The following is a 72,089-nucleotide window of genomic DNA, read 5'->3' as shown; positions in this document are numbered from 1 at the left end:
ATTTATCATTGCATGGCATGGTTGCTGGAAGTTGGGATTTATAAGTGGAAATGTAGATATATACATGGGCATAAAAAGCATCGATGATGTGTGCTATTTTATTGAATAGCATTATGATAGTGGTTGTGTTGGTGAGGAAGATGAGGCCATTGGAAATGTAGATGAGGGAGATTATATTGATGCTCCAGGTGGTGAGAGTGAAAAAGGGGATGTTCGTAGCGAGCACGAGGTGAGCATAGAGTAGGAGACTGAACGGCAACATGATTATGTCAGCACTCACGAACAGGAACAAGGAGGAGGGGTGAGTAATAAGGAGGTCCACTATTAGTCATTATATATTAGATTATCTTTATATTGCTTGATTAGTGCAAAATTGAATGTGACTCTTTGTCTTTGTTGGTTGTGCGCAGCAACAAGCCGATCACAAAAGAGAACATATTAATGGCAGGTTGCACTACTTTGTCTCTTCTGTTATTGTTCCGAAAATGGAGGCCATCATTTTTCAGATCTGGAGAGGCTTAATATGCATAGAGCCAGAGAACATCAACTTCCATTATTGGGGATTGCACAATGCAGTCGTCAACCGTGTGGTAGTGGACAACGCAGCGCGGATCATATGAAGAAATTGCTGATGCACTTGAAAAAGAGGGAGTCTAATATCAAATACCAAATGGGTGTACGACACAGTATGAAAAAAAAAGTGTCACTGGCCGGGTTTGCATGAAATATGTCAAGAAAACACGTGATGAACTTCCTACCAAAGGGAAGGAAGAGATAAAGGAAGCAAAGCGAGTGTACGACAGTAGTCGGTTAGGGAGGCGAGAAGGAAGAAGGTTTTAGAGTTACTGGAAAGAAAGAATATTGCAACAAAGGTAATTTTTAGTGATTGTATTATTTTTTAGTTTACTAAATTCCTTTAAACATCTGAAGAATTACTTATTGAGCTATCCTATCCTAGTGCCCAGATTTTAAGTGACAATGCAGGCCATGGCGAGGAGGTTCTGGCATCAAAGGCTAATCGCGAAACAAACGTGCCAGTGAATGAGGTTGCATTTGTTTCGTTGGGGAAGCAAAAAAAGAAGAATGTTGCGGAAAAAACAAGGTTGACTTCAGATCCTGAAACAAATGAGGGTGCACCTATTTTTTCGAGGAAGCAAAAAAAGAAGAATGTTGCAAAAAAACGAGGAAGCAAGAAAAGAAGAATGTCGCAAAAGAAATAAGTTCGACTTCAAATGAGGCGACATGTTTTTCATCGAAGGTGACTATCTATTGGCTTGTCCATATGTGTGTTTTCATTGCATGGTATGCTTTGCACTCCACTGTGTAGTATGTTGACTATTTTGTCCATGTCATTGTAGGCTGATTTTGATGGGGTCCGTGGAGGGAGCATGGAATGTCCCGTGGTATTAGATGACATGGAATGCAGTGTGCCCAAAAAATTAAGTCGAAAAACCTCGGTCGTCTATTAGGTATAAATTTGTTTCGTCAAAGAAGGTGAAGGAGACATCGAATGAAAAATTAGGTGCATGCAGTGGCAAGAAGATTACAGAGCAATCTCCTGAGTTGGGGTAGACGATGGACGATAGGAGCAAAGAACAGTCAACGCAGTTGCTTAGTGACACTGTGTGTAGTGTTCCCCAAAAACCAAGTCCAAAATCTTGGACATTTGTTAGGAGGAAGGTGAAGGAGACAACGATTGAAAAACCAAGTGCACGCAGTGGCGAGATGATTGCAGAGCAGTCTCCTGAACTGGGGCAGAGGTTGGAGGATAGGTGCAAATATGAACAGGTAATGTGGTGCCATTGTGCATGGCATGTAGTGATATATCATCACATGGTGTGTTATACTATAGAGTAACTCTTTTTGTATGCAATTGGCCGCAGTATTGGACGAGAAACTTCGGAAGTCTATTTCGAGGGATAAGCTGAAGGAGACGCTGAATGGAAATTTGAGTGCATTCAATGGCGAGAAGATTTCAGAGGAGTCTACTCAATTGGGGCAGACATTGGAGGATAAGAGCATAGATGAACAGGTATTGGGCTCTTATTTTGGATAACAGGCGGTGCGAGGCAGTGCTATACTGGAGAACATTTTTATGATGTTGTGGTTTGTGTCCATTATCTGTGTTCCTGTTATTGCCTTAGTCGTGTAAAATTCATCGGCCTTGGTCCAGTAGTGTTCATAGGTGTATGGGTTTAATGTGTACTTACACTCCTGTACAATGTGTCACGTTTTGCAACATAATTCGATAGAAGAAAGCATTGAGAAAGAGTCTAGGGGAAATGATGATGGATGTACAAATGCAGATTGTGACCGCAATGGGGGCAACAGGTTGGGAGAGACAGCTATTTCAGTATTGTTGTATTGCATTACCATGAATTGATTTGCCTATATTTGATGGACAAGTATAAAGAATTCTATTTAAGTGACCACATCCACTCGTTACTGATGCAGGCAACCGTGGAAGACAAAGAAGAGTGTGCCAATGAAGATGCTCACGATGTTGTTATTGGAGTTGAACTCCACCTACTACTGGATGGGGCAGTGGTTTGGGAAGGCATTTTTTATGGTCTGGGGAAGGGTGTAATGTGTCATACTATTCCAGTCCCACGATATTGTGCTAAAGTTTGCATTGTCAAAGTCTTTGATGCAAATGCCCACCTGCCTTGCCCAAGTCCTTTCGCCAATGTCTTGTCGGATTCCCTAAACTCATGGGCGGTGTGACCTATTGAAGACCTGGTCTGTTCCCCACCCGTGGTAAGTTTTGAAGATGACAAGATCCCTTCCTTTGTCTTCTCATTCCATCGTTTATCTTATTCCAATGGAATGAAGCAGGCAGCACTCGTATGATGTCGTTTGTATGTGGCAGGATAAAGCTGGCGAAAGTGTCCAGCCACAAAAAGAGGATGTTAAACGTGGCCCTGTGATCAGAAGGGTAATTCAAAGGCTACGATCACTTGGCATCACCCCTCCCGAGTTGCATAAGAATGAGAAGAAGCGTAAAGAATTTTACGGTGCTATCAACTCCATTGCGCAATCCAAACAGCGAAGGCGATAATATTTTTCAATCATAGTTGTTGTTCCTCTTTCCTAATATTTAGAGCGAGATAATGTGGTGGAAGATCAGTCTTGATAGACTATTCAGATGGGATTTGGAGATGTTATATTGAGATGGCTTTTACCTTACCATAGTTTAAACCCTCTCAATTATTGTTTATGTTTTAAATGAATTGTACTTTATTTTCAACCTTTCCTGCTATTTTAAGCAACATAACTGTAAAGGCTTGATTTGTTGGACTATTTCATGGTGATCCTGCACCATCAACTACCTTTTAATAGCTTCAAAAACCTATCTTTGGTGTGGAACATTTTTAATAATGATAGTGGATGGTACAATAAAGTCGATGATAGTCGTTTATTGTTCAAGTTTTGTTCAAGGTCTCTTATATATTGCATATGCATAGGTTTTGTTATTGCATAGCAATAGGGTTCCTGCAACTCTTTTACATATACAAATCAAGCGGAATGTTTGATTGAAATTGTGAACCATGTGCTCTTTCCACTATAGCATATGATAGTTCAATATACCATTGTTATTGTTTGTTTTTTAACATTGAATCTGAAATGAATTAACAACAAAAACAAAAAAAAATCAATTAAAATACACGAGACTTCTGTTATAGTTTCATGGCAGATGTGTAATAAGTTGGATGCAGGACGAGGAGTGGTGAGTGATGGAGTTATCTTCCGAAAACATGGATTCCCAATTGGCAGGTAGCCTGCCACCCAAGTGCCCAATTTAGTGAACATGTCAACTTTAGTGAACACGTTAACTTTTGTATTGTACATAATGTTATTCATGCAAAAAATGCAACAGATACCTGTTCGTTTCGTGTTGGCATAAACTATTGTTTTCTACATTTTTCATGTTGTCTTGCCCACCTATCTACTGATACTTCTTTTTTGGCATTGTTTGCAGGGATGGCAATGGGAAGAGAACGAACAGGAAAAAGAAAGGGCGTCGAAACATCTATTCCGTAGAACGAAACGCCTGCTACGAATTCAAAGGCGAATGGGACGCCTGATGTTCTCACCTCTGACAGCGGTTTGGGGAAGTCTGCAAGACAACCACCACTACCCTTTGTAGACTGGAATGATGGGATGGACAGAATGAAGTTTGACGCCATGCGTGTAGAACTGCTAACACAAAAGGTCGAAATGGCTCACGCTGAAAATGAAAGGCTGAAGGGGATTGTTTCTGATCTTGAATGGAGATTCACTAAAGTGAAAAGGAGATGCATTGAACTCAATAAGAAATGCACTGAACTCAATAAGAAATGCATGGAACTCAATAACAAGGTCATGGACTTGGATGATAAGAATACGGACCTTGAGCTGGAAGTGCGTAGATTGCAGATGGCGAATGAGAGACAAGAGGTAGTGCGTGAGGCATGCGCAAAAAGCAGCAAAATCATAAGTGACTAGATGCAGGGCATGCTAGATGTTTGTGTGCAATGCGCTCAGTACTGGAAACGGAGGTACGAGGAGGTGTCTGCCTCCGTAACCGATGAAAATGATGGGAATGATGTGCCTCCCCTTACTCCAACCACTGGGGGAAACAAAAGTCAGTTAAATACTCAACCTCTACCTCCATAAGAGGCTTGTACTAATATGAAAGTTTTCTAGATGTATATTTCTGACTCTTGTTGAATAAAACGTTAGCAGTGGTGCAAACTGTTTGTAATCAGACATATTCTTTCATTTAAGAAAACACTTTGTATGCTTCATGAATGGTTATTTTCAATAAATGTGATTGACTTCACTTAAACAGCTTCAATGGTTAATGATTGGTTTCTTGTACACTTTTTCATGCTTTTTGAATGGTTATATGTCTCTTTTCTACACGTCTTGTATGATGAATGGTTTTTGCACTTCTCTTAATGACTTCTGAATCAGTCTTGGCGAACCAAGGCGGGTGAATCTATACCTGAAACCTAAATTTGTAGGTTAATGGTTTTTATATAGCGGATTTAAAAGAACCAGTAATTGTATGATGGCAATTTTTCTTAACTTCCACCTGCTTATAATAGTTGCTTATTGAAGACTGAAAAATGCTTATTTATAAATGATGGATAAATTGAATCACAAGTACATAAGATAGCTCAATGAGTATTCTTCTTCGTAAATATTAAATATAGATCAATGAGTATTTAACTATTTAAGCTTTAGCACACGAATAAGGTGGAGTATAACACATAGGTTAGTTATACTTGTATTTTGTAAACAAAGAAACTAAAATTCAAAGTAACACTTCATATATATGTGAGAAGTGTTAGTCGTTTTCGCTGATTTGCGGACTGGCTGCCCACCAATTCCACATCATTGTCTCACGGTGAAAGAGAATAAACACGTCGTGTTAGTCGATTTTGTCGTTTCGTGGGCGTAAAGGAAATGGTTGTCTGCCAGTCAGTGAAAACAACTAACATGGCATGTTAGTCTATTTTGTCGTTTCACGGGCAAAAAGGAAATGGCGGCCACGCATTCCGCAAATCAGTGAAATTGACTAAGATGTCCTGTTAGTCTATTTCGCCATTTCGCGGACTGCCTGGCCGCCATTTCTTTTGGTCCTCGAAATGGCGAAAACGACTAACACGCAGTGTTAGTCATTTTCGTCATTTCAGGGACCAAAAGGAATGGCGGCCAGGCAGTCCGCGAATCGGCGAAATTGATTAACACGGCGTGTTAGTTGATTTTGTCATTTCGCGTGGCAAAAGGAAATGGCGGCCAGCCAGTCCTCGAATCAGCGAAATCGACTAACACAAATAGACTAACATGGCGTGTTAGTCTATTTCGCTGATACGCGGACTGGCTGGCCGCCATTTCCTTTTGCCATGCGAAACGGCGAAATAGACTAACACGTCGTGTTAGTCAATTTTTGGCTCCAAAAGACCTTTCGTACAACGTGTTAGCGATAGGTTAGTCAATGGCAGTCGTTTTGTAGCCAGAATAGCTTCAGCCTTTCCTTTTGGCCCGCAACACAGCGAAATAGACTAACAAGGCGTGTTATTCTATTTCGCTGATTCGCGAACTGCTAAGCCACCATTTCCTTTTGGCCCGCCAAACAGTGAATAGACTAACATGGCGTGTTAGCCTATTTTGTCATTTCGCGGGGAAAAAGGACATGGTAAAGACGGTCCGCGAATCAGCGAAATCGACTAACACGACGTCTTAGTCGATTTCGCTGATTTGCGGACTACCTGGCTGCCATTTCCTTTTGCCCTGCGAAACAGCGAAATAGGCTAACATGTTGTGTTAGTCGATTTCGCTAATTCGCGGACTGTATTTACCATGTTTGACAACTTTGTCGATAATTTGTACTATATGTAATTTATGTTCAATTTTTAAGTTTCCTTGTCAATCACTTATGAAATTATTTTATACTATCTGCTAGTGTTATACACATAGTCTAGTGTTGTCTTCAATTATCTTGCCCCATTCCTTTTGATGACATGTAATGGATTGTTTATAATGTAACAATAATGCATTTCTAAAACCTAACCTCCTTAATTAATCTTGTTGATCTATCTTAAACGAAACATTGACATACTTGCATCATCATCAAGGAGAGAAAATTGTCTTCAATCCAAGTGTTCACAATTTACACATCTGCATTCCATATCTCACATCTTAATATCATTGCATATCAAAATTGCATTATTACAGAAATCAATGCTATTCCTTTTAGAGTAGACTTAATGATATGACATGTTTAGAGAAAGGATTATATTTATTAGATTATCTGCATCCCATATCTCACATCTTAATTTCATTGCATATCAAAATTGCATTATTACAGAAATCAATGCTATTCATTTTAGAGTAGACTTAATGATATGACATGTTTACGGAAAGGATTATATTTATTAGATTTAATTTAACATATAAAGTGTATTGGTTTGTAGACATATAAAGTGTATTGGTTTGTAGACATATAAAGTGTATTGGTTTGTAAGTGCAGTTTTTGTATACATTCTTATTCGAGAAGTTAAATATACAAGATTTCATGTCTTTATCTTCAGATCGTTGTGTGTAATTTCCTGTTTGATGAAACCATATGTCCTCTTGATAAATATTTTTTTATTTGTTCTGATGTGTCATCACATGATGTGGTATTGAATGTAAAGTTGGGTTTAAATTATTCATACAACACATAATGAAACCTTGACAATGATGATCTTATAATTGTCTCTTGAGTCATTAAGAATCGAATGAAAAATTGACAATAGAAATTCACATACATATCATCACCTTAATTTACTGAATCTATATATGCCTGACATATATAAACTCTCAACCTATGCTAGACCCAGTCATCAAATTCATGCAAATTTACTAATTATCCATGAAAAGGAATTAAGTATACTTAATTTTCCTCCTTGAGGAAAAAACCTAAGACATTCTCATAATTTTCCTTGCAAATCGTTGGACCAAATCATTTAACTAAACAATCCTAGATCATTTAATCAAAATGATAACAAGCATACAGACACAAAGACAACATAGATCTAGGCTCATAAATGTTCTGATTGTATATTAATATTCTCTCATCAAAGTTTTACATAGACACAAAATGATCCTCCAAAATGCCAAAACAAAAGCCTGTATATATTTTGCCAGAGCTTTCATACAAAATTCTTGTGATCCCCTTCTAGGTAGTCCCAGTATCCACTTATAGAAAATAGGATGCGACAAGCTTCGGACTTCCCTAGAAAATATTCTTATCCTAACCATAATTCCCCCAAAAAAGTTACATCAATTACAAAATATTGTAGCAGTAGGAGCGCAACTGATTCTGAAAAGTATTCCTCTGCAAATCAGGTTGCCTGTGAACTGCCACATGTCGGGGCATCGGTGGGACCTTCCTCTGCTTCTGTTTCTTTCAAAATATATTCGGTTTCCCATATTTTGAATGTATCATCATCAGGCCACGAGAATTTAATAATTTTTTTCTTCAGTTTGTTTCAACTCTTCCATGATTTTGTCAATTGTTTAACTTCCTTCTCCAAAAAGCCGAAATGTGATTTTATTTTCTCAATTTCCTCAATAGTCTGAATAAATAAAGAAGTATCATCCATGTTTATAATGTTATTAATTCTCTGACACAATTTATGACCCAGCTCCTCAATCCATACTTCTTTATCTTTTATCTTGTTGGCGCTCAAAAAACCTTCAGGAAACAATTCAAATTTTTCACTTGCATACTCCTTTCAGTACAAGTTTGCCCTCCTTTCGATGTTAACTCCTTCTGCTGCAAACTTGGACAACTCATTTGCTAATTCACAAGTAGGTCTAATTATGACATCAGCACCTTCTTCTCCCTGGGACAAAGAATATATAGTCTTCAAATCCACCTCTCTAATAGTCCATTTATCCAAAATTCACTCCAAAGTAGCCTTTTCTTCTTTGAAAGAATCTAAAAGACTCATTACCCTTCTCATATGTATATGCACAATTGTTGACCCAATAGTATCGACAAACTTCAAAATAGTACCCCTGATCTTTTCCTCATACTTATTTGCAAAAATTGTTTGAGCTTGCCTCAATCTCTCAATCTCATCTTGAATGTTCTCAGCTGATTGGAAACCAGGAGTCATGGGAGAAGGAGGGAATTCAATAATTGGGCTGGAAGGAGGGGGCTTAGTAGGAGAAGAAGCAATCATCAGTTGGGAAGACTCACCCCTTTGATGTTGTCCTTCCAATTTACTCTTCAGCTCTGCAATAGTGCTATCTTTAGAAGCTAGCTCAAGCTTTGCTTCATTATAAGCCTTTAGGACTACCTCTAATTTCACCTGGAGATCAGCTTTCTCCTTGGCCTCTTTTTCAGCCACTGCCATGCCGAATTTAGCAGACTCTGAGGTTGTGCTAGCAGCTTCTACTATCCCTGTGTCTCTGACTCTTTTAACAATCATGCCTCCTAAGTAATGAGATTCTGAGAAATCTCTCATTTTATTTTCCTCTCTTTTAAGTGACCACATTACAAGGGTTGCATGGTCATTACTGTAATTCATTCCCTCTAAAGGCTTGGTCTCCTTCCTTACTGCATCAAAAACTATTGCATCGGTTATGTCCCATTCTGGGAGAATTAGCACTCCAGCATCTACAATCAATTTTCTCCCTTCCTCGGGAATAATTGCTTCAAACTCTCTCAACATTTCCTGCTTTATTTCTGCTTCAACAGCAGATGTGTCCTTATGGGGTTGTTCAACTTTCCCCTGTTCACGCCTTTCTTTACAAAAATGTTATCAGCCAAAAATTCATCACTAGCCTGCTTAATGACAGGATCTAGTTCTCTACCTGCAAATTCTTCAACAGTCAGGTCCATTTTGGCACCTGTTGGCTCTTCTATCATCCCTTCTTGCAATTCTCCATATGTACATGCAATCTCCCCTAAGCTTCCTAGTTGCAGTAATTGCTTAGCAACTGCCTACTCATCACCTCTAAATAAAGGGGATTGAGAAGGAGAATATAGGGATTGACTTGACTATGCCTCTTTTTCCAACCTTTGCATTTTTGGGGAATCTTGTAAGTGAAGGGCATCCTCCATTGGCCTCTTTCCCTTTGACGTAGAAGGTTCATCCCTCCTAGGCATTACCACATTATATCCCGATTTCTTATACATTACATACTCTCCAGGGGGAATGACTTTGGCCAAAATGGCCTTAATCAAGACAAGCTTGTCTTTCTCATGGTCTGCCTTCATTACAGCATCCTTCTTCTCATTCAGAGTCTACATTGCATCTTCAAATTATCCTATCAAAAATTGATCCTCTCCTCAAATGGGTGAAAGCTTTTCAAAGGATCATAATTCTTATCAAAAAATTGGACAAAATCAAGGGTCTTCTTGTATGCCAACTATTTTTCCTTTTTTACTTCCTGCTCATCCAAATTAAATTCATTTCTTATCAGATCTTCAAGGAAGTGAAATTGATGAATTTTGCGCTCGCACCTAACTTTCTTCCTAAACATACCATTGAAGAATTCTTCAGGATCAGCAAACCTAGCCACTATCGTTGACAATCTGTATGGTTGAAGGAACTTCTCAAAATGTAGCCAACCACCTTTGGTGACTACAAATTGATGTGCCATGGTGACTGTTGGGAAGATTGTCCCTCTTCCTTTATTCGTCATCTCTGCTTCTTGTAGGCCTCCAATTTGCCTCATAATCTCAGCAATACCAATCTTCAAAGGGACCTGATAGGGGAGCAAATATAGGGTTCCCCTGAAACCATATACTCTAAAAACAGTGGAAACAGGATATAAGATTATGTCACCCCAATTGTACACAATCTTGATGCTCTCTGCAAACTCCTTAGGTCTGATGAATTCAAGGAGAACCTTTGGGATCCTAGGGTTCTCTTGACACAGAAGAATTCTAAGCTTAGATGCAAAGCATCTATCAAACTCAAATAGCTAGCATCTTCTCTGTCCCAAGACAGATCTGCCCTCCATAACTGAACTGGCATTTCTTCACCATCCCTTTCTCTTAGTAGGTCCATATCTTTTCCAAAATATTCCACGCCTTTAAACAAGAACATATGCATCAACATGGAATATCAGCCAAAAGGTCTATCTACTTTAGCATTATTTATCCCAATTAAACCCTCATGAATGACATCTGCAAGATAAGGTGCAAAATCATATGCTACTGCTAAGGACGGGTTCAAAATTTGTGCCATCATAAGCATATAATGAGTAGGCATGGCATTCTCTACATCTTCTCCAAAAAATTGACATAGAGACCAATATACACCCTTAGCCCTTAAAGTGAAGAAATTCATAGGGAAAGGCTCCATTGTGCTAGGGCCTACCAATGTTAACCCCCCTATCTTTGCAAAAAATTCCTCCAATGGCCCATTCCTAAGATGATCCTTCTGGGCATCATAGACCTTCTTGAGCATTTCAAAATCAATGAGTTCTAAATAACTTGAGGCTTCATTCAGCCGGAATACCCTTCTGAGTTCATCACTAGTAATTTCAATTAGGGGGGCCCCGTTTACATTCCTCACAGTCCTAGTGATAGGGTCATAACTTTTTGCAATTTGGGTCAACAAATCAATGTCCATGAAAACTCCAGGGACCACCAGTTTCCCAACATCTAATTCCCATATATTATTTATAGGACCGGGTGTATTATGTTGGCCAAACCCTACCCTGAACAGACCTAAACCTGTCGTGCCTATCTGGGGATCTCTCAGCCAACATCCCTTGTCATATAAACTGTCACCAATCTGTAGGCGGGGAGATTTGGGCACAAGTTCCTTTATCTTGGTTGCACTATTTGTGGATTCAACCAATTGTTCCAGAAAGTCATCGCAAATAACCCTCTCTTGGTAATCTATTTTTCCCTTAAATTCTCTTTGCGGTGCAATCTTATCAATCTAAAGCTATCATCACTTCAATTGTTATTCAAATAACCCCTTCTAAATTTCCAGCACCAAACAATGTCACACAAACAGGTATTGCAAAGCACAGTCGCAGAAAAACTTACTTGTCGCCTGAGAAATCACAAAAACCGCACACCTACTCTCTGTTAATCCTCTTGAAAGCTTTTTGCAATTTGAATTTCAAAACAATGTCTTATGGGACACCTTAGCGAAAACTAAGCATTAATTATCATCAATAGGGTCGCGCACTTCTGCAATTAATTCTTTTAAATTTCAAATTTCGGCTCCAACGGACCAAAAGGGCTTCTTCTGAGTATTTTTCCCTTCAATCGCTGATCCGCAATGAGTAAAGTCGAGCATCTTCCTATCGCGGTCTACTAACAATCGTTAGATCATGCGGATTCAGCGCTCTCTTTAATCACTTTAGCCTTCAAAGTGGGCCCATAATTTCTTCACTCGCCTGCTCTTTGTCGCTGATCCGCGATGGGAAAGGTCGAGCATCTTCTCATTGTGGTCTAGCGACAATCGTTGATTTCCTCTAGACTTGTCAACCTTTAATACACCTTGTCCGTTCGCCGCCCACATTGGTTGGGCCCACCATTCAGTCGCTAGTCCACGAAGAGTAAAGGACGAGCTTCTCTTTATATCGGTCTAGCAACAACCATTAGATCATGAGCTAACCGTTCGATCGTTAAGGTCCTTCGTTACTTAGTCGTCACCACTAAACCGTCACTGCTAGCTGTCTCCATTAACTGTATGCATTAATTGTTTGACCGGCCCTACCGCTAGTGGCTTGTCGTTGGGTCGCGATGAATATTCAACATGCAACTTCCCATTGCGATGTCACGACAACCGTTAGATCAAAAGAAACTTATCCGACCTTTAAGGACCCGAAGCATACATAAAGGAAAATACTTAGGACTTTAGGAAACTATGAAACATTTCAAATTTAATTAAAACCTGCTCAAACCTAGAACTCAAAATGGCCCCTTTCGACAACACGGTGACCCTTCCACTTAAGAGAAAAAAGCAACGGCCAAATAGAAGTGATTTGGAAATAATGCAACACAAAGGTTTTTTTTTTTAAGATTTTCAAAGGGATCAATCCAAAATTTGGAAAATTAAGGATATCAAGAAAAACTTCCAACAACATCCAAAACACTAATAACACCACGGAGGAATAAAAGGAGGGTGTATCGGAATGACCTACGTCGATGTGATATAAAGGTGAAAGTAGAACCTAGCCAGGAGGCGAAGTGATCGGTAAGACCTATGCCGATTGAAGGACGGATGGCGCCAATTAGTTGAATTATCAAAAAAGTTATGTCGATTAGCCATTGCAAAATTTGATTGCAAAACCCTAAACCCGCCATTATTAAATGCAGAGAACGGGTAGATTGGTGTTTGCACGAGGCAAATCATAGGAGGATTTCAGTTGAGTAAATGCTTCTAATCCGTCAAATCCATATATGAAGAGTCGGTACAAGGATTTTGCATAATAGTTTGAAGCTAACAGAGAGATTGAAGCAATATTAAACTATAGAAAAGGCAAAACTAACAACTATAGATAAATACTTCATGTGACAGAAAATTTGTATTTGACTACATCAATACTTAACAAACATTGTGTTAAAAATTTGGCAGCATGAAGTGTAAGAAGCCTTGGTTCTTTACAAATTGTAGTGTCCACCATCCGTCATCAGTACATGTAGATGAAAATGAAATCTTTAAACGTCAAAATATTGGCTACAAAATGACCATCAAAGGCACTCCATGCACCTACAATGGTGAGCCATTTCTAACATAGTGTTAGCTGACACTTTTTCCTATTTACCATAACAAGATGTTTTATAACATAGTGGGTAAGTACCTAAAATAGTGCTACTGCTAATTTTACAAAATTATTCCTATTGTCTGCAATAGGGTCATAGAAGTGTAGTTTCAAGTGACATATGCAAAAAAAGAAATTGTAGATAAGTAGCAAAACTAATTCCCAATGTATTGGAGTATGACAGCCATGTTCTCTCCAATCTCCATTACTTTGATAGCGGCTAGTGCCGAGAGCTAGTTATCATCGGAGTTGAGTAATCTGCGGAAGGGATCCAGATTTCCATTCCTCACCCCTACCCTAAACACCTCCCATGCCTCCTAGATGAAGTTCTTCCTCATCTCCCGTGCTACCCTTTTTTGGGCAATTTCCTCATCTTCACTGGCTGACTCCTCTGATTCAAAGGATATGTAGTTGGTGTGGTTAAAATAGATGTCGAGGGTGCTTACCCAACAATCAGAATTCAACTCTAGAATGGCATTTGCCAAGGCCTATCCATCAGACAAGCAGACCTCTAGCTAAAATGAAGCTCCCATGCTCATACATACTTTATCTAACCAATCTGCCAAAGCGCATGAAAAAACAAAGGTCTTTGATTTGTCCTTCCACTAAGGTATGGCCTACCTCTAGCTAAAATGAAGCTCCCATGCTTGATCCACATTCGCCGACATAAAGGGAATTCCTTATACTAAAATAGCTTGTTCCACCAAATGGAAGAGATAGGGAAATTAAGACCATGCTAAGGAGATTCGTCATACCAAGTGAGGTGTTAGGAAACTATTTACCATTTTTTATGCATTTTCCACATTTTGAGGTGATGATCCATATTTTAGATTAGGTGTTTGAATAATGGAATACTCAAAGCTCCACATGTGTGTTTGATAGTCATTTGAAGGATGATTGTCACCTAGGTTGTTACTTTTCTCAAATCTGGCCTATGAGCCCTTGTAAACCTAAAATAGCATAAATTTGCATTATGATGTAAAATGACTTGTAAAGCCTCATTAGGCATTTAGGGATGTTAGTTTAATGTTAGGAAGTCATGCTAGGAGGTTCAGTATAAGTAAAAATGCATAAAAGGAAAAAATGCACATTTGAGCAAAAGTTGTCATAGTTGCTTGACAACTTTTTGCAACTTTTTGAGAAACTTTGCATTTTTTTAGCAAATCGGTGGTTAGGAAACCGATGAAGAGTTGATTATGACCAAAATGGCATATAAAATGCTCTGAGAATGATTCTACACGGGTTGGAACATTTGTGAGCAAGTTTGAATAGATTTTGAAGACAATTTCCAGATTTTACCTTGTAATTTTGTCATTTTTGTAGCAGCAGTCTGTACCAAATGGATTGACCTTGCTACTGTTCTTTCATAGTTGTTTAGTGTATGTTATTTTATTGCTCAAGAGGTGTTTGTAATTTATTTTGGTGTAGGTTTGAGGTTTGTTTACAAATTTGTATTGCTCTTGGCCTGAGCAAGGGTTCATGAGCAGTTTGACTAACACGCGTGTTAGTCGCGCGTTTTAAACCGTCAATTTTGCAATAAACGGCTGGAATTGACTAACACATCGCTATCATGCTATACTAAAGGTCTATTTTGGAGCCAGAATAGCCGTGGCCCCATGTATGAGCAACAATTTGTCCATGAATTATGAATTTTGGGTTTAATAATTTCGAGAACATTTGATAAAAAACCTTCATGTCTTATTGTCTCTAAGGAAAATTTGTTTGTCTATTACCTTTTCCTCCACTTAACCGGAAGGGTCTTTATGTCGTTGAAAAGGGGACATTTGTGTTTTAAGTCTAGGCAGGTTTCATCTTTTAAGTTGGATCGCTTTAATTTTCCTAGGTCTAAGAATGGTTTTCTAACGTATGCATCGGGTTCTTAAAAGTTAGGCAGGTTTGTTTTGATCCAACGGCAGTCGTGATACCACAATGGGAAGTTGCACATTGAATACCCATCGTGACTCAGCAACAAGTCGCTAGTGGCGGGACCGGTCAGAGATCCAGCGCTGGCAGTTAAGTGTTGGCAGTTAAGTGATGAAGGGATCTTAAAGTTCGAGCGGTAAGGATTTGATCTAACGGTTGTCGCTAGACCGCAATGAAGAGTTGCGAGTCCTTTTACTCTTCGCGGATCAACGACTGAATGGTGGGCTCGAAAAGTGTGGAGGAAAAAGCGCTTTAAACTATGGTCAGGGCCAAGGAAAATCAACGGTGGTTGTGAGACCACAATGGGAAGATGCAAGTCCTTTTACCCATCGCGACTCAGTGACCAACAGGGTCATCGGAGAATGTCATCCCACGCTACTTTGATACCCGATGGGCTAGACGGCAAAGACAGTATCATCAGCATAACTTACTCCGATGAGGCAATCGCAAAAGGTAGAAATACTAAGTCATCGGGATAACTCAAATCATCGGTGAGAGGAGTTTTGGGTTACATCGATACCCGATGAGGGAGACAAAGTCGAGCAGAGAAGAGGAAGATAAGGTTATCGTTTTTTTCCACCATATATATTGAAATCCTCCAATTTCTTACCGAGCCAGAATAGAAACTCAATTGTGCTACAAGAATTTAATTTTATTTGTAGTCATATATATTGAAATGCTTGAATTTTATGTTATAGAACAATTTCATGCACATACAATCAAAAACATTTGTTTTTTCACCATATATAATGAAATGTTAACAACAATTTTAAAATAGGGAAGATAAGAGTATCAGTTGGTGTCAACAATTTTTTATTTTTGTCCAGTAAAGCTATATTTTATATTAATTCTGAAAAATGTTTACATTCTAAAAGATAAACCTCCACGGCTACCCGACTAGACCATCGAAGCTGGTATACATAACGGTCCATACATAACACATCCAAAAACATTTTTTAAAAAAAACATAGTCCTTGCTTCAAAAAAGGTTGTATGTGCCATCTCGCTACTCCACGTGAACAGTGGTTGTGCCCTCTTCCACATCCAACACTTCCATGTTCCTCACTTGGTTCATTTATGTCTCCCTATTGGAGCCTTCACCAAATTGCAGCACACGACCCTTCTTAGTTGTTCCTCTTCCACAAGGTCGACCCTGTCGTTTTGTGCATGCAGGAACCGTTCGTTGCACAAGTGCTCTATATTCCGACCAAGGTCCCCATTTTGCCATCTCCACACGCGCTTCCCAGACATTGATCGTCTCAAGGTATTACACAATACCATACATTTCAGCCTGCACTACACTTCTTTTGGCCTCTTTATCGAATGTGGCGCTTTAGAGCAAGAACGGTCGCAAGGGAGGAGTGAATCCACGCTCTGTCCACACTTTCAAAGTCGTCCATGTCTCATGCCAAACCTAATAAAGCTTCCATTCCGCCTAGTCATTCCTTCTTCACACACTTGTTCATGATTTCTCTCTTTCAAAACAGGTCGGAGCTCCAGACACCATGCCATAAACAGAGACACTATGTCTGCATTTGTTCTGTACTTCCATCCACCGTCTACGTACTCAGGTCCAAGGATCAACTTCACCGCGGAAAGGAATACAGTGTCTTCATAGATAAACAGGTTCATCAACCTATCATCGCTTATTCGTCCCCAAAATGTGACCTGTGTTTTGCTTGTCTCTAAAGAAAAGTTGGCCTCCATATTTGAAATTGAGATACCTGTGATTCTAAAACGGACATGCAAATTTGTCAGACTAATAGCGACATCTATAAATTATTTTAATTTTTATCAACCTATGCCTTAAAATTTTAGTGCTTTCTAATAACTAAATTCATCTACCACATGTTCCATGTTATTCTAGATTCTAAGTTTATGTACCATAGTCTGTGGATGTTTTTGTACACTTACACATATTCATATCATGCTATCCTACGAAGACCTTGGATTCATATGACGCACACAGCTAATAAAAAGTTTCATCGACTAACAAGGCGTGAAATGTGCTTTCGCGCATGACCGCTCCAAAACGATAGTACGCAATGACAAACACACATGTTAGTCGCACGTTTTACACCGTCGATTTTGCAATCAACAGGCACCAATTGACTAACACAACACTAACATGTTGTACAATAGGTGCTCTCGCTCCAAAGCGGACCTTTCGTACAGCGTGTTAGCGACAGGTTAGTCAATCGCAGTCATTAATTGCAAAATCGACGGTGTAAAACGCTCTACTAACACGCGTGTTAGTAAATTCGTACTATCATTTTCGAACCGGAATACACGCCTCCGATGTGGACTCCGCTCCCACACACGCGTGTTAGTCAATCTGTACTATCATTTTGGAGCCAGAATATACGCGTCCCTGTTTTACACCGTCGATTTTGCAATTAACGATTGCGATTGACTAACTTGTCGTCGCGGCTATTCTAGCTCCAAAATAGACCTTTCGTATAGCGTGTTAGTGACAGTTTAGTCAATCGCAGCTGTTAATTGCAAAATCGACGGTGTAAAACGCACGATTAATTCGTACTGTCTTTTTGGAGCCAGAATAGACGCATCCGTAAAACAAGCAACTAACACGCGTGTTAGTAAATCCTTACTGTGGTTTTGGAGCCAGAATAGACGAGTGCACACCTCAGGAAGCATAATGAGAAAAGGCGCCCTTATGACTGCAAGAAGTTCCTGTTTGATTATTAATCTTTTGTATCCTGAAGAGGAAGTAAAAATTACAAATAATGGAAATTTACACTATTGGGATAAGTCATCCCGAACACAAGCAACAAATACTAGTTATTGATCGGCGTATCATATACCGATAACAATGCATGGAAATCCAAGGTCGGACCTATCGGCATCACTCTCGCCGATTATAGTACGAAGTCAATGGCGGTTATATTGGAGAAGCATATACCGATAAGGCTCATCGGTATAGTGAACATAAGCAGCAAAAGCATAAAATTGTCTTGTCGATAACCGATGAGGCTATCGGTAAGACTTATGTCGTTTTGGAGCCAGAAGCGCGTTCGAATAGCTTCACCAGACATGACCGACCAAAAACCTAACACCAATTCTAACCCTAATGCGGCTAATCATAACCCACCTTCTAACCCTAACCCGCGTTCTAACCTAACGTCGCTAACCCTGACCCGCCTTCTAACCCTAACCCGCGTTCTAACTTAACGTCGCTAACCCTGACTCGCCTTCTAACAGTGAGGCGGCTTGTAGCCCTAACGCGGTTAACCCCAACGTGAATACCTAACGTGCATTCTAACCCAATCCCACCCGTCCAATTCAAAATCTACAGTCACAAAGATAAAAGGTCGGCCCACTACCGGACGGCTACTGTCAGCAAACACGCGTCTCGCGCAGTATCTAACCCTAACACGACGGTTAGACAAGTAAATTTTCTCCCTATTCTGCCTCCAAAACAAGAAAAATTTCCCACTACATATAAAGCAAAGCAAGAAAATTTTTCCACTACATATAAAGCAAAACAAGAAAATTTTCCCACTGCATATAAAGCAAAATAAGAAACGAAAACAAAGAATGCAAACCCAGAATATACAAGTCCCATCATTTTTAATAAAATCTAAACACAAACAGAAAAAACACGACTTGTAGAGGCCGATTTCCATACCTCACACCCTTCAAAAATGAAGCCTCCTTCAACAACACAGCCTGCTACTACAACAAGAGCCCTTCAACAATGGGAATGACTTGCAGCCTGCTTCTTCAAGCCCTTCTTCAACAATAGCACTTCAACAATGACTTGCAGCCTGCCCTTATGTTTTAATCGCGCATTAGTCTTCCTTTTTTCCACGTGAGGCAGAAAATGGCGCCACGTTTTCTGAAACAGAGGTATAAGGACACGTAGTACAGATTGACAAACACGCGTGTTAGTCCCGCGTTGTACATCGTCGATTTTTCAATGAACGGCTACGATTGACTAAGGACTAACCTGTCACTAACACATACAAGAGGTTTTGGAGGGAGCCATCGCGTTTTGGAAGCAGTGCCCTCTTTTTCCCACCAGTATGTCGTCTAAACGCGATTTCTTAAATCGCCGGCGGTTTTTCTTTATTTTTTATTTTTTTTAAAGCTCGTGCCCTCTTTTTCCCGCCGGTTTGCCATCCGAACACGGTTTCTACACTTGCCATCGGTTGTTTCTTTTTCATGGCTTTTAATGTGCATGTTATGCACAACACACCGCCGCTAACCAATAAGCGAGCCGCGGCCCAGGATCCGCCGTCCTCCAACATGTCCACGTAGTTTCGCATGGGCCCCAACGTTTGAAACCGGTGAGTCCACAACAAGTCCACGTCATATTCTATGGGTCCGACGGCTCGGCCAAATTGGCATGGTATGCATGTCTCAGACATGCATGTCGATGCATGTCGTTGGTACGATAGGTCACTTTTGGAGCCAAAATAGACGAGTCCAACAAACAACTGTACTAAAGCCCAATAATTATTTCTAAATTGTAATTAATCTATATTTAATTTGAACAAACATGGTTACTCTTATTAGCTTCAATTATCACTAGAATGAAGCCCAAGTTAATTGTTAATGAGTAAGTTTGGCATTATAATCCCAAAGGATCTATTTAAAAATAAATAGAAGTTTTGATGAGCGCATTTGCATAAAAGGAATGCTTTTCATTTTTTGGTAGTAAGAATTAGAAAAATTTAGACAAATCTCAAATATCAAAAATTTAATCTTGTACCCAATGCAAATTCATCACATCTCATACTCATTATGGGAAAGCCATAAATTGTAGGGTGAGTAAAAGAGAGGATACACCTTAACTTTACCATTTTACATGGTAAAATACATACAACATTGGCGCTTGAAAATTAAATCGTTAAATGGCTTAGGATGTGGACAATTTAAATCTTTTGTTTCACCATCATTATGCCCCATCAAAGATATCTTATCGCCATTTTTTGTTTAAGTATCATGATAGACACAAAAAAAATTCAACCAATAGTTATACATACAAACCAATAGTTGCACATTAAGTTGTTTTCTATTGGTGTGCCAATATGTCATCACATGATTTGTTGTTTTTTAATTATAATACACATTTTAATTAGTTATCAGTATTGATGTTTAATTATTGAGTCTTACAATTAATAATTATAATATTCAATATATCCAACTTTATATATACAAGTATTACCATAACTACTAGCAACCACCTAACTATTGGGCTCTCTCCCCTATGGTGAACAAAGTCCAAAATAAAGCAAAATTTCAAAAAATTATAAGCTATAGCTATATAGATATGCAATTTTGGCCATGGGAATCACCAAGTGTGCCATGCATCAAAAAATGAAAACAAACTAAATCAAAAAATTCATAGTTATAGATGATTTTCCTTACTTTTGTCATTATCAGGTCTATTCTACTTCCATGTCAATATATTTAGCCCTCTCCGAAAAACTTCAGGAAGACCTAAATATTCTTTGCACATTTCATGCTTTCAAATAGTAATAAATTATGAATCCACAATCAACTGACAAAGACATAAATTTTCTCTGCACATTTCATGCTTTCAAAAATTAAATTATGAATCCAAAATCAACTCGCAATCAATTACCACCCATTTCGTTGACCTAGGCCCTAAAAGGATCATCAGAAAATAAATTGGTGCACCGTGTTGCATGTGATTTATAAAATTGTAGTATCTTCTATTGTGTGAAACTGCACTCCTGACAACAATTTAAGAGTGAACTTGCAACCACAAATTAGATTGGTGATATAACCTGTATTCCACCAAAGCTTTGAACTGCACTACATGTACATCGTATACTATCTTAGTAGAATGTTTTTATTAGGGTTAGATCATAGAAGAGAATGACAAGGATATGAAGAAAAAAAAAATTTACAGCAAAACTAAGGCAAAATAACAAGGCTACATAGAAAAAAATCCATCGGATAGCCTTGCTACAAACAATGACTAAACAATCCTTTATAATTTTATTTTGAGCTGGCGGCTCTGGACTCAAATGCATGAATTAATTTATAGGTCGCTGAAGTTCAAGATGAACGGCTGAAGAATATCTCAACAGGGGATGCCAACCGGCATTATCCATAGGCAATCCAGGTGACCCAGGCAATGTTTCTAACGGCATTAGGGATCTCACTGGCCCTGTGAACAGTAGAACCCCAATATACTCACCTCTATATTACTCACAACTGTGTTTGCCCTACTGAATTTTGGGCCAACTCAAAGAATCGCTCATTAAATTCACTCGTCTCAATAAGTTAATAACCCTTCCGGTTATCATTTTCCCATTTCTAGTTATGTAATAATGCGAGCACATTTGAATAATCTCTATACAAATTAATAACATTTTCTCCTTGTAGCATGTTCATCTCCCTATCTAATCTTAGCCAAAGCCCTATAGAATCAACAAATGAACAAAAGGACAAAAACCTTAAACAAATATATTTTATATGCTTCATTCAAGCACATTCAAGTTCATAGCCATTACAAAATTATGAGAAAGTGAAAAAACCAAGGCAGATGAGATCTAAGACTTCTTGTATCATCTGAATCTTGGTAAGAACTGAGCAGTGCTTACAAATGTTGTTTTAGGAGGATGTTGGGCGCCACATAGTCTTCTGTGCACGGAGTATCCCTTCCTGATCTTGTGAATAGGTAAATCTAACTTCCCAATGCATTGAAATTACCATGCCTTCCAATTCATTTATTGTCTCTATTTTATCTCGAAAAATAGCAGAACCCCCTGGCCTTAATATTCTATCAATTTCTGCCATTACAGGAACCAGTGGACACCTGCAAATACAAAGTTAATTTATTAATATTGTATTTTAGATTAGAGAATGAAACAATTCACAAGACTTGGAAGATGAAATTACTAAAAGGATTACATGCAATAGTCATATCTAACTAATGCCAACCTTTGCTTAAGCTTGGAGAAGAGGTGATCCGCATGCAAGAGATCATATGTCCTAGGATAAGTGCTGAAAGATTGACACCAGTCGTGATGAATACCAATAAGACCACGGTCATAGATAATAGGAAGTGTATCAGGGGAATCTATTGGCACAACATTCATTACCCAAAGCTTCTTTCCTGCCAAAGCAGCTGCAAATCTGCAACACAAACACCTCATATAAGTCTCCTTTTAAGACAAACAAATTAGTATTATTGTAAATAGCCTGATTAGTATTATTGTAAATAGCCTGTGATTGACAGGAAGGTCATATATCATTTATCTATTAAAAGAAGGAAATAGTAAAGTAATCTGTAAACAGTCTACCAGTAAATAAATAAATTAAATAATCGGTAAGAAGATAAGAAGATAAGAATCCACAATTAGAAAAATATTGGTTAAGCTGGCTTCCATGTAAAATTCTACAGGAGATTCTCATGGCATTGGATCTCAAAACACATGATCTATTATTCTAGACTGACAAGAAAAGAAATCCTACCCCCCATAGACTGCTTTCATATCCATAACATTCCGAACACTAGACCAGTCAATTCCCATTTTATTGAGATAAGACTTAAAAACAACTCGTTTCCAATGTTCAGAATCTGATATGAAATCCATTGCTGCTTGTTTGCCATATACTCCAGCTCGTTCATTGTTCAACCAATATGGAGCTTTGTCAAGCCTTTGAGGCCATTCTTCTGGCCATTCAGTCCCACGCTCACGCTCACCATCACCAGTTGGCACCTTATGCATGCAGCTCTTCAGAGGAACATACCTATCACAAAAATAAATATCAAAGCTTCTTGAGTTTACTGTAAATCAATGTGCAGGAAATAGTATTATGAGGGCATTGATGGAAATAGTAATATATGGGCATACCATGCTGCATTGGGGTCATCACTCTCTTCACACAAAGGAGGTTCTTGGTTCCTTCTTAGTTCATAGCAAGTGTTAGACGTCGGTTTCTGATAGATAGCAATACCTACTGCATTCACTCTATCCTTTTTCTTTTCAACAAGATTCCAACACATGGATTTCGTTAAAGCCGACATAGCTGCAAAATCAATGAAATATAAAATTATTTAGGCAGAAGATTAATTTCATTCGTAGCTTTTGCATAATGCCTTAAATACCTAAAGCTCCTCTTAAAATAGCATGAAGCAAGAAAAGACTAAATAAAATGACCTTGAAACACATTGTAACTCTAGTTAAATGTAATGTCCCCTATTGGTACTTTACTCTAATTTGCCCTACAATTCCCAAATAAGGTATGGACTATATTTAGGAATGCAAAATTGTCAACTTTATATCTTGATTTAGAGCCTGCAACCAGGTTAGTTATCATTAAGAAAGATGAATAAGCATATCATCCTATTATAGCTAAAAATAGAATTCTACTTGTCATTACAATTTACATAATGTACATGTGGGATTCCCTTAAGGGTTTTCCCAACAACCCATCCACATTAAAAGCACCATGGGAGATCATACAAGGCGTCTTGAGCCTATCCATCAAGCCCGGGAGCACAGAATGACACCCACCATTCGGCCTCCCAGCCCCACTCGGGGTTACACTCTACTCGAATGGGCCCTTACGCTAATTGCATTCCTTGTATGTACATTCTACCCTCCATAATGGGAGGGCGGATTGGCTATAAGCTTTAAAGGAATCTTCATCATTCATCATTAATTACGCATACATTCCTACTTCAGTATTAATTATGCATAAATTAGAAGCAATAGATTATCTGCATACATTCCTACTTCATATCAAATGGAAGACAAGTAACAAATCAGCCAGATCATATTGCAATGCATTATACTTCATACCACGATATTTGATAAGTATATAAACTGCTGTTTAATACATTAATTCTGCGTCTGCAAACTCTAGTTTGATCAAATCCTGATTTCCACTTCTTCGATGCCTTCCTTTCTTCTTCCCAACATGGTTTGGTATCCTCTCATTTCCCTCAACATGTGCGACTTTTGGGGTATTGTCTTTTCATAATGGGTTGGGACTCCTCATTGGAGTCCCACCATTATTCATTAGTCATTACCATTAGTTGACAATCACACCTCTTGAGTGGATCGCATGTCTCTAACCAGATACATAGTGTTTTGCTGCATAGTTAAGGTTGCTTAATTGCAATAATCTAATCGCTGTTTTATCCTCAATGCCATTGCTGTTCATAATCAGCCCAGCTGCTATTAATAATGCTTCCTGTTTATTGATATGGATATAACCTTCATGGCGGGGGCATGACATTAAAAACATCTCATCCAAGGATCTTTCTGTATAAACCCCGTAAGTCCTAACAATTCTAGTGAAAAAAATACTATTAGTTATTTGTGACCAAATTTCCTGATATGGCAATTTCTTTTTTTTTCAAAAATTAAATTCACCAACTACTATAACTCCTACAAGCATTAGCTATTATTTATAATGTATACCCAAAGAAATTATTTTTCCAAAAGTTATAAGCATATATAGTCACTTCTAGATATTTTCTCAAATATTAGTCAAAAATTTTAATATTAATTATCTTATGGAATAGAAAGATTTGCCAGCTATATAATACTAATACACCTCCCTCACAAATTTCCCTGGTGGTCGATGTGACATAAAGCAGTAGGAAGATAGGGTTACTGTTTCCAGTGCATCTGTGTTCAAGCCACTGGAATTGTTGAATGGCATCAAATCTGAAATTTTGCACTACAAAACTAACATACCAGGATATTCTGTATTTAAACATTAAGGATTTTATACAATGCTGAATCATAAGCAGATCTTGGTTATGGTTCTATTTTTTCTCAACCAAATCTTATCCTTTAACCTATTCTAGGTGGGCTTAACAATCACCCAACTAACTCTTATTACAGATTAACTTGACCATTTTTTTAGCCAACTATAATAGGTTTAGCAAATTAAACCTATCCAGCGAATTATGTGTAATAAGTAACCTAAATTTCCAACATTAGCCCTTATAACAAATAATTCAAAAACTAGGAGAGAATCAACACCATATGTGAAATAAACATATTCACATTATGTTCAGCACACTTACAAATAGTGGCAAGAATGGCCCCACTACACTTACTAATAACTGACGAACACGGACAAACCCATGATTTATAATTTTATAGAGAAGTATCAAATCAGTATGAACTAGGACACACAACAGTTCCTATGCAACTATGTGAACAAGTACACACACAATCATTCGCAACAAAAACAACTTTGCATGAATAGGGATGCACCCAACCCAGCTATTCCTCACAAATATAATTTGTTACCAGTTTGATCCCTTGCAGCCCTGGATTCACATACAATTCATTTGGGATTCAGGTTTGGGTTTGGTTTATTGTGGGTTCAGATTAGGTTTTGCATTTGCATGGCAGATTTTTGTAGGCTAGAATATGTATATAGGCTAAAAATATTAATATATGAACTTAATTCCTGTTTTTAAGTTAGATAATGTATATATTTGTGGTTTTTATATGCCTTTTGTACAGACGCCCAAAACATACCCAATCCCAAATTGACGTAGCCAAATCCAAATCGGTAACTTGGCAAATATATCACCAGTGGGACTTGGCCCAACAGAAGCTTATCCTTAGGTGTGACTAGGTCTCACCTCAACTGCTCCTCTAGTTGGATTGGGCCTCACCAGACAGTTACAAAACAACAATAATGGGACTGAGTCCTCAATATGTTTTCTCGGTTGAAGCTGACCTCACCGATCACCTTGTGTGTAACTGGACTGTAGTCTTTGTTGTCACCATTACCAGCTTTAGTCTTTTTGGCAATGAACCAGTCTCTAAGCTAGTAGTCAGCTCTAGAGCAATAATTTCCTCCAGCCTCGTGTCATCTTCACATTACTTATGCAGATTGATCAAAATGGTTCTGACAAGTTTTTCTGTAGGTACCATTCTTCTCCATGGGAACTCATTTCCCTCCAATCAAAAAGAATGTCGGGTACCATCCAGAATGCACCCTTTGACAGAAAAACAATTTTAGTTTCCATCTTCAACTAGGTGAAGCAAAATCCTTTTGCCAAATCGTAATTATCCAATGGGCTTTTTTTGTGGGCATTGCCCACTGGATTTCAATTCCTTACGCAGTGAAATTATCGGAAAAATTTTCGAACGGTTGAATAGTCCTCTCACACCTTGACAGTGGTAATGGATTATTCATGCCCATATATGTAGGGCACATTACTCTGCAATAAGCTCCCACCGCTGGCTCAACTGCTGTGCATCACGCTGGCTGAGAGCGGCATAGTAACCAGTGCTTCCCTTCCTGGGCCAAGCCACAGTTGAAGTGCCTCGCTTCTGAGTCTATATGTCTCTGGCCTCATCTAAAAACTTGCCAGAAGAGCCTTGGCACGTTTCCATCAAGAACAAAAGCTAGAGACACCATGGCTGTAGCCACACACGGACTCCATATTTGTTCCTTCATCATGAAGATAACGTGATTCGTTCTTGCAACCTCAAGACTGATTTTTGAAGAGGCAGAGCATGATACTATGACGCTATTTATCATTAAGTTAAAGGATTTTGTCAGATGTCGTATTGCAACAGCCGTGGTAGACATGTATACAAAATGTGGAAGCATAGACAAGGTGTGTGACTTGTTTGACAGAATGCCTCAAAGAAAAGAAATGTCTTCTCATGGACTGCAATGATTGAAGGTTATGCACAAAATGGATTTGTCAGAAGGCATTAGAGACTTTCAAGGAAATGCAATTAGCAGGGTAAACCCAAATTCCACAACTTTCGCCAGCATACAGGCCTGTACCAAAATGGGAGCTTTGGAATAGGGTATGGACATCCATCAAAGCAAAATGGAAGGGGGGGTTTTGTCAGATATTATAGTTGGAAATGCTCAGGTAGACATGTATGCAAAATGTGGAAGCATCCACAAGACATGCGAACTGTTTGACAAAATGCTTGACAGAAATGTAGTCTCGTGGAACAGGGTATGGACATCCATCAAACCATAATTAGAGGGATTTTTTTTTCAATAGATCTGCAACTTACAGAAAATATGCTTTGCTTCAAGATAAAATTAGAAATCGTGCATTGATATCTCTACAGACATTCAAAATAAAATTTTAGCATAAAAACTTTCACTTCTTCAAAAGATATACAAGTAAATGAATAGCATCTCTAAAATATGATCCTCCTAAATGATTAAATCACTTCAATTAAAGTTTTTCAGTGAGTGAGCAAACAAACAATCCTTTTTAATCAGGGCATAGTGTATAACTGTGATGGCTTCGTTAGGAATTAGGGTTTCTTCACTTGGCATCACTACTCGCACCAATCGAGAAAGATATGAATTCAATAAAAAAAGATGAAAAAGATGAGAAGATCGAATAAATTAAATTACGGCACTGAAAGCCATTTTTATTTGATTATGCATTGAAGAAAGTTGAACAAGGGGAGAAGACGTGAGAAGGAAAGATCCAATGGATGAAGATATTAATTCCATAGTCCATACTCTATTAAAAAAAAGGAATTTTAAATTCCCTTAAATCTTTTGTTCTCATCTTAAAATATTCTACCGTCTTTCAATTTAAAGATATCGTGTGGTGTCTTAATCAGAAACATAATTCACTTACGACCAGGTTAAATGACAGGGCATGAGGTGTAAAGGAAGAACATTATAGACAGATAGGTGTCCCTCATGCTGAGCAGTTGAGTTTTGATAGCTTCAAATGTTGGAAGCATGTTCTGCCCACATGGAGGAAGGAATGGGAGTACAATCTCAGCAAGAGATAGTACAAGGGAGTAGTAAGAATATTCTGCTGAAAATGTCTCTGTCAAAATTTTCCCTTAATGTTCTGCTTCCCTTTACTAACTATAATGGTGAAAATCATAGTGGGAACTTAGGTGGATATAGTTGCAATAGTTCGAAAAGGTTTCCTACCAGTGCTTACTTAGGGTGGGTTACTAGTTCTATAATGGGCAGGACTATATCTTATCCCACTCTGCTGCCCCAAACGAACTAGCTAGATGGGTTGTCCTCATCTCATCAATAGGGATGGATCTCATCAATCGAGAGGGGTTGGACTCCATATAGAGAAGTGGGGATCAGTCATACTTGCCCATAGAGAGAAAGGGGGTCGCTCATAAAAATAACCAACTTGTAGGCAGCCATTCAATCTTGTCATCAGTCGGCCAACCCTCTAGGCAGCAGTGAGAACCTCTAGGAGGGAGGTTATGCAATGACCCCTTAAAATAGTAGGGCAATACACATAATAGGATACTAAAGACGTGGAATTAATATGTTGGAAATGCACCAAGGAAATGAATTTGTAAAAATAAAAAAATGAATGGATGGGCAACACGCATCCCCGTGTAACACACCATAGGTAAGCTTACATCAAGAGTCCAAACCTAAAAGTTACACTACTTTGGGCTTCTTCTCTCAATCTACAGCATATATAGATTCATAATAGGATCCCAAACTTCAAGGTGGTTGGAATTTAATCTTCTCATGTGTCAAGTCCCCTTGTAATCCTACATCAATTTATTTTTTCCTATTTATCTTTACCAACAGTGAGGTTTTGGTCTAAGTCAAGCATTCTTGAGCATTACATTAGCACTTGGTTTCCCTATGCTTGTTCAAGTTTTAGATTCGAGTAGTGTATTTATGGATTATTGGAACTTTCTCTTTTCCAAGTATTTTCCATGCCTTTTTCCATGTTTGTATGAATGAATGGATTCATCTACCTTTGTGTGTTTCATCCTTTTGTTTTGTTGAAAGTTTGAAACTATTTCAACTATGTTACAAGTTCTCTTTTTGTCGATGTAAATCATAATTGTGGAGTCATTTAGTTGAATGTTTCAAGCTTTTCAAAATAAGCCCTATCTAGAGTATCCATATTTCGATGTTTGTAGGATCAATAATTCAAGCCCAAAAATGCATATACAATCACAACAAGAAAATCAAAAACTTTAAAAAGTCATCTAATCAAATAGTTAAAACAAATTTATAGTTTGTAGGATGCTAAGTGAGTTCCAAATCTTGAGTTTGTAATAGTTTGTATACTTTAAGATTAAATCTGCATGCTTACAAATTGCTAATTAATGTTGAAATCTAAAGTTCCCTATTATCAAACCTTGAAACCAAAGTTGCACCCTTCTAAAATTGCCGAGCAAAGAAAAAATTATCTTTGGAGTCCAAACCTCAAGAATTGTGAGTTTAAATTTTCCAACCCAAAAAATACACAAAAATGTTGATCGTACAAGTTTGTAGCCACATGATCTTACCTATACCCCTTTGGGTCTTCAAATTGAATTTGCAATTATTAGTTGTTTACTTGTACTACGGCCATTTTGATATATTTCATCATGACTAAGTTTGTTGTTAGAGGAAATAGGAAAAAACAATTTGAAGCAAAAATTATCTATAAGGTATTATCAAGATATTTTGAAATTTATTCATAATTAGATGTAAAAGGTTTAAAAACAAGAAAATAATTTTATTGCACTCTATTATACATGAATGATGGATTGTGATGATGACATGTGTAAGCATGCAACCAAAAAGTTGACTTGTGCACGTTATAGGTAATATTAAAAGAGGAACTATTCGCTCAAATTGTCCTCAATGTAAGGTTCGCCTTGTTAGACTATATATTAAGGTAGACTTCTATAAGAAGCTTACACATTTTTTCTAGTTACTAGATACCACACATTCCTCAAAATTTATAATATAGTGTGAGACAAGTGTGATATGTAATTGATGCTACACTAACAATTATTTGATAGATAAGAGATTGTTGTGCATATGGATGGGTGAAACTTTACTCACATATTCAAATTTCAAGAATGAAGTTGCATCTTTTGGAAAATTGTTAGTTGGGTCTACTACACTAGACTCTCAAATGCTTTCTACAAATATGTTAATATATATTCAAGGTCTAAACCCTGAACACTATTTTAAAGTTGTAGATTTATTTTGTATTTAAAAAGATATGAATTTAGGGTTTAAACATCACCAAATCAAATTTTAAATTTATTTTTTTGCACATTTCAAGATCCGGCAATGTTCATTTCTTCCAACTTTTGCCTGCCCTCCAATATATTACCCAAAGCATATCTTGCTATCGGCATAACCATTGCACCTTGTTGGGGTGCAAGTGCTAGTTATATGATTTTACATCTGTTGGTAAAGTTGTGCCAGGGTTACAAAGTTATACAATTACTTTTATTCATCCTGTTAGACTTACAAATTCTAGAGTTTAATTATTTTTTAAAAATAAACTCCTAGCTCTAAATATTTAAAATATCAAAGCTTTATAGAAAACCATATAATACATATTTTTAACTATTGAGTGCACGGTTCCTCTTCCAGCCTCTTCACTAATGTTTGCCATATTCTTCCATGCTTTCCCCAGAAGCATACAAAATACAGGATCCAATTAATATTCAGTCTGAATCATAAATCCCCTCACTTTTTGGCTGACATAAACAGCCAAACATTTGTGTGGGATCCATGATCAGCTAACAAATGTTTGGAAATGAGTGATCAGCCAAATATTTATCCTCCAACAGGTGCTACTCTTCTTTTCATTCATTCCTTATCATTCAATCAAGTCATAATCAGCTTCCTCAAATCACGGCGTCCATCCTCCTCCATCAATGGCAGCACAGTCTTTTTTTTGTTTAATGTTTTAGTGTTTAAATTTAAGACAAATCTGCACAATCCATGGTTCACCAGACCTGACCACCAGCTTCGCTTGCCCCAACGGACCCTCCTTTACTTCATGTCATGCAACATTTTTCTTTTACACTAAAAAATACAGATTTTTCTAAATTATTGTATGTCTAGATCTACCACATCATTCACACTTTGTTATCTGTTGTTAGAGGTTGCACTACTACATCAGGCCTCCTTTTTACTCAAAGGCCTTGCCTTCTCACAGCACCATGCTGCAACAAAAGTTCAGCACCTAAACAATATACGTCTTGATTATGCTGCTATTGTTCTCAACCTTCAGATGCCTCTCCTCCCTCTTGCACTCAGCTCTAGACGACAATGGCTTTTTGACAAGCTCTCAAAGGTTCTCATGGATTTTCATAAACTAATGTACCACGGTATTCTTTATTGAAACATTAAACAATTTTATTCAATGTTGAATCATAATAAATCTTTGTTATGATCTTATTTTTCCTCAACCAAATCTTATTCCTCATCCTATCCTACGCAGGTGTTTCACTTTCAATCACCCAGGCTATTAGTAATTTAGTATAGACTAACTTGACAAATTATTTAACCACCTATAGCAGGCTTAATAAATTAAACCCTTCTGGTGAAGTTAAACTTTGACAGGGCCTCCAAATGAAACCTAGGTGATGGGGGGGGCAGGTTTTGTAATTAGAGATTCTCAAGGTTCCTTTGTGATAGGGGATTCTAAATTCCTAAACATTAAAACAAACAATGAATGAATGGTATCTTGCAAATGAAGTGGATGGTGATTTGCAGGTAATTATAAATACAGTGAACAAGCAGTTCTGTCCTGATTGGAAACTTAGGGTGATATTGGAAGAAGTGGATCATTGGAAATCCAAGTTTTATTTAGTGAAATCAGCCATTGCTACAAAGAACACAATAGGGTTGTGGATTTCTTGGTGAATTTCAGGGTTCATCTCAAAGAGGTTACTTACATTGAGAGTAAGGATACAAATGATTGGCCTAACCTTGCTAATTTGCTGGATAACAATCAGCCCCCTTGGCTATTGCTATCATCAAGCAGCTTGATTATTTTGGGGAAGTCTCTAAGATTATTGGAATATAATATCTTTGTGGAGGGATATATGATGATTATCCTATGGTTTGTGCAGTTTTAATTATGCCCATTCATGTAGTCTTCATTCCTCAGCTTGGAGGGTATCATTTTAAACATGTGGTGGATTCATTTTAAGTTGGTCTTGGCCTGCAATGTGTTATGAACTTATGGGCATTGGCTGTGCTCTCAGTGTTATGAACTTATGGGCATTGGTCTCTATGTAGGCATGATTCTAATCACAGGCAATGTAGGTGCAAGGAATTGATATCACCATGAGAAGGTGACAGACAATCATGAAAAATAATTTTAACTGTAATAGTGTGGGGAAACTTAATGTAATCAAAACCACTTTAGGTCTGGACAGCATTGACAAAAAATGGTGATATCTGATTCAGGGGCTCTGTTATGGGTGACTTCTTGTGCAAATTGAATGTGGCAATTGTGGATAAAGCTGTGCAAGAGAGCTTATTGGAGCATTTCCAAGAGGATGGTAATATAGGTTAAAGCACCAGTGGAGATGGCGAAGGTGGATATAAGAGCCATGGACGCAACTGTGCAAGATTTAAAGGTTCATATGCAAAATATTGAGAAGTTCTGTCAGGACCTATCTGGTGATAAAGCATATGGTGATGTCTTAGCATAAAGGTGTCATTGGAGCCGACAAGTGGATACAGGATGCCCCTTATGGAGAATGATTGGTTGATGTGAACCGTGCAGCAAGCAGAGTTGACTTGTGGTTTCAAGTTCTTTGGTCTGGAGGAAACTGTGGGTCTGACTGTACCTTCAGTGGAGCTGTTTGCAATTTCAGAAAATGGAAGTTATAATAGGGTCCATGACTGCTGGTTGACAGCTCCCGCTGTGAATGGAATGGCATGCTCAGTTGTGTTTCATTTGCCCTAGGTTTTTCTGGTTGGGCTAGGTTATGTTATTTTAGTTGTTTCTATTTATTTTTAGTTAGGCTGGTTGTTTTGGCTGGTAGTGATAGATATATGGATTGTTTTGTAGCATTTTCTATGTGTCTATTCATTTTATTGCGCAGATAGGTTGGCAATATTGTTATGTTGTTGGTATATGACTTTCTAATTAGTTGTTACTAGGAGGGACCTCAATAAACAATCCCCATTAATTATCTAGAAATAAAAAAATTAAACCTATCTACCAAACTATCTTTGTAATAACTAACCTAAATTTTCAACAAAAAAATACTTACAAAAAATGTAGATTTTTTTCCAGTGGTCCAATTCAATTTGACAAGAGACAACCATTAGAAGGAAATAATTGGGCATCATTATATTATATTTTATGGCCGAGATGATAATGATATTAAGACTTAAAGAGAAATGATGATGATATTAACACATAATGTGAACTGCTGTAAGTTGTGTCTCCCAAGATATTTTGATTGATTGAAAAAAAGCATCACACAGCAGCTTGATCTGATTGAACCTGAAGGAAAACAATTGGACAGAAGTACCCATCAAGCTCTCCAAGATGATCATTGCTAAGGTCCCAATAACCAAACATATTTATGATCCAAGCACTACTACCGAACAAATCATTTGCAAGCGATCAAGGAACACATTTATTGCCAAACCCACTGTAGTTTCCACCTTATAGTAGCACATATCATGAATAATAATTAATTATATGAAGTTTAAAACACAACAATTAGTCATTTTCCATCAAGTAATGTTCAATTTTTGTAATTCCTTTGATGAAAGAACTTGCATGCTGTACAGACAAATGCAATGAACTCAGCACCAGCACCATGCCACATATTTAGTTATAAAATATAATGTATTGTACAAGCAAAAAATAATCAAGTTTCTATAGGATGTACCTACCAAGTTCCAAATCATTGAATATAATCTTGCCACTCAAGAAATCCATAAACAGGATTTGGATTGAAATACAATCATGAAGCATATCTCTCCTCTACAAAAAGCAAAATTGAAAACAAATTCAAAGATCAATTATTCTTACCTTTCCAGATACCAACATCCTCAGCTAGTTTTTGATAAACAGGAGTGGCTGACCATACAAAGTAGCCCCCAGGTCTTAAAACACGATCTAACTCCAAAAGAAGCCTGCCACCTGTAAGATTTGCCCACTATGTGATTTTTAAAGTGCTTGCATATAAATAAATTGAAATCAAGATACTATAACACCTACTAAATTGTATTCAGTTGAATCCTTAAAGACTATACCATCAGCATGCCATGGGACCCTGCATCTGGCACAATGCACAATATCAAAGACAACACTTGGAAAGGGAAGCCTTTGGGTGCCCATGACTGCAGATATTGCAGGGATTCCTCGTTCCAGAGCAAGCTGAACTTGTGCTTCATGCTCATCCTTCGGTGCAAAGGACATAGTTAAAACATCTCTTTCAAAGAGAAATCCTCCTAAACTGGCAACACCACAGCCAACATCCAACACTACCCGACTATGCTTACCCCATGCAATGTCAGGTACAATCTGCTAAAAACGGAAACCAAGTCACCAATTAATATTTGATGATTCAAAATAAGGTTTTCAACTGCCAGTGCTTCTTGATCATTAAAATCCTTACAGTTGTGCCAGTAAAACAATTACAAAAACCATTCCTTTAGGTACACGAGTCTGAGTCATTCAAAACATATAATCAGGTAGAAGACTAAATTTTTAATGATAACTATCCTAAGAAGAGTTTACCCGTGTCCCTGGAGGCTTTGACCTTTCCTAGGAATCCTGGACATGTCAGGGGTTCCAATATGGGTATAAAACATCCCCATCCCACCCCAAAAGAATGCAAACTTTTGGGACGTCCCCCCTCCCTGATTTGAGAAACATTTTGAGGACAGCCTGCTTTCCTCAACCATCCTGGGCATGGCCTGCCCCATCAAAAAGAATGCAAATATTTGGGGACATTGCTCGAATTTGAGGAAGATTTTGAGGACAACCTGCTATTCCTTGACCACCCCAGGGATGTCAGGCTACTTCCAACAGTTTTTACATTAGAATGTTTTTTTTAAAAATGACTGTTTAAACTACTAAAAAACTGACATTTATATGAGGGATCTACAAAGCCCTCTAACCTAAAAACACACCCTAAAACATTGCTAAACTCTAACCCACTTTCTTTTTATGACTTCACACTTGTTGTTTATCGGTAACCATTTTACAATTTATATTTGCAAGCAGGAAGAGGAAAACAGAAATGAGAGGAAGCAAGAAGAAGAATGATGGAGTCAAATTTCAAGCCACCATTCACCAGGTATATTGATTCATATATTTTTTTTGATTCTGTTTGTTATGTTTCATCTCTGTTTTTTTAGCTTGTTTACAAATAAATCTAAAGAATAAGTTGGATAACATATTGTGATTAAATTTTTTCAATCATGACAATGATGTTGTTCTCATTGGTTGGACTCTGGTGAGCTTCATATCATTCTTCTAGTCATATGGCTCTTTCGTCCAATAAAAGGTGATAATGTTTTTTTTCTGTTTTATAGAATGTCTGTTTTCATTTGCATTCCGGATTGCTTGAGTCTATCATATGATTTTATTTTCAGGTGGGGCCCCTATAGATCCCCCATAGATTATCAGAAATTTAAAAGAAAACTAAAATATACATCAGGTTCAAAGTTTCAATTCAGTGTTGAGGGTTTGTGTTCAAGGTTTTAGGATTCCAGATTCAATGTCCAAGGTTCCAAGAGTCAAGCTTAGGGCTTACAGTTATAGTAGTCAAGGTCCCAAATTCCTTAATTCCAAGCTCTAGGGTTTCAAGTTTCCTGGTTTCAAGGTTCCACCGTGCAAAGTTTGCAGTCTGTGGACTTGCATGAGAAAACATTCAAAATACCTACATGTCAGACTTGAAAATCCCTTATTAGCATGAAAATACAAGTATAAAACTTCAAATGGATTTTGGACTTTACATCCTCATCATCAAAGTAAGAATAAGTGCATACAAAGATACATCAAGCCTTATATAAAGGCAGATTCCAAAACTTGGCTGGCAAATGAAAATTAAAGCCCAAATCCCAAGGTGCAAAGAAAAACAACCTCAAAAATATTAATTTTAAAAATCTATGAATTTATAATTTAGTTAGACCTAGTCAACTAAACAACTAGGGAACGACAGTCAAGGTACCATATGGACCCCTGATCATCTCAAATTTCATTGAAAGAAAGACCAACATGGAAAATACCGGGTTACCTTAGATTGCATCCTTGTCGATTAGACATCTGTTCTGGATGTCAGTTTTTATTTTGCCCTGAGACGGCATCCATACATTCTTAGCAAAGATTTATCTCTGGCATGTACTGTCACTTTGTTTTGAGTAATAATACAGCAAGAGTTTCCAAATTTCTTTTCAAAAGTATATCTCTGTAATATTTTAGATTTTAGTTTACATCAGATCCATATTTCATTTCTTTAACATATTTCAGGCATTACATCAGTTCAGATTTTATACCAGTGCAATTCCAAAGTTTTATGCTCATCTAGTATTTTCTGTTGCATTCAAATTTCTGAAATCAAGCTTTTTCAATTTCAGAAATTTTAATCTATTTTTTCAGGAATTCCAGAGGTTAAGTTCTGAGTTGTTAGGTTTCACATATCTATAAATTTCAACTGAATCTTAAAGCTCTAATATTTCTAGTCAATTTGTGTTCTTTTAAAGTGTAACTCCTCTTTGCAGTTAAAACCAGTGATACAATTTACTACCACACCAATGGTACCAGGGCACTTTTCTGGCCTAATGGGAGAGCACCAAAATTATAGAAAGAACATTGGCAAGGACACTGACTGCAGGAGACATATCATAGTTCAATCAAAACCTTCTTCAACGGAAGCAAGCAAGAATCATCTTTAAGAATTGTTCCACATTAAAGATGGAGGGAATCCGGAATACAGTTTGGAGGCAAAAACTGGTTTTATCCAGAGCGATGCTATAAATCAAATGAACAAATACAAAAGAAAATCTATATGAAGGATCTATGCATGCGAGAGATCCAAGTTCTATATAACACAAGTTCTTAAGATATAATAATGAAAAACTGTGGATTCATGAATAATATTGAAATAGTAAATATCACTAAGAGCCCATGAGGTGTCTCAATAGTGCTGATGAAAATGCACAGATGTTGAAGCACAAGATTCTCCAACATAAACATGAACTCAAGTTTCTCTATATACTCCTCCACCAAAAATGGTTTGTGCAGATTTAGTTAGATCTCAAACCTTGATTATGTAAGGCCAGTGGTCAAAAGCAGCTAGATTGCAAGGGTAGGTACAGAGATTGAATTTGTAGCTTGACAACTATTAACTTGACTGTGATTTTTGTGTAGCTTTAATATGGGTAGATGGGTTCATGCGGCCAATGTGGCTTAATCCTAAGTAAATTGTACATGAAGTTCGACAAAGAATAGCAGTTGAGAACAAATGATGGTTGAAAGTTTGAAACTATGCACAAACAATCCGATTCAACCAATGAGATGAGGTAAACAACTTTTTAAAGAGGATTCATGTTTCATTTGCCAAAGATATTCCATAGAAGACTCGTATGTCAAGGTAAAAGCACATAGACATGAAAGACAAGAAAGTGAAACTGCTGATTGAACAGTTTTTGTCGCTTGTTTACCCCTTTTAAGCATTTTAATCTGTATAAGGATATGTTATAGTGACTAGTCTGACAGGAGACCACCAGATAGAGGCAAAGAAATTTATCATAATGTGACAGCTATTATGTACCTGTGTTGTTCTATACGAATGACAATACCATGATTAAGTAGTAGCCTAAGCCGCCTTTTTATGCATATAGAAACATCTTTTGGGTTTAATGGACCAACCCACCCTAGTGGTCATTGTGTCTGATTGAATGTATCTAGGATATCTGGCTGATTTGGTAGATTTGTTATAAAAAGGTTGTCTCATATAAATTCTATAAAAAGAGGCTCATTCCCTCTAATGACATGTCAGGTTATGTCCTGTGAATTTTTTTCTCTTTGGCAATCTGAAACGTTTAACTTCTAGGCAAAGTGCAGCACAAATACTGCTCTTGAAATTTTTCATCCTGAAATAGCACATCTAGCTTCTTAAAAAAAATTCTCCTCTCCTATGTGCTATCTCATCTATTTTCAGTACTAATACAGCTACAGTTTTCGGCTTTACTTTCAGCAGTTCATTTCAGACTTTTGGAAGCTTTAATTTTAGTTCACAGAAGACCAGCAGTTTCAGATTTCAGACATTACATAATTTACATTGCTTCGGATTTTACTACATTCTGATTCCAAATTTCAACAGTCCAATCAGATTTCCAGTTTAGATTGCTGTTTCAATTTGGTTATCTATTTTCAGAAAATCTGAAATTTATTATCTAAGCCATTAGGTTTCATATGTATATTAATTTCAGCTATTTCAGATGTATATTAATTTCATAAGTTTTCGATTTTAATTCCCAGCAGTTTCAGATTTCAGACATTATGTTGATTTAGATTTTATAATATAGTAATTCCAAAATTCTACATCCAACTCAGATTTTCCTTTCAGTTCAGATTGCTTGCCTCAATTCAGATCTCTATTTTCAGAAAATCCTGAAACATTATTTTAACCGTTACGTTTCAGAATTATAATAATTTCAGTTTTAACTTTTAAGTTTAGATTTTTGTCTCTGTGTTCTTTTTAAAGTATAAATGCTATAAGAAAGTGATCAATTTATGATCATAACCAAATAACTCTAAGGTACCAATCAAGATAAGCTATGAGAGTGAGGACCAAGGGTAAGCCGAAAATGTGATCAATTTAGGATCATAACTAAATAGCCCTTAAGTACTAATCGAGACAAACTAGGATATCGAGGACTGAATGTAGGCAAAAATACTCTCCCTAAAAGAGATCTATACTATGAACATTCTGAAAGATTCATGTGCACCATAATCCTTAAGGAAACCAAGTTCCACTACCACCTGTAGACAGGATAGTGTCTTAAGAGAAAGATCCAAAATAATGTGTAACAAAGTTATGATCTGATATGAGTAAGCTAGCACAAATTTTAAACAGAATAATGTGAATGACAACATAGATCCAGTATGTCAACAACTAAAAGTGCAATAATTGCAGAGATTGCTTCCTGTTAAACTAAGAAGCAAAGAATCAATTATCTACAAGTCCTGTCCTTTTCCCCAAAACATTTCTTTAGTGCCAAAGGCCTATTAATGGAAATTGAACCATAAAATAAACCCCAATAGTGACAAATTTTCTGAGAAGTAAAGAAAAAGGAATGACAATTTGAAATGCAAGCATAAGTTGGGCAGGACAATAAAATGTTATTCCCTGTTCATTTAGAAATGCGTAAAATAAAGTGTACAGCATGTTGCTTGGAAAAAATTAAAGCTTTTAACCTCCCAATCAAATACTTAAAGACTTGCCTCTTGAATAAAATCAATGTAATGAAGAGCTCCATTTTTGAATTGAGTTCCACCACCAGGGAAAGTAAGATATTTCCCTGATACCCTCAGCCAGTTTTGATGCTTTTTGACAATTGCAAGCTTGGTGTGGGGAACATTGTTGTACCATATCTACACAAGAACAATGATTAAATGTCAATGATATTCTCTATGCATATTTTATATAGATGAAAGAAAAAGGAGGTAAAGAGAAAACAGATTTTGGAAGAAGACAGAGAGTGAGTGAGATAGAGAGATGACCAACCATATCTCTGCTTTTGGGCCATTTTATTGGCTTTTTGTACCCTTCAGGGAGAGGAACAAGACATGTAGGGGGATCTTCAGGGCAATGTCGTTCCCGATGCTCATAGTGTCCAGTACTGTGAAGCTGTCTAATAGCCACTTCATTATCTAGACAGGGAATGTAATCTGGACCAGCTGAAACATTGCAAACTTTCCAGCTGTACTTGTATCCAGCATCTCCACTACTCTGTTCTTTATCTACTTTCTCTAATTCCTTTGGCTCTTTTTCACTCTTCTTCTCATGATTGATTACCTCATCAGCTTGTTCTATCTTTGATTCAGTTGTTTGTGTTGCCCAGTTTCCAGGTTCTATTTGGTTTTCCTTCAAAAGCTCATTTCCGGCACCATTAGGCAATGATTCAGGCAATTTCAAATCTTTGACATTCTCTTCTTTTGTTTGGCTATTCCCACTTTCACTGGCAGCATCATCTTGCTTTTCCGCTTGACCATCATCAATCATTTTATTGTCCCAATTCCCAAATTTATCATCTAGTTTCTCAATAATGTTTTCATTGACCTCTTTATTCTCATTTGCCGTCATCTGTTCAATGTCCTTGTTATTGCTATTACTTACTTCGCTTTTTTTTACTTCCCCAAATTGCTCTCTGGATTCTTCTGCTGATTCATCAGTGTTCTCTGATGTCTTTTCAGCCTTCTGGATAGAAGCACTATCATCTCCTTTGATCGCATCATCTGTTAGATCTCCTGGACTTTCTTCAAAGGTCTGAGAACCATTTGATTTCTCCTTCACTTCTGAGTTACTACCCATAACAAGCAAAGTCACTCTCTGTGCTGGCACCAAAGATGAGGACATCATCATCCAGACTCCAATCAAGCAGAATGCCACAAAAACAACAATTGTTGTTGTAGAAAAACAAGAAAAAGAATGTTTTTCCTTCCGCGCATTCTTCCCAAATGCCATTTCTGACAGATGACAGAAACAAATGGCTTAAACCAATTCTCTTGATGGGCCTCAGATCAAATAGGCTCTGCAAGGAAACTCAGATATAAAATTCACAATTTCAAAGACAAAATAAAATATTCCAAAAGTAAGAATTGCAAGTGCAAGACAATTCCATTAAAGAAAAAATGTAATGCTTATACAATGAATCTTACGGATCTAAGTTCAATCTTGTCAGTAATATATGATAAAAATATGATCAAAGTTGACATGTTCTAGCCGTTGTCTAATAAATGACAACACGGACAAACAAAAACATACAGGTCTTCAATCAAATCCAATAATTCTGTCCATTCGTATGAATCATATACACATGCTTATGGATAAGATAAGTATTGGGAACTTAGACCGCATAAAGAATATCTGCATCCTTAAAATACAGCATTGCATATTGTTTCTCTAGCTATCATGCACAGAACATACCTTAGCAATGTGACAAGGCATATGGTCAGTAACAAGCTTGTATCTAGCTCATGGCAATGTTTCTGAATATTGCCATTACATGTCCATGACTAAAATGCTGAATGAATATGTTGTCTCAGAAATCTATATTGAAATATCATTATTGCTTTCAGTTTTATAATGCATGGGAATTTTTTTTTTCTGCATATCCTTAAGGATAACAACAAAAGGAGACTTCCTTCCTAGAATGACAAACTCTAATAGCCAAAATTAAGTTGGGAAGTGGGATCTAACTCCAGTCAACCGTCATAAAATATTTCTCACACACTCTAATAGCTAACATAGAGGTGGTTTTTTAGGTCACCGCCAAGCAAGACACTAATTTCATGTACGAGAACCCCCTTTAGAAGTCCACAAGGGGATTCTTTTCCATCCGACTTGTGTATTGTTCAAATCTGTACCTCTTTATCTTTTCATTTGACCCTTTGACCAAGATTATTATAAATCAACTAATAAATCTAGAAACTAAAAAAGGAATTTAAATGGCAGCCCCTAATCTGCATTCAACCAATTTTAAGCTCCGAGGCTATTTTAATGTTGAAAGTACGTGCTACTCAACCATTAATATGCAGGAAAATCAAGTTTCCATAGCATAGAAAGCTTTTTTCTGCACACGCTCTGCAGAAAAACGTTAGATGACATTGACTCGCCACAAAAAACATAGCCACACTCGAGCACTGAATGCCTGGTTAATAAATCAAGACATCCCTGAAAAATTGCGTAAAAAGGGTAATTGAAACCCTCTTGTCAGGTACAAAGGGGTAAAGCTATTGGGCTTTCAACTCCTGCGACTAAACCCCAGGATCTCCAGAATCATATAGCCTCGACAAAAGGTGTGTATCATCTGTAGAGAATTTCTCCATTTACCAGAGCATTGAATCACTGGTCCTAATAAATGTAGGTTAGCATCCTTGAACTACAAATCAAAATTGAGTACATAAATCCTCAGAAACGGGTTTAAAGAGTATCAACTTTGAGCAAACGAACCCTTGGAAGTGGGTTTAACCTAAAACCCTTAGAACTGGATCATTATCAATCAACGGGATCTGAAAGCCAATAAAAAGTTTCAAATCAAAGCAGTGGATTCTACGCTTGATTAATTTAGTGTAAATCCAGATATCATTTTTACTCGGTGGATAATAAATTTGTAAATCAAATACAAATAATTATAGGAAACAGAATGGGCCTTAATCCTTCGTGGATTAGATTTGGGTGTCAAAACCTTACAAACAATGCATATGCACTCACACGACACGCACGCCCACAGATTGATTCTGAGAAGTAGAATCTTGAGCAGGATCTCTCGAGTTCGACTTCAGAACCTAATGTACTATAAAGAATCACAGAAATACAGATATTGAGGTGGTTTCTATGTCTGTGAAGCAGTAAATGAATACCAATGTCATAAAAATGGCTTAAAAATATAACAACAACAGAGGCGGATGTATCCCAGTTGATTGGTTGTAGAACTTACCTTGTTTCAATGCTATGCCTCTCGTGCTTGTGCAGGCTGAAAACCTACATTGCAATTCCCATTGCTCATGCGGCAAGCACTTAGACCTCCATCTCTCAATCAGTCATATCACTTGTAGTACACATAGAGATGCAGAGTCATAGAGGCCAAACCATATGTTACAGTATCAGTTTTCTTTCAAAGAATTACAAAAAGGGTGTAGCATGAATACAAAAATCCTACATTAAAAGGATCAATAAAAATACACAGTTCATGGGCTATTGGCTGCCCATCAGTGGCCTTTTCCAACACCTAGTGATTAAAACATTCTACCCAAAACACAAAGATAGGTAATAATAACAGTGAGTGATGTGTACAGGCTTGAAGATAGGTTGTAATCGTTTAGAATGGCATTGATTTGTTTCCCACAATTCCACGTGGATTTCTTTCAACAAGAAATACAGACAATCTTCCCTTGGGGTTAGATACCAAGTCGTTTGTTTTCAGGTCCCACATGTGGGGAATAAATTGGGACACACGTTAGGGATGGATAACTTCTAGGGAATTAAATCTAGAAACCAGTAAAATCTGGAAGTGAGTTTGATTAGTGTGAAATGTCAACGTTGAGAATACCGAAGAATGAGAGTAAACACGGGATACTCTGGAGATAAGTGGACCTCAGTTTATAGGATCTGCAAAAGTTTAACCCTAATGAGCGACTTATCTTCAATAAAATGAATTGAAAAAGAAAGAAAGTTTTTAACTCCCTCTTTTGGTTGTAGAAATGCCCAATGTAACAAACCTCAATTTAAAATAACTTTTTTAATATGATGAAATAATGATAAATTCCATTATAATTGGTTGAATATGACATTATAATTTCACATTTGAAAATAATCAATATTCAAATATTTTAATTTTGCCTTTGTTGTTGTAAAAGTAAATTAAGTTAATATAATTAATTAATCAATTGGAATAGTTGTTTTACGAAAGCAAGTGTGAAGGAGAAGAGTGTCTAAGTCATGATTGAATGTTTATCTTTGTTAAACATTTTGAAATTGAGTTGGTATTTACTCCATAAACATGATCTTTTAATCTAAATTAGATATTATTGTGTATAATATCAAATTCATGAGTTAGGTCAAGTTTGTATCACATATTCATCTTCTATGTCTAATTTTTTTCCTACACAATGTAAAATTCTACTCTATTATTTGCCTAAACAATCTTCATGTGTTCTACTCCTTTGTGATATTGAAATATTAGTGATATTTAGAGTCATCATGGTAGGGTTGCAATTGTGTTGCTATAAGAACGTATTCTCTTAGGCCAACCCCTAGAAATGCACGTGAACAAATGAAAATAGCTCATTTTAGACAAGTATATGCTTGTGTGATGCAAATTGTTAGCACCTTAGAATGAGAGAGGATTTGTTAATTTCAAATATAAAATGAACACATAAAATGCTTTTAAATGCAATGATATAGTAATTGAAGAAGTTGAGAAATACAACTTCAGAGATCCCAAGAACACCTGCAAGCAAAATACATGTCACAAGAGAAGAATGGAGACAAAAAGCAATAATGGCTCTGAAGAAAAAGATTATCATTCAAAGAGGGAATGAATAAAAAAGTTATTAAATGCCTAAGTTTAGCTTAAGCGTAGAGTATAATCGACTAATAATTAAATAAATAATTATTAGCCACAACATGATAACTCTAACACCCCCCCCCCAAGATGAACTTATGGAGTAGCTAAAAACAACTAAGTGTTGAAATGTGGCGACTGATCAACAAAGTACTGTACACTCAGCACGTATCTTCGCCGGGGTCTAGGGCCGGGTAGGGGTTCGGGAGCAGTAGCCCCTAAGAAAAGCGGGGGTTCGAGGGCAGGAGCCCCCGAGAAAAAAAAATTTGTCGTTTTTCATTGATGAAAACTGACATTGTAATAAAACCCTAAAAAGGCCGACATTGTTTTTTGCCCTAAAAACGCATGTTATAAGCAGTTGGGATGCTTAAGACATTGTAAGGTTGATGTACTGTTTTTGCTGGATGATAAGAAAGATTGGACGACTGTGTATGGTGGACGTAACCCATTCTGGGTGAACCACGTTAAATCTTTGTGTTATCTGTGTTCTGTTTTATTTCTTTATCTTTTGTATTTGAATCTGCATATAATTGTTAGTTCATATTTGCTTCGGATCTGCTTGAAACCCTAACACTAAGGACTAAAAATACATGTAAACAAAATACATGAAAGTAACAATGGGTCCCGACAACTAGGCCTGATGAGGTACCCACATACAAAAGATCTCTCACAACTGGAGAAAAGGAGAAAACCTAATGGGAAAAACTCCTCTTAGAGAGAGAAATACAAGTGAAGGATTAAAGAAGCCTCCAAACAAGAGAATGTCCTAGAAAAAAGGAACAAAGGATGAACATGAAGAACACCATTGAAGCATGAAGCTGCAAACACTGTCAAGAATAACTGTCGATCTGAAGAACCTCCACTAAAATAGAAGATGATCAGGTAGAGAAGACCGTAATCTGCATGAGTACCCTCAAATAACACTACTCGAATCAGATGGCAAACAAAGGCAAACAACTAAACTCGAAGATACATATGGCAAAAACACCAAAGTCTGAAGAGTTGATCAATCGAAGATGGAAGGTTGCCTCCAAAAATAGGAATGAAAGAGTGTCCATATGGTAAATGATCCATCTCACCGAAATGCATAGGTAACCAGCCATTGCATTTGCCTAGTACATAGGAACAAATATTGAATACATAGCTCACTCCAACACGAAACCAAGGAAGCATTAGAACCAACAACCAACAGGAGAAACCCCCTCTTAATGCTAACAAGGGAGAGGTGACATATACACTGAAATTAAATGGCAAGAAAAACTGCATGACGAAAAACCAGGAACATCAAGAGTGCAACAAAAAGTACAAACATGTATAAAGGCTAGTGTCGTGGAAGGAACACTCACTTGACACACATCATGAGGGTAATGTCATGGAAGGAACACTCGCGTGACAAAGGTAGATGGAAAACAAAGGCAAACATCAAACCTCCCCATGGCACTTTATAATGGAGTATGAGTATAATAAGGCACAAGATGTGCAAGATCCCAAGCATGCAAGGCATAGTGGCACTTTATCTCAGTGTGTTTGCAAAAAAGAAAATGCTCATAAAAAGATGTATACGATGCTCAAAGAAGACAAAAGGCTGGAAATACATGAAGAACAGCCAAAAACAAGTCACCCCACAGAAACGAGAAGCTTTCACGATCTCATATGTCCAAGTAATTCACCAAAGTGTGAAAAAACAAAAAAATGAATAAAATATACCTAGAGTAAAATCTAGAAAAAGTGCATGCATGGTTGTGAAGAGCTCTGAAACACCATCCCAATGTCGTTGGAATTGCGAAAAATGGAGAAACTGGTGAAAAGATATGAGCTCGGGACTGAAAACAACACCTCTGACTTCAAATGGATATAGAATATACCAGAAAAAAAACCAAGTGATGAAACTCACAAATTTGAAAATTAGACAAAAGCATCTTTCCAATGATATCTTGTTTGCCAAAAAATGATATCGTATGCCCAAGTTATCACCAAATCAAAACAAAAAAAACCCTCTTTTAGGGTACAAAGAGGGTCACAAAGGCCAATATGTTGTTTGTACCGCTAATGTCAGCAGAATATTCTGGGAATATTCCCCTGTTGCCTGAAAATAATTTGTCGTCGGAAAAAAAAATCCTCCTCATCGAAAAAAATCGGTGAGTGCTAGAAAATGTCGGTGGGTGTCGAAAAACGTCGACTAGGCCGAAATATCGATGGTGGCCGAAAGGCTCTCAAGAGGTGATCGAGAGGTGGTAGGCGGTCGAACGAAGCAGAAGGCCGACGGTAGGCGGTCAGACGGAGTAGGAGGTCGACGGCAGGCAGTTGGACGGAGCGGTGGCACCTACACGGGGGCTGGAGGGCAGTAGCTGAGAGGCGACAAGGTGGAAGGAGGCGGTCGGTTGCATGGTCGGGGGCGGTGGTCAGAAGACAAGGCCTGCAGGCAGTCGAAAGTCAAGGCCCAGGCGGCGGTGCCTACACGGGGGTTGAAGGGCAGTGGTCGAGACGCAGCCAGTTGCATGGCGGGCAGGAGGCGACGACCCCAAGGCATACGACAGGTAGCTGGGGGGCATGGTCCACAACCTGCTGCAAGCCGTACGGACCTGCAGAGGCTGGCGACCCCCCCTCAAATTGCTTTTTTTTTTAAATGATCCCTTTTTTTCACAATTTTTTTTTGCATTCGGCCTAGGTATGTCGTTAAACTGCTAAAAAAAATTAATAATATTTTTCTCGAAATTCATGCCCAAAAAAAGGCAAAAAGCCAAAAAAAAAATCCAGAACCAAAGTTGTCCAAATTGGACAAATTTTATATGAAAATGGGGGTTTTTTGGTGTTTTGAGATATACGATGAAGTCCGTTTGAGCCCAAAATGCCCAAAAACAAAGAAGTACCCCATATCCAAATAAATAAGTTCTGAAAAACTTGAAACCCTAGCCTCAAAAAATCTTCTGAAAAATCAAGAACAAGTAGAAGCAGATGTAGGCTTTGATACCATAAAGAAGTTAAGAAATACAACTTCAGAGATCCCAAGAACACCTGCAAGCAAAATACCTGTCACAAAAGAAGAATGGAGGCAAAAAGCAATAATGGCTCTAAAGAAAAAGATTATCATTCAGAGAGGGAATGAATAAAAAAGTACAATACAATCCTTATAAGAGGAGATTAGCAATCCTAAAGGTGTGAAACCCTAAAGAAACCCAAAAGGGATAAAGTCTGTTTAATAATTAAAATAATTATTAAATACCTACAATATTATTAAATGCCTAAGTTTAGCTTAAGCATAGAGTATAACAGAAATAATTATTAGCCACAACATGATATCTCTAATAGTAATAAATTCTCATTTTTTTGTTGAAGTAGCCCTTGGCAAGAAAGGTAGAAGAAAAGGTCAGCCAAATTTTGAATTTGAAGGCGTCGAGTTCTCAACTATAAGATCTACCCCATGACCACGGAAATTATTTGACATAAAAAGGATCTAATTAACATTGATAGTGAGTATTTGGAAATATATGCATATAATAGGTGCAATAAATATACAAAGAGGGCAAATGTATAGAGATGTATGAACATATGGATAGAGTAAGGAATAACTGTATAGGAATGTGTGTGATGAATAGGTAGGTGGAATAGGGTAAGGAACCAAACTTTACACAAAAAAAATTGTCAATGTGAATATATGAAGGCACTCTCCTCAAAATGGGCCAAAACTAAAGGGAAAATGGCATGGAAATTGTAAAGTTCATCATTACATGTTGCCCCCATGGAGAGGTATATGTGAATTCTAGAATGATCGTATATCTCAATGTATACAACACTCACAAACATGAATAAAGTGTATATTCAAGCACCAAAGGATGGGGATGTCCATATAAAGTAATGACCTTTTAAGGTATCATCATGTAAGTGTGTCCTTCAATATGCACTCCCCATGGGAACCTACAAAATAGAGGAAAGATATGCAAGGAGTATCTTTTATAACACGAGTAGGAAGAAATACAATATGTTCATCTAAACATTTTTAAGAAAGAGAGGATAAAATCCAAAAAAGCATAAAGTGGTAATGATATCTTCCACAAATGCATAAAGTGGTAATGATCTATCTTACTTAGTGATAGACTATAACACGTGTCATGTTCTAAAGATGAGTTTTTGCAAGCACCTATAACTATTTACAAAATTCAACATGAGAGAATTAGTGATAGAATACGCCCCTTAAAAATGATTGCATTTATAGTTGTGAGAATTTGCCTATAACAACCCAAGATCTAGAGGCCAATGAATATCACAGAAGCAAGAGAAAATAAAATAGACAAGAACAAACTGTATTCTCGTCAATGATGCAATAAGATCAACTAGATCATCAATTGGACTGGATTGGATTACATACAATGTAAATGAGTCTGCTTATAAAGGCAAGGCCATAGAGAAATGAGAGCACACATTAATGACATGTGGCCCAATAAGATACAAGGGTAGGTAGGAGAAATAATAGAATATTCCACTAAAGGTGGATCGCCCACCAAATGTGAATTTCTCCTACAACTATCTTCCCTATATGTGCAATTCTCTTAGTGTCTCATATGCAAATTACTATGAAATGCATTATCCTAATTCAACTTAAGTAAAGTGTAATTATGAGATATTATTTACACCAACACCCCCTCCTTAAGCGCAACTTAGGGGAATGTAGACTCAAGCTAAAAATGCAAGTTGGGTCCTGACTACTAGGTCATGTTAGGTACCCATGTACAAATGCAGTGGAATCTCTCACAAATAGAGAAAGAAAGAAAAACCCAATGGGAAAAAAATCCCCCCAAAAAGAGAATGAAAGCACACAATGCTCTCAATGATGTATGAGAAGAATAAAACCTCATGTGAGGAAAAAATCCCCCCCATAAGAGAGAAGAGAAAAGACCATGAAGCCCCCCCCCCCCCCTTCAATGTAGAATCTCCTACATGGATACTCCAATGATGTTGACAAAAAATTATCCCCATTAGGAAGAAATTGAGCCAATGTTACACCAAGAATGTCAAAGTGTGACAAAAGCAGGTACCGTTGTTAATAAAGAACTGATGATGAATCTCTCACTATAACAAAATGAAGATCAAGCATGGAGACACCTACTTGAGCATCGACTGGATACTCATCAATGGCAGATTGGTACAATCTAAGTCTCATTGGAGCCATGCACAAACTGGTACAATCTAAGTCTCAATTGGAGCCATGCACCAAGTCTCGCAAGATATTTCCTAATTTACGGAGTACAGGAAGATTACATCCAATATGACCCAACCAAAGTCCAGAGGGTCCTCAAAGAGAACAGTTTGGACCACACAGCAAGAGTAACACAATGGAAGCAACAACAATACATGGAGAGAATGTTAATTCAGACATCTACAACATCATAGATTCACCATAAACCAGTCTACAACATCTGGTGTACATACAGGCTTACAGACCTAGAACAACTTACGTTATAGATTAAAATCCATTCAGACCTCCAAGAGGTACCCAAATTACATAACATGAATTCATCCTCATAAGATCTCTCACTCTCTCCCTAAGGATCAACTACAACAATATAAATAGCATCCAAAACACGTTCGGGTCGGGCACTAAAGATTACATTCTCCAAAGACAAGAAAATGAAACATGTAAGATAGGTCAGACCCACAGCGTGAATATCACCTCCACCAAAGACAATAACGAAGTGTGGACCACCAAAGAAGGTCGGCCAATGGCCTAGGAACATTGTGTGTGGTGCCCATTAGATCTACAAGAGAAGAAATCTCCAACTAGCCGTTAAGCTCAAAACTGCTCTGGAACCAAGAAACAACCAATCCAGAAGCAATAACTTGTCGAAAAAAGAGTCCAAATGAATTGGGAATCTATAAAAAGGAATAAGAACGCATCTGAAAGCCAAGAATATGATCCTGAACAAAAAAGGAACAAGTACCAAAGAATTCTGGAAGTGCACAGAAATAACAACACTGAATAAGAACAACTGAAAAGCAAATATATTTTTTGGTTGATGCAAGATTGCTCATCGACTGGGGATGCTTTTGCATTAGACACCCTGGGTAGAAAAAGATGTTCCATGAGAGGCAACTCATGAACATAAAAAATGTCTTCTTTGTCTGCAAATTTCTTCCTCCTTACCTCTTCTGGTAACTCAGCTGAATTTCCCAACTTATTTTCCTCTTCTCCCCTTTTTCCTTGTTTCATACATGTACACTGTCTCTTATTACCACTCTCTTTCCTCCACAAATATCTATTCCTTCCACTGAAACTCAAGTCTCATCTACCACCACAACTCTAACTTCACTGCCATCCGGTATCATCTTGCTAACAAATCCAGCCACAAGATCCTTCTTCAAATCCATGCCATCATCCGATATAACCTCTACATCATGCTTCTCAACATGGCAACTCTTCACAAGGCTCAAGTTCTTCACTCCCTTCTTCTTCTCCTCCAAAGAAGCCAAAGTAAACTTCTGGCCATCCTTCTCAATAGTGATCAAGTTTCTTTTACAATCATAGATAGCTCCTCTATCACACTACCAACGTCTACCCAGCAAAACATGACAAGCACTCATAGACACAACATCACACAAGACTTCATTTTTGGAAGGTCCAATATTAAAATTCACCAAGCACTGCTCTCTCACCTCTACCACATGATCATCTTTCAACCGACTCACCTTGTAAGGACAAGGATGCCCAAGCCTCTTCAAACCAAGCTTTCCTACCATCTCCTTTGATACGAAATTTTCAGTTTTACCATTATCCACAATAACCTTACAACACTTACCACCTGATTTGCATACAGTCCAAAAAATATTCTTCCTTTGTGTAGGTTTGGTTTCTTCTTTGCTTTGCTCCACCAAGACTCTTCTAAACATAATGGATTCTCCCTGCTCCAGTGCTATCATGCTCTCCTTTGTAGCTCCAATATCTGGTTCCTCATGTGCTATGAAATTCCTTGCCATTCCTTTATCAGTTCCCAAGAAACACTCATAAGATCTATGTTTGGTTTCTCCACACTTAAAACATTTACCCAAGAATTCCATGTCGCTACTACCATTCCCTTTTCTTTGTGTCTTATGATCTGGTTCTTTACTCCATTTAGATCTTGATTCATCTTCAGTAGTCTGCTTCTCCATATTGTCACTCATCTGCCCTCTATTTACTGCATATCTCTCTCTTCCCTTAGGGTTATTTTGTTGTCTTCTTTTCACTTTATCTTCAGCCTTCAAAGCATATTGGTAGGTTTCCTCAATTGTAAAAATATTCAACATACTCATCTCATCTTGAATGTTAAATCCAAGTCCATTTATGTATCTAGCCACCTTCTCTTTGTCCATCTCTCTATGTTCAGATCTGATCATCACCTTGTAGAATTCCTTAATATACTCTTTCACACTCATGTTCATCTATTTCAAGTTCTACAACTTCTTAAACAATTCCAACTCATAGTCTCCCAAAACGAATTTAGCCTTCAATCTTGCAACCATATGTCTCCACCGGGTGATTTTCATCTCACCTTTCTCCACTCTATCTCTTCGCAGCTCTTTCCACCATAAAGAAACATGATCTTTCAACTTAGTTTGTGCTAACCTAACCCTCTATAGATCTCTAATATCCTCAAACTCAAAGCAGTCCTCCAATTCTTTGATCCAGTCTATCAGGTCTTCCAAATTCAACGTACCTGAAAAGTTAGAAACCTCCACTTTATGAACCTTACTTGTGTCACCACTCCAAGAAATATTTCTTCTCTTTCATCTTTCGGTCCTTCAACCTCTTCGACCTTTGGTTCCTCTCCAGCCTCTTCATACTCATCCTTCGATTCTGGATTCCTCTACAAACCAGCCAACAAGTTTCGAATCTCATTCCTCATCTCATTTTTGAAATCCTCCATCATCTTCTCTACCCTTCGAGGGTTCATCCTTATCGACGGGATCTCCTCCTTTGTTCTGGTGCAACTACCTCAGCTCGGCGATCTGACTACAAGTTTCAATTGCCTCTCCAACGACGATCTATTGAACACACCTGCAGCTTGCCTCAAATCGGTAATTTGTTCACCCAAAGGAATGCCTCAAGGTTCGTAATCAACTTTGATACCATCTGATGCAGCCAAAGTCCAGAGGGTCTTCAAAGAGAACAGTCTGAACCATGCAACAAGAGTAACACATTGGAAGCAACAACAATACATAGAGAAAATATTAATTCAAACATCCACAACATCATAGAATCACCATAAACCAGCTGACAACATCCGGTGTACATACAGGCTTATAAGCCTAGAATAGCTTACGCTCCAAATTACAATCCATCCGGACCTCCAAGAGGTATCCAAATTACATAACATGAATTCATCCACATACAATCTCTCACTCTCTCCCTAAGGGTCAATTACAACAATATAAATAGCATCCAGAACACATTCGGGTCGGCCACAAAAGATCGCATTCTCCAAAGACAAGAAAATGAAACATGTAAAATAGGTCGGATCCAAAGCTTGAATATCACCTCCACCAAAGACAATTACAAAGTGTGGACCACCAAAGAAGGTCGGCCAGGGCCTAGGAACATCATGTGTGGTGCCAATTAGATCCGCAAGTTGAGAAATTGCTCCACAAGAGAAGAAATATCCAACTAGCCGTTAAGCTCAAAAATTGCTCTGGAACCAAGAAACAACCAATCCGGAAGCAATAACTTGTTGAAAAAGAGTCCAAATGAACTGAAAATCTAGAACAAGGAATAAGAACATGTCTGAAAGCCAAGAATCTGATTCGCAATGAAAAAGGAACAACTACTAGAGAATTCTGGAAGTAACACAAAAACAACACTGAACAAGAACAACTGAAAAGCAAATATATTTTTTGGTTGATGCAAGATTGCTCATTGACCAGGGATGCTCATGCATCACAATATGTCATCAATGAAAAGGTACAAAAAAAGAATGGCACTTTATATTAGTGCGTTACAACATAACTCATGCAAGAGAATACGACATGATGATGCAAATGTAGAAACATGAAGATGATGCCACCAAAAAAGATGCCCTATAGAAGACTGTAGATGAAGATGCCTTCGATTGGAATGTCACCAAGAAAAATTATTAAAAATTAATAAAGATTTTTATTTTTATTTTTTTGAAAAAATACTTTATTAGAAAAGAAAAAAAAAAAAAAAATTAGGTTAAAATTTTTTATTAAAAATAATAATAAAGAAAAAAAAAGATTTTTTAGCATTTAAAGAAAACACATTAAAAAAATTATTTAAAGAACATTAAAAACAAATAAAAACCCCTACGATGGCAGGGGGTCTACCCATGCCACAGTTGAGGTCATGTCGCCACGGGCCTATGGTCCCTGCAGTACCTCTATGCAAGGGTCTCGCATGGTACCACTACGCAGGGGTACTACATGGTACCACTGCCTACACAAAGATCATACGACTTGACCCTAAAAAAAATTTACTTTTCGATTTAAAAAAAAAATGCACCCCCCAATTTTAATTTTAATTTTTTTGTATAATTTTAATTTTTTTAATTTATAAAAAATAATTAAAAAACACATTTTTTTATTTTTTTTAAAATCAAACTTGCAAGTCCGTACGACGGCTAGAGGGATTTTTTTCAACTCAGAGCAATGGTGGCTGATTTGGACGAATTGACAGTTAATCTAATGGTTTTTGGGCCTTTTGAGCACAATGGCAATGTCAGATTTTGGCCAAAGTGCTCCAAAATTGCAGATCGCTCTTAGGACAAGTAGTCACCCTCCACCTTCAAACGACTCTAGATTTGGCATCAAGTGTCAGATTTGGATGAAACAAAAGGTGATTCTGACTTTCTCAAACCTCCTTCATCCAATGGTGACCTTAGATTTAACCCAACAAGCTCCAATAAATACTTTCAATAGAAATCTCCAAAATCTAAAACCCCAAATTGCATCAAATTTCTCTCAAATGGCAAACCAATGACTCTGATACCATGTCATAATTTGCCAATAGAAACCTAAGATCTAGAGGCTGATGAATAGCACAAAAGCAAGAGAGAACAAAATAGACAAGAACAAATTGTATTCTCATCAATGATGCAATAAGGCCAATTGGATCACCAATTAGATTGGATTGGATTACATACAATGTAAATGATCCTACTTATAAAGGTAAGGCCATAGGGAAATGAGAGAACACGTTAGTGACATGTGGCCTAGTGAGATACAAGGTAGGTAAGGGTAGGTAGGAGAAATAATAGAATATTCCACTAAAGGTGGATCACCCACCAAAGGTGGAATTTCTCCTACAACCATCTTCTCTAGATGTGCAATTGCCTAAGTGTCTCATATGCAAATTACTATGAAATGCATTATCCTAAGTCAACTTAAGTAAAGTATAATTATGAGACATAATTTACACCAACAATAGTATACGAGGAAGAGAGGGAAAATAGAGCATCAAGAGTAAATATAAGTTGAGAATGTAATCATGTAAAGTAGTAACTATTAACTAAATACATTATATAATAAGAATTTAAATGTTTGGAATGATAAGTAAGGTAATCTCAAGAGATGGAGATCATATCAAGGAATGATGATTTTCCTCCTAGCATTAGCAAATGAATAATGATTATATGATCCCCAATGGCTAGGAACACCCATATAAGCATTTAAGAAACTAGAGCAACATGTGCCCCTAATGTGGCATCCAAGAGCAAAAACATGTATTGGTATAAGTAAGGTGATAAGTCCCTAGAGGACATGAAGATATTGATACATGGTATAATACATGGTCAATATTTATGGGGAGGGTTCACAGTATCCCTTGTGTAACTCTTAGAACATGATCATGTCATTCAAGTATACAATGTAATAAGGGAGGCATAATTCTCTATGCCTCTTGTAGCGTTGTAAATTGTATCACTATATAATTTCGTACTCACTTGGGCCTCATTTTAGCATTCTAGCCTTTCATTCTTTGATCATGTTTGATTCTACTCACACCAACTTCCAATTGCAATCTCCATTTATCACCTAGTTCAGTGGCCCTTTGTTCAGCCCTAATAGGTTGGACAATGGCACCCCAAGTGCCCTTGTCCAACTTAAAGGGAATTGATTTTGGACCCTACAATGGTTGAAAAATATGGGCGTGAATTCTCTTCTCGTGTTAGCATGCTTCAAAATTTCAAAGGTGATTCACGAGGTGAGGTATAAAAGAAAGCCTTACCCCCTCATTTGAGACATCCCCTCCATATGATTCAAGTCTAAATTCAATTCCTATCAAGAAAAATTCAAGTGATCAAGAAAAAAAGTGTTATCAAGGCAATGAAGGAGGGGTCAAGTATTCAAATTACAAGCATTCAAGATGGCATCCATGATCAAGACATTATGAAGACATCCTACATTTATACATGAGAACATCAACCTTTGTATGGAGACTCAAAGCAAGGCTCATCAAGGTATAACATTCCAATTTTAGCATTTTAATTTAGGTTTAGCCTCTAACCTTTTAAAGGCATTCTTCACACTTCAATTCTAATTCTATTTCAATTCAATTATAGGTTAAATTCTAAACTCGGGGTTTGAACTAGGCAAACCCATATCAACAACACGATTTTCATCCCACTATGTGTAAGTGACAAGTTCAAAAGACAATAGCAGATCAAGCAGAGCAAATAGAGATAATCAAATTCAACTTTTGTAGAGGCAAAAAGTGGAGGACAAGATCACCCCACACACCTATGTACAACAACTTTATAATGAAACTTTAAAGAAATATTTAGGATTGCATTCTAAACTTGGAAAGACACATATTGCCTACATCTAACATTCTGAGGACAAGGTCACTCCAAGCACCATTGTCCCGCACTTTTAGACCCAAATTTCATAAACAAATTCCTCTCATCTACCTCATTCCAAATCTATACTTATGTTTGCATATTAAATCTAAAACTACTTGTGCATGGTGATTTTTGTCAATTTTACACCTTTAGCCCTAGATCTTGCATTCAATTCACATATTTCCATAGCCCATTTTCAACACAACCTAAGGAGCATTAAATCCACCTTGTGCTAAGTTCTTTTTTATCAGATTTGAGATTGAGATGAGTAGATTCACCCTTCTCCTTAGATGTAATCATCGGAAAGTAGGTTTAATCTTGAGTTTGCATGCATGAATTTGTGAACCCTATTTCCCAACATTACATATTTGTGAGCCTGACGTAGTGCTTGTATTAAATCTAATTTTTTATTTCAGATATGATTTGTATGCATCTAATTAATTCAATTTTTTTTAAATACATCATTTATGCATTTAAATTAGGAAATTGCATTTGCATGAGAGGCATTGCGAGTATAAATCCATTTCATTAGATGTGTCTTCTTTGTGTATGAGTTTCACTATCCTTTCACCTACATTCAATATCCCAATGAGATGAAATTATAGACTTATAGCTTCATAAACTTTAAATACTAAGGGGTGTGAGCCTAGGTTGACTAACCTATTTCATGGGAACCTGGGTGAATCCTCTATTCCTACACAAGACATACCTAACATTGTGGAGAACCATTCCTCTTGCACTTCTCATGGTGAGGATGACTCCTTAACTCGAGTAACTATTGAACCATTGGGGAAGATTGACCATGAATTGGATGGCCTTCAACATTGGATGGGTCAAGAACACTTGAATAGTGATACAATACTATGATTCAAAGTGATGAAAATGGTATGGAAGTGTTGTGCACGACATTGCTTGTATTGTTCACATTAATGGTATGCCAATGAAAAGTTTCTTTGAAGCCCTTGGTCTTTCCAATCCTTCGAATCAATTTGATAATTCCATTTATGTGCCTACATCTTTACCTAATGTCCTACACATGTTAATAATAGGGGCAATTCTACCAATCAATACTCCTACACAACTCCTTCCACTAGCCTTCCATTTGTGTCACAACCATCTCCTATATCGACATACCATAATTTTCCACCTTCATATACACGAGCTCCCCCTACAAAGGAATAAAAGAAGCATATGTTGATTGATCCCCAACCTTTGCAAGTTTCGAGTCGAACCAAGAGAAATTGCAGTGTGAGAGAACATTGATGAAGATGTTGTGTCAAGGCTTGTGAGATTGCTTCCCAAACCATTTCCTCCCATAAGACACAAAATGTTGGATGATCCCTTTTTCCTAACCTTTTCCTAACCCAAGTGAAGAATTTCATCTTAATCAACCATGTCAAAAGTTAAAATTGTTTATGCAAAATGATGATTCATTTCTATTACACATTAAAGATCCTATTATGATTAATTTGTATGATGGTGATGATACTAATAATTTGTATGATGGTGATGATACTGGTAATTTTGATGATGATAACAATGTGGATACTAATGATTATGATGACATGTATGCGATTATCAAGATTAATCACGAGTTATCTTCAAGATTTTCAAAAGCATTAATCCTATCTCCTAGTGACAAACAAAGTGACTCGTCATTAGAGCATGGTACTTGTTTGGAACTTGTCGGAGCTCCATCTACCATGCTTATTGTAGCTCCTCTCGCATCTTGTCCACCATCCCTAAAATATGATGATTAGCAAGACTGGGAGGCAGATGATTTGCTAGACTAGCTTCACTTGTATAGTGGATTCTCTTTTATGTGTTTGCTTGCATGCGATGTGTTTCCCCCATGATGTGCCACTTGATTTGTCTTTGTGTTACATTAGGCTCTCTTTGGATAACCCTTGTTGCTTCATTGGCCCATGGTAATGAAGGAATTGAAATTGTTGTGAAATTCTTCTATTTAAATATCAATTCTTTTATAGGTCGCATTCATGTTATATCATAAATGTGCTTTTATGTTGTCTAATTGGGGATGATGTAGAGCATTGAGATCTCTCTTTTTGGTCTATTCCATGTTCACCCAACAATACTTTTGTTGTTTATCTTATGTGCTCTTCTTCCATTTGTGCCCATAGTTTCACTACCTTTGGGGGATGAGTTCAATTCATTACAATCATACTTGATATATATGATTTATCATATGCAGATGATAAGCCTAGTTAGTGGATCCCTTATGTGCTCTCGCTTCGTGTTTTGTGCTCCATTGCCCTTAATTTGTCCTTGCTTGGGGACATATCATCATGGTGGCGTGCTTGTCTTTTGGATGCATGCATGCTACCTTAAAGCAATTTCTCTTAGTAAGGCATATGCAATTGCTTTAATGTGGGGGTATACACTCCACTCTTTCTTACACTTTGTGCACACACCACAAGGTTAGGTTTGTACACTTTGATCACACACCATGACATGTCAATTCATTATTCAGATTACTTTGTGAATTGAGCTTTTTTCTTTGTAATATTTTGCAACGATTTTTCCAATTCAAATTTTTCTCTCTCCACATGACTCATAGTAAGTGTAAACCTTACCAGGCCAGCATAGTCATGCTCTCTCTTCTCTTCATGTGTTGATCCTTTTGTTTTGATATTAGATTTATAAGATCCCAAGTCTTTGGGGGCTTGGTGTGTCTTACCTCTTTAATATCTTGATGAAAGCTTTTCAATGCTAATATGTACTTTATCGAGAGTATGAGCATAGGCACGTACTCTCGCTAAATTTGGAGCTAAATTTAGCATTATAAATTGTATCCCTATACAAGTTCATACTTGCTTAGGCCTCACTTGATCATTTTGGCCTTCCATGCTTTGATCATGTTTGATTCTGTTCACATCAGCTTCAAATTGTAATCTTCATTTATCACCTAGTTCAGTGGTCCTTTGTTCAGCCTTGATCCCCAAGTGCCCTTTTCTTTGGACAATAGTGCCATGGGCACCCTTGTCTATTTTAAAGGGGCCAGATTTTGGACCCTACAACAGTCAAAAAATATGGGTGGGAATTATCGTCTCGCTTTGAAATTTTAAACACATTTTATGAGGTGAGGTATAAAAGAAAACCTTACCCCCTCGTTTAAGACATATTCTCCACATGATTCAATTCTAAATTCAAGAAAATTTAAGTGAGAAAGCAATCAAGCATTATCTTAGGGTAGTAAAGGAGAGGTGAAGTATTTAAATTTGAAACATTCAAGATGGCATCCATGATCAAGAAATTATGAAGAAATCATACATTTCTACATGACAAAATCAATCCTTTGCATGAAGACTTTAAAGAAAGACTCATCAAGGTATACAATTCCAATTTCAACATTCAATTCAGATCTAGCCTCTGACCTTTTAAAGGCACAATTTACACTTCAATTCTAATTTAATTTCAATTCAATTATAGGGTTAATTCCATTCAATCTATCATTTGTCTTAAACGGGTTGTTACATCCTCATGTTTCATTCCCAAAACCAAACATTTTCTATTTGATATATCATTTGTCTTATATAGGTTGTTGCATTCTCAAAACTAGACTTGATATCATAGACAAGATGCTTCATTCTTGAAACCAAACATTAGCATGAATCACCCAACATGATATAGCTTGTTGGACTATGGAATCCTTGTTTTTTTCTCTCTTCTCATATGACTCATAGCACGTTATTCCTTACTAGATAAGTCATATTTCTTCTTCTCCTTTCAATTAGTGTACACACGTGTTCTTTCTATAAGCCATTTGTGCTCTTTCAATAGCATGTCGAGAATGATATTAGTGGTTGAGACATTTTCACATCAAGGTCTCTTCAACTAGTTGACTTGGAACCTTTTGTTTAATACTAACGTTGTATTCTTTGTGTATATTTGAAGGTTATTTGCATGGGTTGATAGGAGCTTATGCTTGGGGGATTGATCATCTCTTGGTATTATCCTATTGATAGATTGTTTTTCTCTCAAACACTATATCTCTTCATTTCTACTTTACTATGAGTATGATCATAAGACCATACTCCACTAAAGTGGGGGATAGATGTAGCATTATAAATTGTACACCTTTAGTTAGGGTGTCCAATTTCATACCACTCTCCTAGCACTCATTTTAGTATTTCTCATTCTTCTATGTGTTATATTCCACCTTTATTAATTTAAATTAATATTTAATTCAATACTATGAGTCCTATTCCATTTTAATACATCAACACATTATTATTTGGACCCCTATTTTAAGGTGTGCCCTTGATCTTATTTCATTTCAAGCTTATATGGGCCCTATGTCATTTCAAAGTTCAATGCACCTTTTCCCCCATCTAAATATTATATCTTTTCATATAAATTATATTTCTAGTATTAGGACCCTAAAAATTTGGACCTATTTTTTTGGGACATAGGTGCTCGAGGCACCTATGTTTGACATTGTTTAGCTAAAATTTTGTGAGGATAATATGTTGGTCTTACCATTTCCAAAATCATACCCAATGCAAAAATATGATAAATCTAAGTCAAACAAAAGGTGATTTTACTTTGGGATCCCTATATAAGACATCTCCCCTAATTCCTTTCAGCATCTTCCATTATCAGATTCCTACCTCACTTTTAACATTCCAATTCAAGAGCAACACTTCAAGAGTAGATATGAGTCTAGAGAGCAATAAGCTACATCAAGGCATCTCCAATTATATTTCAATTATGATTTCATGGTGGATTTTATGATGATTTATCATGTTATTATATCAACACATGGAGGACTTGCCCTAAGAGAATTGCATCATCAATTGAAGGTATAACCAAATAAATCAATCATTTCAATTTATATTTCTACTTCCAATTCATCATCATTGTAGGGTTGAGTCCCAACCTAGGGTTTGACTTAGGGAAACTCCTATACAACACCAAACACTATTTTTCTCCTCTTATGTGCAAATTCAAACTCATCTATAGGCTTCCAACAAATATCTAAGACAAAGAAATGCTCAAGATCTAAAGACAAAGGACCTCTCTAAAACTCATCAAAAAACACCTAGACAAGAACATTTGGGGTGCCATTGTCTTGGAAAAGGGTGTTTGGGGTGCCATTGTCCTCCTAGTTTAGTCTGAATTTTGGCTAATAGCTAGTGCAGTCTCTCAAAGACCCAAATCTAGATCAGTGTGCAAAAGTTTATTAGTAGGACAAAGGTATTCTAGGCACCATTGCCCCATCAGTTTCATCTTATTTTTTCAGGAATAGGTTCTCTTCTTGGTTTCCATTCCATTTTTTTACATTTTATGAGGTTTTTGTTTATGTATTAGATAGTTCAATAGTTCAATTATTCATTCATGCATGTTTAGACCTTAGTCAATTTGCATTTTCAATCAATCATATCAATTTTCAAAGCAACCAAAGGAATAAAATCCCTAAAATATTGATTGAATTTATTGGATAAGAGTTTAGTTGAGCCTATTTCTCCTTTAGTGGCTTTTTATTCTAATGTTTAGCTAAAAGAGAATTTTGGTCTTAGTATTACTCGTTTCCTTTTTCAATCCTAATCATTTTGGTGAACCTGACTCTTCTTACACTTGCATATTTTTTATTTTTAGTTTCATATAATATTTTTGCATGCAATTCTCAGATTTAGATGCATTTGTTCATTATTTATGTATATGCATTTCTAAAAAAGTAATTAAAAATGCACATAGGTATCTCTTTTATCATGCATCTTGCACATGTTATCATTTGAAAAAGCAATTTGTTTTCATTGTGTTTTCATGTATTTTGTAGATATGATAGTGGCTTAGCCTCCCTTGTGTCACTCTATCCCTTTCCTAAGGATCCTCCTACCCATGAGGACTCTTTGGTGCAAGAAGATGTTATTAACACTCATTTTGAAACTCTCCCTCCTAAGAATGAAGTTTTAAATCATGATATTGATCTTTCTCCTAAAATGTTCTTTTCTCATGAGAATATATTAGAGAAAGAGGATGATATCATAAACACCTTCCTTAATGCCACTTTACCTTTCATACATGGTGTCTCTCCTATAGATAAAGTATTGATGGATATTGCACACAAGAAGAGAAAAATGGTGTTTGGAGGTTGTAGTATCGTAAAATTGCGACCCTAGCAATTTTTGACTGCATTAGGGTCCTCACGCATGTGAACTCAAATCCTCTAAGCCTGATCAGAGATTAGAGAGTGCTCAGCTTGCGAAAACAACTTCTTCCTTAGCCTCTGCATCACCCCGACCGCATTTTGCCTTGGAGAAAGGGGTAGGACAACGGCATGGCACCACTATCCCCCCTTGGATAGGGTCATGGTGCCCCTGTCCCTGCCCTATTTTAGGGTAGGATAGTGGCGTGGCACCACTATCCCCCCTTGGATAGGGTCGTGGTGCCCCTGTTCCTGCCCTATTTTTAGGGCAGGACCTTCCTAGATCATGCATTATGGGTTGTGCAGTGAGCAAGAAAACTCTCCCGATGTTGGCCTGTGATGAAATTCAAATCCACTAACATGTATTTAAGGGGCATTCATCCTCTCATTTGCATAGGTGGAAATTGGATAAGTTGGAGAAGTCAAAGTTGGAGAGATTCAAGTTGCACAAGTGATCAAGCATTCAAGCATTCTTTTCTAGCATTGAGCATTCTCAAGTCTCCCTTCAAGGCTAGGTGTTGAGATTTATTTCAACATTCAATTCCACACAAGTATTTCTATCAATATTGCTACTACAACCTCCCTTAAGGTGATTTGCAATTCAACCTTTTCATTTACATCTACTTGCAAGTACTTTCTTTCATTACTTGGTTAATTCCAAAACTAGGGTTTGACCTAAAGGCAAACCCCTAATCGCAACCCATTTTTCTCTCTTTTCTATGTGTAGGTTGTAGGTGCGCAACTGTACTTTCATATTCGAGCTTCATTTGCAGAGGCATAAAAACCCTTTTCGTTTCGCGGATTTTTCGAAGGACTATGTACATTCCCGCCACGATCCGGACAACTTTTCCTCAAATTCGCAGGGTGACTTCATCTCGACATTTTACTACCAGATCTAGGTGCACAACTTCATCCCATATTCTGATCTCAAGTTACAATCAGTTCTTTGTCACTTTTGCACTACATAATTCAATCAATTTCCTTTCTAAATCAAACAAAGAAGAGGGGATCAACTCAACATTCCCAATTCATTCAAAATTCAATCTACCATCTTTGTGTGGAGAGATTGGATCTAGTGAATTATCTTCTCCCCCTTCCTAATGTAATGGTGAAAAGTGCTTGAATGGTAATCAATAGTGAAACTCTCATCTCTCTTTGAGGGAAAGGGTAGTTTTCCTCTTGATCCATCATTCACCATTTTCCCACCATTACAGGGGCTATATAGGAAACTTGCCTTAGTACAACCCTAGGTTGGGACTTAACCCTATAGTGTTGATAAAATAAACTACAAGTTTGAATTTGAAACTTGAAAGGAAATGCTTGAATTGAAATAATTATACCTCCAATTGAATGTAATGCTCTTAGGATAAGTTCTCCACGTGTTGATGCAATAACATGATTAAAAGACCATGAAATCATAAATAAAACAATGCATGAAGATGCCTTGAAGTAGCTTGATACTCCTTGAGTTAGATTACTTTTGAATTGGATAGTAATACTAGCATGGGATAAGATAAGATGTCAAAATGGATTGATAGAGATGTCTTGTATACCTCACTAAGCATTTTGCAATGCAAAACTTAGAGCAAGGCGACATGGGAAAAGATTTCCCACCTAACCATGCTGACCATTATGTGGTTTAAATTTGAGCCAAAACATTGGGAAGCGAGGTGCCTTATTTGGCTTGCTCCTTGAAATGGGGTGCCCTGCTCAGCCTCCTCTCTCCAATGTGGTCCCAAATTTAAACCCAAGGTCTGAAATGTCGAAGAGAGGCTAGGATTAAATGTAAATTGAGTTTTGACGTTGGGGTTGTAATGGTAAAAAATTAGGGTTTCCGATATTAGAGAGATGAAAACCACTAATTTGCCATTACATTCAAAAGAGGGATTAATCCAATAGATCCAATCCCAAATGAAGAGTGATGGGGACTGAATGCTTGATTGGATTGAATTAGGGAACCTCTCTTTTGTGAGTTGAATTGTTGAAATTAGGTGAAGTGCTGAAAAATGAAGGTAAAAATACGTAAACAGTAAGCTACAAATGCGAGGTTGAGCTGGGCACCTAGAACTGAGCAATGTAAGTCGAGTCGGTTTAGATCTTCAAAAGCGCTCCTAAAATGTCAGACCATGGTGGTGGTCACCCTGGTCCTTTGCACTTTTCACACACCAAAGGGGGATTGATTCATCTCTGTAAATAAAGCTTATTCTGAAGATCGCAACTCCATACTTGTTTCCGACACACAAAAAGAAGGGAAAATAGGTTGGGAATAAGGGTTTGCCTAAGTCAAACCCTAGTCAAGGAATCAACCATGAATGAAATGTTGGAAATACTTAAATAAATAATGGAAAGATATACCTTAGATCTGCAATGACTGGTAATGATTCTTTTCTTCTTGAATGTAATCACATATGTTGTATGAAATGGCATGAACATGACAAAACCCTAATCACACACACGTGCTTGCAAATGAATGATGTAAAGTTGCTCCACAATGGATAGATGAAGAATATGTAGCCTTGAAGACCTCTAAAAATTCTTGATGATGAATACTTCAATGCTTGAATGCTTGATTATAGTGATCCCAATATCTCCCTTTTTATCAAAATGAGAGGGGAAAAGCCTCCTTATATACTTGCCTGTCGTCAAACATTGATTTTCTGACATAGGCCGACATGAAGCAAGGTTTCTTGCTCAAAATTTGGATATGGTAGAGGGTTTAAATTAGGGCCCAATCAAGGAGGACCATGGTGTGGCGCCATGGTCCCAGTGAGGACCAAGGTGCCATGCCCTGGTCCTACCCCATATTTGGGCCAGGGTTAAGGGCTCTAGCAAGGTGGAATGTGATATAAAGGCCATTATTGCATGGTAAAAGCATAAATGGGTCCTGGGTAAGCATAGGGATAAGAACACTAAGGTGAGAGCCCCAAATGCGGTTAAAATTATAAAGGGTGAAATTTTAGGATGCTACAGGGGTAAAATATAGAAGACCACACATGTTTAAATAGGGCCTAGATAGGTGAGAAATGAGGAGATAAAATAATTAAAGCACACACCTATGGTCAAGGGTCCAAATAGGATTTTGGTGAGATTTGATTAAGAGAGGACCCGTAATATTAATTTATATTAATAAAGGTCCTATAATGCATAGAGGTTTGAGAGATACTAAAACGAGTGCTAGGAGAGTGTGAAATTGGACACCTTAATTAAAAAGTATACAATTTACGACACCACAAAAACCAAAGAGACCTCCTAACCATTTCTTAAGAGTTGCAAAATACATATGCGAAACAAGTCATATGGAAAAGCAACTTGCATAAAAATATGGTCTCGAAGTGCCTCACACATATAACACTAGAATTAACAAGCAACATTCCAATGTTCTTCTCACTTCTCTTGCTCCCCCCCTCATCTTAAGAAACATGTTGGTAGGGAACCTAATATTGTTGAGAAACTTCATACCACCTTAGCTAAGATCTCCCTTTAGGATTCAATTCAAACTTAACCTTCATACCATGGGTTGTTCAAAGTCTTGGATATTGCTGCTACTAGGATATGTTGTTGTCATTGATGTCAACATATTCCTGTGTTTGGTGTTGCAGAGAGTTGTTTGGTGTTCTGATGATTACAGAGTATTGATCTGGCTGGTTTATCAGTTTGGGATGCTAAATAAACTAGAGATACTTCATTCTTCATTGGTTTCAGTGATTTGGAAGTTTACTTGGTCATATCATTTGATTCGGATTGAGGTTTTATTTTTCTAGTTCAGTGGTTGGCAGAGTCTGATATTTGATTCGTTGTGCTCTGGTATGATCATATCTTAAGTTGTGGATTTGGGAGAGTGTTTGAGATGTTCACATGTATCTTCACTTCAGATGGTTCGTGATTTGGTGCTCCGCAAGTTAGCTTTCTAGTCTGAATTGTTGCTATTAAGTGCTCTTGAGTGTTAGCGTCTTGATCGATGAAGATTTGATTAAGTGGTGTTGGTGCAGCTATTGCAGATAGTCCTAACGTGATTGTTGGTGTTTCCTAATTGTGTCCTATTTGTTTTGGTGGTCCGCATTGATCGTTGTGCACGTTCTTGAAGATCTTATGGGTCTGGTTATATTATTCATGTTATGCGATATTTTTGGTTGCGTAGCGTGTTGCAGTTGATCTTGGCGGGATTCCTAGTGGTGTTGCATGCTCGTGGATTTGATTTGGATCCATGCTATGTCATATATGGCATTGTATTTGTCTGGTGATTTATTTATGTATCGTGTGATGTAGTTTTGTTATTAAGTGTTGAGGGTTTGAGTCGACCTTGTAGTCAAGGTTGATGAATTATATAAATAAGTGTTATATTCATGTAATTCAGATATGGAAGTTGTGTTTGCATTATCAGAGAGTGGTGTATGTGCGAATAAGCGAATTTATCTTTCAATATGATGTATTGAGAAGAGATTGTTGCAAGGCAAACAAATGAGCTTAACCAAAATTTTCATCAAGCATTAGGAGATGCTATTCTCTTAGTTCATCTAAACTGGATTGTAGTTCAAATGTTATTGTTAGGTAGTGAACCTTCCCTGAGGGTTGGATCCTTCTGGGTTTTTATATTTTGAGCAGTGAGCTCTAGGTGGTGTGCCTAAATGCATGTGCATACTCCATTGTAATATTTACACATACTACTGCAAAGTATCATCTTATTGTGGGTAGGTTCCCACCGTGGTTTTTCCCTTAACTGGGTTTTCCACATCAAAAGATTGGTGTTATATGTGTTGTTGTTATTGTGTTTATCTTTATTCTTGCTGCAGTTGATTAAATATGAGATTGTGCTTAAATTGTTTAATCTGGTGAAAACTAATTCACCCCACCCTCTTAGTTTTCCTTCATTGTTGTTGCCAACAATTGGTATCAGAGCTAGATCCTCCGGAAGAAGCTTGACAACTTTAGGAGATCTGGGATGGCAACCTATGTGTTCAAGAAGGAGATTCCGAGATTTGATGGAAATAACTACAATGTATGGAAGGACCAGATGGAAGTTCACTTGAAGTGTCTTTGAGAAGAGTATTGGAAGATTACAAAGAATACCTATAATGTTCATCATAATGGACCGATTACTACTGTTGAGATCAAGGATGTTGAACATAACATAAGAGCTAAGGAAGCATTATTGAGTGCCCTAACCGATTCAGATATGATTAATGTGATGGGTTTGCAAACTGCACGTGAGATCTGGGAGAAGTCATAAACCTTGCATGAAGGAGATAAACATGTCAAAGTTGCTAAGCTACAAAATTTGAAGGGAAAATATGAGATGCGGAAGATGGGAGAAGATGAGAACATATCTACCTTTTATGGCCAAGGTGAATGAACTTGTCCTAGGTATCAGATGTGTTGGTGGAACTCTTGAAGAAGATGAGATTGTTGCTAAAGGGCTGAGATCTTTGCCTCCTACTTATAAGCCTAAAGTAGTTTCTATTGATGAGATCTGAAGTGTGACTACTGTGACTATGGACATGCTGGTTGGTAAGCTTGTTGCATTTGAATTGAGTGAGTTTGGAGAATAACATGGAAAATATGAGACTCCATTTAGAGCCTCTGAATTCGGGAAGTAGAAGTATGATCCAAGATAAAGTTCATGTTGGGTTTCCAGATATGAAAGAGAAAAGAGAGATATGGAAGAGAAAGAAAGAGAGTTGGATGAGCTTGAAGCCCTTATTGCTAGAAGATTGCCTAAGGGGGCTGGTGATGTTGATGACTGGAAAAGCACTACCGGTGGAGCTTTCTTTCTAGGAAGGAAGTTGGTTTCATGGTCCAATAAGAAACAAGATGCTATATCTTTGTGTACTGCAGAAGCTTAATACATTGTTGCTGCCAGCAACTGTACTCGGGTAGTTTGGATGAAGCAGATGTTGAAAGATATTAGAGTTTTTAATGATGAGCCTATTGTTATATACTGTGATAATTCAAGTGCTATTAATATTTCCAAGAATCTGGTATTGCATTCTAAAACAAAGCATAGATAAATTAAGTATCATTTCTTTAGGGATAAAGTCAATGATGAAGAAGTCAGATTGGAGTATGTATCTACAAAGGATCAGACTGCAGATATTTTTACTAAGCCTTTTCCTACAAATACATTTGTATTCTTGAGAGACAAATTAGGGGTCTCAACCCCTCCTGATGAGAACTAGTTGCATTGTGATGCATAAATCCGGTGAACTGCATGGTCTTATCTTCTTATTCGAATTGATGAGTGGGTGTTGCTACTCAGCCGGAGTAGTGAGTGAGTGATTCAGGTGTTCATATTCATGAGTTTATCCTAAGGGGGAGAGATTGTCCTTCTTAGAGGGAGAGAATAATGATTTGTATTCTATCTTTGGCATTGTTGTCAAAGGGAGAGAGAAGCATGTGAAAAACTGCCTTATCTTTGAAGCTCTGTGTGCATGATCTTAGGGAGAGTGTTGGTAATTGCTGGTATTGATTTATCCTTTGCATTGATTGTTTTTCACATTCATATGTTGCCATCAATGCTAAAGGGGGAGGTTTTTGGATATTGTTGCTACTAGGATATGTTGTTGTCGTTGATGTCAACATATTCCTGTGTTTGGTGTTGCAAAGAGTTGTTTGGTGTTTCGGTGATTAAAGAGAGTTGATCTGGTTGGTTTTTTTTTTGGGATGTCAAATCAACTAGAGATACTTCATTCTTTATTGGTTTTAGTGATCCAGAAGTTTCCTTGGTCATATCATTTGATTCGGATTCAGGTTTGGTTTTTCTATTCAGTGGTTGGTAGAGTCTAGTATTTGATCTATTGTGCTTCGATATGATCTGTAACTAGGAATTTAGGAAAAGGCATCTAAGCATACAATTAGGCAACCACAAACCTAAAAGTGTATGAAAATAACTCCTAATTCAATCAATGAATACATGAAGATAAAACAATCAAATTAAAGCAAACCAATGCAGATGTCTCCTTCATGTGATTCCATTGTCTTCTTTCTCCTTCAAATGGATGTGGCTCTCACCTACAAAGAAATTGTGTTGCAAGCAAGATAATGGCGAAATGATAGAAAATTGGACAGCGTAAGGATACTAAAAGTGTGGTTGTTGAAAATGAGCAATGAGAGCTCAATTTATAAAATAAATCGGATTGATTGGATGGCTAAGATTGAAAAGATTTTTTGTTAGATAGATGAACCAGATCAAGTGCACATCAGACTTGCCATCCAGGGAGGGATGATGATTGAAGAAAGCAAATGGGAAGATATTATGAGAATAAATAATAAAATCTTTAATTATCTTCTCATAAATACCAAACTGGCAAGTTGAAAATATTAAGAAGATTTTAATAATTAAAAATTATTAAATATCTTCATTCGAAAAGTTAAATAGAAGAATTAAAAATAAATAAATTATCCTCTCATAAAAAGAAGATTTTTGAAGATGCATACCTCATTTTTGAATTTAAAAATTAAGATTAATGAGATATTGCCAAAAAGATTGATTTTTGAAAATCAAGGAAAGATATTAGTTTCCAAATTTGAAAATTAGGAGGATTTTATGAGAATATTTAATAATTAAAAAATATTAAATATCTCCATATAAGAGGATAAAATGGAAGAATAGAAAATAAGAAAAGCAAGAAATAAAGATGAATTAATAAATAAAATTTACTAATTATCTTTATTTTGGAGGAAGATAAATATGAAAATTAATAAAAATGATTTATTAATTTATTGCTTCATATTTATGAATTAGTTAATTAAATAAAATAAATTTATTTAATTAATGGACAAAGGGGACAAATAAATAAATTATTAAATTTATTTATTTTGGACCTAGAAGAATTGTTAGTAAAAGGGGGTTTAATTAAAGACTATGCACATGATATGTTAAAAATAGGACACACAGGTGTTGACCATTTTTTAGTGTCTACATGATCATATCTTAAGTCGCGGATTTGGGAGAGTGTTTGGGATGTTCATGTGTATCTTCATTTCAGATGGTTTGTGATTTGGTGCTTTGCAAGTTATCTTTCTAGTCCAAATTTCCGCTATTAAGTGTTCTTGAGTGTTAGCGTGTTGATCGATGAAGATTTGATTAAGTGGTGTTGGTGTAGCTATTGCGGATGGTACTAACGTTCTTGTTAGTGTTTCCTGATCGTGCCTAATTTGTTTTGGTGGTCCGCATTGATCATTGTGCGTGTTCTTGAATATCTTATGGGTCTGGTTATATTCTTCGTGTTATGCAATATTTTCAGTGGCGTAGCGTGTTGAGGTTGATCTTGGTGGGATTCCTGGTGGTGTTGCATGTTCATGGATTTGATTTGGGTCCATTCTATGTCATCTATGGCATTGTATTGGTTCAATGGTTTGTTTATGTATTGTGTGATGTAATGTTTTTATTAGGTGTTGAGAGTTTGATCCGACCTTGTAGTCAAGGTTGATGAATTGTATAAATAGGTTATATTCATGTAATTTAGATATGGAAGTTGTGTTTGCATTATTAGAGAGTGGTGTATGTGCGAATAAGCGGATTTATCTTTCGGTATGATGTATTGAGTAGAGATTGTTGCAAGGTAGACAAATGAGCTTAACCAAAATTGTTATCAAGAATTAGGAGATGCTATTCTCTCAGTTCATCTAAACCAGATTGTAGTCTGAATGTTATTGTAAGGTAGTGAACCTTCCTTGAGGGTTGGATCCTTCTAGGTCATTATATTTTAAGCAGCGAGCTCTAGATAGTTTGCCTAAATGCATGTGCGTTCCCCATTGTAATATTTACACATACTGCTGCAGAGTATCATCTTATTGTGGGTAGGTTCCCACTGTGGTTTTTTCCTTAACCGGGTTTTCCACGTCAAAATATTGGTGTTATGTGTGTTGTTGTTATTGTGTTTATCTTTATTCTTGCTGCAATTGACTAAATCTGAGATTGTGCTTAAATTGTTTAATCCGGTGAAAACCGATCCCCCCCTCTCAGTTTTCCTTCATTGTTGTTGCCAACACAAAGAAGCCTTACAAAACATAGTTTCCCCTCCTTGTGCTAGACCAAACGATATGACATTCTCACAAGATGGATTGCCTTATTTAGAGGTTGAAAATAGAAATGATCTCCATATGATCACACCTTGCATTAATGAACATAAAATAAGAGGTAACTTAATTTATAATGGGTCAGCCCTTAACATTTGTCATGTTGACTTATTAGATAAGATAAATTGAGATTATTCTTCCATTCAACTTGATTCTCTTTGTGTTTGTGGCTTTGATAATGTTGCTAGAGAGTCACTCAAGGTATAGCCATAATACCTATCAAAGTAGGACCTTTAACTTTACCCTCTCCAATCCATTTCATGCCCAATGATCTTAATTATAATATTCTTCTAGGTAGACCATGGATTCATGCTATGAAAGTAGTCCCTTCTACTCTTCACCACACAATCAAATTCATACATAACAAGGGAATCTACACAATCAAGGTTGATCCTACTCCTTATCATATTATTCAAGATGAAGTAGGATGTATATCTTCCTTTCAAACTATGATTCCTTTAACAACACAATCTCTTATCAATTATGCTTTTTTAGAAAATAATTGGGGTACATTATACTTTCCAACTTCCTTTAATGGATATGAGATCCCTTAATATAAGTATGAAGCGTTGATGGAGCCTTGTGTGTCATTTATCAAAGCTTCTTCTAAATCAATTCTCACCTCTTTCTTCCAAAACATGTTTTGATGATGATTGGGGCTCTTTAAACTTTGAAACTAAGAATGGACCCTCTCCTTTGGACGTTTCAACTCCTTTATGTGATTCTAAACATTGACACAATGGACATGGTCTAGGATGCGCGCATAAAATTTTTGAGGCTCGTGAGAAATCTAA

General features: G+C 37.1%; 1 protein-coding gene across 2 annotated transcripts; it reads right to left on the bottom strand.

The window, feature by feature from the left end:
* Positions 1-21,470: 21,470 nt before the first annotated feature.
* On the bottom strand, positions 21,471-43,218 carry LOC131071202 (probable methyltransferase PMT26). Of its 2 annotated transcripts, none has more exons than XM_058006935.2 (9): positions 42,604-43,218; positions 39,669-40,695; positions 39,386-39,535; positions 34,183-34,453; positions 33,959-34,069; positions 23,052-23,226; positions 22,669-22,947; positions 22,135-22,329; positions 21,471-22,009 (listed from the first exon to the last, which is right to left on the bottom strand). In XM_058006935.2, the coding sequence occupies exons 2-9, from the start codon at positions 40,626-40,628 to the stop codon at positions 21,805-21,807; spliced, it is 2,346 nt and encodes a 781-aa protein (XP_057862918.2). In that variant the 5' UTR covers positions 40,629-40,695; positions 42,604-43,218; the 3' UTR covers positions 21,471-21,804. The 2 variants fall into 2 exon arrangements, with proteins under 2 accessions (XP_057862918.2, XP_057862928.2); XM_058006945.2 differs by having other exon boundaries at positions 39,669-40,630; positions 42,604-43,197.
* Positions 43,219-72,089: the final 28,871 nt, after the last annotated feature.

This window comes from Cryptomeria japonica, chromosome 1 (assembly GCF_030272615.1).
Source record: "Cryptomeria japonica chromosome 1, Sugi_1.0, whole genome shotgun sequence".
Classification (NCBI taxonomy): domain Eukaryota; kingdom Viridiplantae; phylum Streptophyta; class Pinopsida; order Cupressales; family Cupressaceae; genus Cryptomeria; species Cryptomeria japonica.
This window is presented reverse-complemented; position numbering and strand designations above follow the sequence as displayed.

What these genes read in the sequence shown, in the direction of transcription:
- LOC131071202 (XM_058006935.2), bottom strand. Translation starts at nt 40,628, where the DNA reads ATGGCATTTGGGAAGAATGCGCGGAAGGAAAAACATTCTTTTTCTTGT. An exon ending in GGATGTTGGTATCTGGAAAG is followed by an intron (nt 23,227 to 33,958) that starts GTAAGAATAATT and finishes TTGATTTTGCAG; the next exon opens with CTATGTCGGCTTTAACGAAA. An exon ending in ATGAAAGCAGTCTATGGGGG is followed by an intron (nt 22,330 to 22,668) that starts GTAGGATTTCTT and finishes TTTGTGTTGCAG; the next exon opens with ATTTGCAGCTGCTTTGGCAG.